This window comes from Dipteris shenzhenensis, chromosome 4 (genome assembly GCF_047967505.1).
Source record: "Dipteris shenzhenensis isolate YYH24624 ecotype China chromosome 4, Dip_SZ_1.0, whole genome shotgun sequence".
NCBI lineage: Eukaryota > Viridiplantae > Streptophyta > Polypodiopsida > Gleicheniales > Dipteridaceae > Dipteris > Dipteris shenzhenensis.
Genome location: NC_141599.1, coordinates 2551122 through 2623210, shown reverse-complemented (window position 1 = coordinate 2623210; position 72089 = coordinate 2551122). Strand labels below are relative to the sequence as shown.

The following is a 72089-nucleotide window of genomic DNA, read 5'->3' as shown; positions in this document are numbered from 1 at the left end:
ATACATTGGCAAAGGATGCTTGGGATAAACTTGCCAGTATGTACAATGTCAAGAATCACTCCAGATTGTTGCCCATGGAAACCCAAGGAGTTAAAAATGTAGGACATGTTGAGAGTTCATGCTCAACATCACGTGATCATATGTGCATAGCACTAACCTTATAGAGTGCTATAAAGGAAAGGGTTAGATCCCCTAACCCTAACCCTAAAAGGGTTTGTATATATTCTATTTTTTCAACTAATTCTAGTGTACAGTTAGTCATTTGTGGTGTGCTCTCTAGCTGTGCCCTCTCTCCTCATCTCCACTCTTCTCCTCTCCCCTCTTCATATTTTGTCATGGTATCAGAGCTCCCTTGTCTTCCGTTGAGACATTGAGATTCTTGAGAGTGTGAGAGAGATTGTGAGATTGAGAGTTCTCTTGAGTGATTGTGAGATTCTTCCGTTCACTTCCGTTGAGAGAATTTCCGTCCATTGAAAGAAGATTTCCGTCATCTCCTTTGAGAGTTATTCATTCCGTTCATTCTTGAAAAAGAGAGTTCTCTTGTCTGAGAGAGAGAAAGATACATAGAGTTTTGGCTTGAGGGTTTGTACCTTTGAGAGGTCGAAAGACCCCGCCTCCTTCTTCACAAGGCCATTGACTCCATTTCAGAGATGACTTGGCTCCTTCAGCTACAGTAGCTCCAGCCTCGATGGGATAGCCACGACTCAAAGCCTCCTACGAGCCTCCAACGAATGCCCACGACCTTTCTAGCATGCTTCGCAAGCAAGGAAGCAACTAAAGCGCACTACAACGAAAAGCTCTTGGCCATCGACAGCCAAGAGTTGCAGCCAGCTTCAACGCTTCCTCCAAACGACTGCATAACGACCAAGTGGAGCTCCTCAACTCCTCAAGGGACGAGCGCGACTAGGGGCCGAATGCCCAGATCGACGGACTGCATTCCAAGCTCCTCATCAGAAGCTCAAGAATCTCCACGGTATTCTCGCTGCCGTTTCTTGGGGTGTTCTTCTCATCGTGGAAGCTATGGCGGCTCGGTACCTTGGTCAATGCCTCTCTCGTGACAAGGGGCCGTCAACCGAGCTCTAAAAGGCTACCTTGGAGACGAGCCGTTCGACTTTGGCTCGCTCTAGTCCGTCTACAACGAACGGTCGCAGTCCAAGCTCCTTCCACGCCCGCCTTCAACAACGGCTCGCCCACACACAGCAACGCGCGCCTCCAAACGGCTGCCTCCTACTCGCCGACGACTTCCTTCCCTCAGGAATCTCCTCGAACAATTGGTCGAATCCCACGGACAGCGACGGATCTCCAAGCTTCTGCAACTAAACGGGAGAGACGACGAAGGACGAAATCCTGAGATTCCGTCGGCATCTTAAAAAGATTCCGTCGATCCTAGAAACATAACACGTGGCAACCTTATCTCCAATTGCCACGTCATCAGGCACCCGGATGTGCCACGTGTACCTGTCTTATCATCTGACACGTCATCTAATCTGCCACGTGGCAATCTTATCTGCCACGTGTCAATCCTATCTGACACGTCATCAGCCAATCCTACCTGCCACGTCAGCAGCGCCACGTAAGTAGGCCACGTCATCACCGACTGCCACGTCATCACCGACTGCCACGTCAACACCGACTGCCACGTCACCTGCCACGTCATCAGTGACACATCATCAACCACGTCACCTGCCACGTCATCAGTGACACATCATCAGCCACGTCACCTGCCACGTCATCAGTGACACGTCATCAGGCCATGTCATCTGCCATGTCAGCACTGCCACGTCATCTGCCACGTCGCCTGTGACACGTCATCAGTGCCACGTCACCCTGCTGACATCATCTGTGCCACCTCAGCAGTCCAGTCTGCACTGACCCTCTGCAGGCACAGTCCCTTGCCAGGCACACTGTGCACACACTGCATGTGCACACTCCTGCCACCTCAGCACAGAGCTTCACTGGCACACCTCTTGCTAAGCACAGTGCCACATCATCACTGCATGTGACTCACAGTGACACATCATCATTGAGCACCATTTGCACTCCTTTTGCCCCTCCACCTAGATCAAGTCATATCTCTTGATCCAGGAAGAATTTGAGGGTGCTCCAAAAAGGAAAGTCGCTCGATTTTTCGTGCTCTACGCGCTCGTTACATCACGCGCACATTTCGGCGCAAGTTACACTCACATTTGAGCCTCGCCGACAAAACCACTTCCTTCACGCACATTTGCCTCTACATCGACGCATCTGACCCAGCACTTAAAAAGAACAAAGGAAAAGGAATTATTTGCTGCTCTTTCATCGATCGACGGTTGGTTTAGATCTAGATCAGAGTAGACTAGATCGCCATAGAGGGGACGCTTTGAATTCCCCAAGTTGCCAATCTAAGCCATGCCCGAAATTCCCGACTAGTACCTACTCGGAGTCAGTCCATACGCTCACATCCGATTTCACATCATTACATTACCTGAAACCTTACGTTCATCAGTTCAGTGAGCAGACTTCAGAGTTCAGAGGCATTGTAGATTGATTCAGTGGGCAGATAGCACTTGATTTCACACACACATGCCACCATTGTAAAGCCTATTTGGCTATCTCACGGCATCGTGCACATCATTTTTCAGCCTTGTAAAGCCTCTTGGCTATTCCCGGCATCATTGCCACAAGCCTTGTAATACAGGTCAGATCTTATTTACTGCAGTTCTATCTTCACCGACGGTACAGAGATTTCACTTGGCATCTTCAGTGTATTTGCAGTTGATTCATACAGAGTTTTTTCAGGACACTCTTGAGTACATTGTTTGCACCATGTCGACTAGCAACCTCAATCTGGAGGCATCTGCTAAGTTAGACAACTCCAATTACGGTACATGGAAATACCGAATGGAGACCATTCTTGTGCTTCAGGACAAATGGGAGTATGTCGATGGATCCATACCTAGACCATTGGCCGATCCAGCCACCAGTAGCTCTACTCCATCTGATGTCACAGCACCAGCATCGGGATCTACATCTACACAAACAGTTTCCGCATCAGTAGCAGATCCTGCCATTGCCCGAGCTCAAGCAGAATGGGATAAGAAAGACAAGTATGCCTATCACCTGATCAAGCAGAATGTGCAAGATGTCATGCTAGGACAGCTCAACACAGTCAAGACATCAAAAGAAGCATGGGATATGTTCGCAGCTCTCTACGAGTCCAAGAACACATCCAGGATTCTCACCCTGAGAAACCAGATCAACCAGAGTTTCCGCAACAGCAGTGAAACCGGTCATGCTTATGTACTCCGCATCAAAGACTACAACAATCAACTTGCAGCAGCAGGAGAGACTATGAATCCCGCAGAAATGGTTCAAGTAATCCTGAATGGACTAGGAGAAGGATATGAGAATCTGGTCCAGAGTATTGCCATCCAACGGCAAATTCCAACACTTGAAGAACTTCAGTCAGTTCTACTTGGTGAAGAACTCAGGACTCAGGCCATTCAAGCACGTAAAGGTCATTCTAATGATCAGGCATTCACCGCTTCAGACAGAAGCAGAGGCAAAGGTAGAAACAGAGGTAGATCATATCAGAAAAGTGGTCATCATCATCAACAAAATCAAAGTCAGAATCAGCATCAGCAGCATCCTCAGCAACATCAAAATCAGCAAAGAGGAAATCATTCCAACCGAGGAAGATTCCAAGGACGAGGGAATGCATCCACCAATGTGTCAAACATTCAATGCAACTATTGTCACAAGTTTGGACACTATGAAAGAGATTGCCGCAAGAAGCAGTATGACCAAGGCGGTCAATCCAGCAATTATCGAGGGAATTCCCGAGGAAGAGGAAATCATCGTGGTGGACATTCTAGTCACAGTCATTTTGCAAATGAACATGGAAATATGTTTCTTGCAAGTGAGGAATTGCATCAGACTGATACAATGCACCTAGACACTGATTTCAATCCCAAAGAGGATTTCAGCTATCAAGTCGACCAAGTGGAACAGGATCCTTGGTACATCGACAGCGGTGCATCATCTCATATGACAAATCATCAGGAATGGTTCACAGAAATGAAGCCATTAGACGGTCAAAAGAATGTCATCTACACAGCAGACAATACACCGAATCCGGTTCAAGGGACAGGTGTTATCCCTATAAACAATTTCACTGGTACAAAAGGATTAGTCAAAGATGTGCTCTATGTTCCGAAGCTCAGCAAGAACCTTTTGTCAGTAGGTCAAATGACGGAACACAACTACAAAGTCATCTTCGACGGTGATGAATGCACTATCAGAGACAAATCCAAAAGAGGTCAGCTAGTAGCAAAAGGTGTCAAGGAAGGACGCTTGTACAGGATGCTAGCTACAGTACCAGATAAACATGCCATGTCAGCTCAAATGCAACAGATGCCACTATCTGCAAAATGGCACAAGAGATATGGTCATGTCAACTTCAAGTACTTGTTAGATCTAAGGAATCAAAATATGGCAATTGGGATTCCGAAGCTACAGTTTCTTGGAAAGGTTTGTGAAGCATGCTGCTTCGGCAAACAAAAGCGAACCAACTTTGTCAGAAGTACCTCTCGTGCACGAGGTATTCTTGATTTAATTCATACAGATGTATGGGGTTATGCCTAGACCCGCAGCATCAATGGTTCACTTTATTACTTGACCTTCATCGACGACTACAGCAGATAATGTTGGGTCTACTTTCTGAAAGAGAAATCTGAAGTGTTTGCCAGATTTCAAGAATTCAAAGCCATGGTAGAAAACCAAACAGGCAGAAAGATCAAGGTCATGAGATCAGACAGAGGAGGTGAATACATGTCTTCAGCCTTCATGAACTTTTGCAAAACTCACGGCATTCGAAGACAATTCACATGTGCAGATACTCCTCAGCAAAATGCAATAGCTGAAAGGAAGAATGGGACTTTAGCAGACAGTGCTAGAGCAATGCTTAGTGAAAAGCATCTTCCGAATCAGTATTGGGCAGAAGCAATAGCTACAGCTAACTACTTGCTTAATCGGCTTCCTACCGAACCGATACAAGGTATGACTCCTTATGAAGCATTCACTGGACACAAGCCACGCATTGGGCATCTCCGCATATTTGGTTGCATAGCATATGCCCACATACATGATGATCATCGCAGAAAATTGGATGCGAAGTCACGCAAATGCATCATGGTTGGCTACAGTGAAGAAAGTAAAGCATACAAATTGTATGATCCCATCAACCGCAAAGTCATTATCTCCAGAGATGTAATCTTCGATGAGGAATCAGAATGGAAAACCTCACCTACACAGGAGATAGAAGCATCGACGTCACAGTCATCTACAGAACAGGTTGATGAAGAAGAGCAAGAATTGCCAGCAACACCCCAATCAGCGTCACAGCAGCTCAGACGGTCTACTAGGGAAAGCAGACCACCAGCCAGATTGACATATGCTCAGAAAGGCAAAGCAATTCAGGTGGAAACCACCAACTATGCTCTTATGACTACCATCATGGCTACAGAAGAGCCAGTGTACTTCGAAGACGCAGTAGATAAGCCAGAATGGCAAACTGCAATGAATGAAGAAATGGATGCTTTGTATAAAAATAACACTTGGGTATTATGCGACCTTCCACCAGGAAAGAAGGCCATAGCCAACAAATGGGTATACAAAGTGAAGTACAATCCAGATGGCAGTATTCAGAGATACAAAGCCAGATTAGTTGCAAAAGGATTTGCACAACAATATGGCCAAGATTATGATGAGACTTATGCTCCAGTAGCAAAGATGGATTCCATACGGTTCTTGATATCACTAGCGATACTCAGTAAATGGAATGTGTATCAGCTCGATGTCAAGAATGCATTTCTCAATGGTTATCTAGACGAGGAAGTCTACATGCAACAACCAGCCGGTTATGTTGAACCAGGACAGGAGAACAAGGTTTGCCATCTCAAGAAAAGTCTCTATGGCTTAAAGCAAGCACCCAGAAGTTGGTACAGCAGAATTGACAAGTATTTTGCTGATCTGGGATACATGAAGTCCAATGCAGATCATACTCTCTACTACAAAGTTCAAGGGGAAGATATTACTATTGCACTTTTGTACGTAGATGATCTGATTGTGACAGGAAGCAAGGATAGCTTCATCAGAAAGCTAAAACAAGACTTATCTGCAGAGTTCGACATGAAAGATCTTGGACTTATGCACTATTGTCTTGGAATTGAGTTTTGGAGAGATTCAGATAGCACATTCATGAGTCAGCTCAAATATGTTGACAGTCTCCTGAAGAAGTTTCATATGGCAGATTGCAAGATTGCAGCCACTCCCATGGAACAGAGTTTGAAACTTACTAAAGATTCAGAAAAGCCTACAGTCAATGACAGATACTACAGGCAACTCATTGGATCTCTTATATATCTGACAATCACACGGCCAGATATTTGTTATGCAGTAAGCTCACTAGCACAGTTTATGGCAAATCCAAAACAGTCTCACTCGAATGCAGCCAAAAGAGTCTTGAGATACATCAGAGGTACAAGACAATTTGGGATAGAATACAGAGGAAGTCATCCACGGTTGCATGGATACTGTGATAGTGACTATGCTGGAGATCATGAGACCAGGAGATCGACACAGGGATATGCATTTTTCCTTGGTCAAGGTGCTATATCATGGTTGTCAAACAAACAGCCAACTGTTTCTTTGTCTTCGACTGAAGCAGAATATAGAGCACTCACTACAGGTGCATGTGAGGCTATATGGCTCAGAAGACTATTGTCAGAAACAGATTACTTTGATGAGTCAAAGCCAACAACAATATACTGTGATAATCAATCGGCTCAAGCATTGGCCAAAAATCCAGTATATCACTCCAGAACAAAGCACATTGATGTCAGAGAGCACTTCATCAGAGGAAGAGTGTTACTTGGTGACATCACACTGCAGCATTGTGATAGCAAAGAAAATGTTGCAGACATCTTTACCAAACCACTCGGTAAAGAGCTATTCGAGAAACACCGACTAGCTCTTGGTTTGATGCAAAGGAAGGACATTCCCATTAAAGGGGTGTGATGGAATGTAATGCTCAGTCCTTCTTCGATTCCCCAGAATCATCATCTTGAGGGAAGGCCTACTTCATGATGTTGATCTTGAGGGAAGGTGTTGAGAGTTCATGCTCAACATCACGTGATCATATGTGCATAGCACTAACCTTATAGAGTGCTATAAAGGAAAGGGTTAGATCCCCTAACCCTAACCCTAAAAGGGTTTGTATATATTCTATTTTTTCAACTAATTCTAGTGTACAGTTAGTCATTTGTGGTGTGCTCTCTAGCTGTGCCCTCTCTCCTCATCTCCACTCTTCTCCTCTCCCCTCTTCATATTTTGTCAGGACAATCAAACCATCCTTGAGCATATCACCAAATTCGTGATCAATTTGCAGCTATTGATGAGAGCATTGGGGATAAGAAAACGGTTCCAATCACATTGAATAGTCTTGCCCCTTGCTATCACACATTTGTTACCTTGCTCAATATTACACTGCGTGTATCTTTTGATGATGTGGTAGGGCTAAGAAGAGCAGCGAATGCGCGACTTTGTGAGGGTTAGATGCTTTTGAACAGACTTATGCTGTCCAAGACAAAGGAAAGGGGAAGAAAATGCATCATAAGACAGCCAAGGCTTCACAACAACAGCCACAAAAGGTGCATGATAAATGGCAGCCAAAAGAGAGAAATACCTAAAAGCCAGCCAAGGCTTCATCTGATACAAAATCTTTTAAAGGTAATTGTCATTATTGTGGGCTGCCTGGTCATATGTTTCCCAATGTCAGAAAAGGTATGCTGATTCACTAAAGAAACGAAAGGAAAATGGTGCCATAGCATCGAATGATGTTCAACCATCTTATGAGCGGGCACATACTGTCAAGGATGACAAGGATTATGCGTTTTTGGTTGAGGAAGAGCTGTTATGAAGGGAGGGAATGCCTCTAAGAGAAAAATAGCCACCTGAGATGCCAAAGGATGCTCATGATGCACATGCAACAAGTGGTCGATTCATGGTTGCAGATGACACACATGCAACTAGTGCTCTAGCCATGATTGATGGAGTGGAGGATGCCTAGTGGTGGAGCTACCAAACACATGACTCCCCGCAGAGCAGTAGGGACTGGTTTGAAGAATTTTCTCCATCTGTGGGCAGATTTGTGACATGCGCCAATGATACAAGGCAAGAGGTATTTGGCATTGGTGATATTTCCATGTGGTTTCCCAATGGCAAAGCACAATTCATTCGCAATGTGTGGCATGTGCTAGGACTCAACACATGCTAGTTGAGTTTTGAGGACTTGCAATGCAAGATCAAGGATCCCATCAAAGATATGGTAGTAGTTGCCACAGGTACAAACCTATAATACTTCAATCACAAAGACAGGATAAGACCTCCTCCTTGGTAGACCCTTCTTACAGTTTGATCACGGAGTTATTCCAGCCAAAGCATGTGGATCCCCATACTATGAGGCCTCGACATGATCGGGATCCAGAGCCAGCTTCACGACAGCTCACACAGAGGGTTGACGCACATATTGCACTTGGGGATATCCCCTCTCTGTTCAGAGTCGAGTCGGGGCTCGACCGACATGGGTCACTACAGCCCTTTGTTAGGCACAAAGCTATGACCAGGAAACGACACAGGACCACGCCCGCGAGCAACCGACAACACTCTATTGCCGACTTCATGCTTCCGTTGTCTCATCCACCTGGATGACTTGATGAGGAGGAGGAGGAGGAGGAGGAGGGGGAGAATGATGATGATGATGATGATGATGATACTGATGTGTCGTCGATCTCTCTGACATGACTATGTAGTACTTAGCACTAGCTTTATGCATTCTGCATTGGTGTGGATGCTCGTTTAGTAGCTCCACCCTTACAGTCTGTTTGTATCACGTTTCTCATAGTCTCATAGACCCATCGGTCTTCCGAAGACTTTAATAAACTTTCTCTCTTTCTCTCTCTCTCTCACACACACACACACACACACATTTTTTTGCAAAATCCATGTCTTTATATTACAAAGAGGTTGTCAGACACACTTTTATTTTGGTAAAAATTCTTTTGCATTATAGTACTGAGGCACTATCCCAAAAAGGGGGGGGAAAGTGCCCAAATACATCAAGAGAAGATTTCAAGATATGACAAGTATACATCATAGTCTATGTACTGAGTTTGCAGACAATCACACATACACACACACTTTTTTTTTTTTGGGTGAAAACTTTGAATGCACAAAGTAGCTATCCTGAAATTGGGAAGCTAAAAGATACATAGCTGGAAAATACATCAAGAGAAAATCTCAGTGTAGGACAAATATACATCATACTCTATATAGTGAGTTTGCAAGCAATCAAAAAGAGATTGCTGCAAAGAGCGACCAAAGAAAACAAATTTAGAAAAACTAGGGTCACCATAGACTCTATGGTTCCTATCTTTCTAGAGAGCACACACACACACAATTTTGTGTGTGGTGAAATCCATGTATGTTTATATTAGAAAGGGCAGTCTCCAAAGGAGACATGCAATTACAATATAAAAAGATTTCATTGTAAGACAAGTAAACAGAGTAATCTATCTGACGAACAGAGAGGCAATCATAAAATGATTGATTGCCTAAGCAACATCCGGAAATAGTGAAACATGGAAGAAGAAGACTCTCCAAAGACTCTATGGCTTATGTCTTTCCATAGAGTCCAGAGTTCCAATATTAGACCCATGTGAAAAATAGATCAAAGTCATGCCTCCGCGGGTGAATGCCAAAGAGCCAAAAAAACTTGCCAAAGCAAGCAGTAGGGAATCGGGCGTGGAGATGCTGTTGAAGAAAGACCAGAAAGTTGTGGCTGTAACTGCTGCCTTGTACCCTGCTTCACTAGATGAGAGTGAGTTCCTGGGTTGTTTCTTACTTTGCCAAGAAATAGAAGTGCTGCTCATAAAGAAACTATACCGAGATGTGGATCTTCTGTCATCAAAATCTCCTACCCAATCTGAATCAGTTTCCATCCCAAGAGAAGGGCTGTATATGCATTTCACCCATAACACACTGCTCACAAAATTCAGATTTCGTGCTATTGAGCTTGAGCATAGCCTGCACCATGTTGTGCTTCTACAAGTATTGCAAGTTGTGATTGTCTATGTGCCCAAACCATGCATGCCATAGAGATGTCGAATCTATAACACTAGTTGCCATAGCTTGAGCTGAAATGGGTTCAGCATCACATGTAAACACACCATCATTATTGTGCTATTCAAGCTGACGGAGGAGGACAGGCGAACAATAACAGGAGGGATGTTGAAGGAGGGGGAATAGGGACCAGAGGGGGCAAGAACCCATGTTTGGACTGTTGAAGCTGATGGAACGAGGACAGAACTGGGGGATCGAGGTGAGGAGCTGCAGGATGACAAGGATGAGGTGACAAGAGAAGCCTAAGGAGCTCAAGGTCCCATAAATAAGCTCTTTGTAATTTATGAGAAGACACCTAAATCTGTACCCAAAGACACAGATATTCATCTCACCCTCTGAAGTCTTTTCTAAATTATGTAAATTTTCTTATCACCCTCTTAGTTTTAGCAATTATCAGTGCAAAGTCAATTGATTCATGTTTTTACACATTCAAATTTAGAATATAATAATGCCAAAGTACATTTCCTTTTGAGGCATTCTATAGCTCTCTCCTAATTGCAATCACCAGAGACACCCCACCACATCATACTTAGCCAAATCACCACACTAAAACTCCATTAGTGGGAGGGTGCTCGAGTCAATAAGAGCTGCATTTCCCATACTAGGTGTTACATGTCAGGCGAGCCTAAAGGGCAATGATACCCTTTAATAATAGAATGGACTTCCGGGGAGTAGGTAACACCAATGGCATGAAATGTATCAGGTACTTTCTAGCATTGTGGATAATGAGGTTGGCATCTCATCTCAATTTATATTTATGTATGAAGTTATGGATATATGCCTATGTTTGAAATGGTTAGTTCTACTTTCATGTATCTAGTCTTATAAAATCATTTAAATTTAAATGAAATGCTCTCTAGGAATTCTGCCATTCCTAAAAGTGTGCCCCTTCTTTTGAATGACTTTTTGAAGGTCCAAGGGGCTCAAGGCAAGTCATGCATGCTTGCATCCATTAAAACCCTTCTATCTTCTTCTCTCCTCCACTTCACTCTATTGCCAGACATTGACCTTGAGGAGGCAGGTATGCTACGAGGTTCGGCTGACAGACGAGGACCGCTCACATCTTATGGGCAGGCCCTATTAGACCTCGGCAGGATGCATGATCTCATTATCTATAATGGTCTTGATAGATGGCCCGCTTCAGGTAGCTTCACTTGCTTTCCACATGGGGGTGGCTTCAGTGTTGTGGACTACATCATGGGATCCCCTGCCTTCACATCTCGCATCACTGACTTTACCGTAGCACCTCTCCCTCCAGGGGCTGATCATACATATCTTTTCTTTAGCATCTCTACCCCCCGCCACACATCACTTTCTACCCCATTGAGTTCTTACTCCACATACCATGATATACACTTTGATCGCGATTACTCACCTACTTACTCTGGCCGTCCGTATATACTTCTCGCATACATTGACTTTATACCCCTATTAGAGGATCGTGCTGTCCTAGTCACTTCACTACACGAGGCTGCTCTTCACGCCTTTCCTCACACCACCCGTTCCACCCGCCCACCACCACCTGGAACTGTACCCTGTAATAGCTGGTATGATGATGAGTGTAAGGCTTTACGTCGTGAACTCAGATTCAAAACAAAAAATAGCCTTCCGAGAAAACCAGAGACGCTATGTGAGTATCGTCGTCTGGTATGCATGAAGAAACTTGACTTCGTGCATCGGAACGAGGAGGAGCTACTGAACATTCTGTTCAGTAACAACTCTAAGGACTTCTGGCGGAGATTTCTAGAGGGACGGACCCCCTCACCACTCATTGACGCTCAGGTATGGTATGATTATGCACGCACGCTCTATGATATCCCAAATCAGCCAGCCCCTAACCTATCACATATGCCATGCTCGACATCTTGCACCCTCTTCACTAAGGGGGGGGTAAAGGATGCCGCAATGAAACTTCATAATGGCCGAGCGAAAAATCATGAGGGACTATGCATTGAGTTCATTGCATATGGGATTAACCTCCTAGCCCCGATCTTACCCAAGCTGTTTAATGAAGCTGTTTGCTTGGGGTTTCCATGCACCTGGACCATCAACACTATCTCACCCATCCACAAGGCAGGGGATCCCATGAACTCGGAGAACTACAAGACCATTATGATTGGACATGTCATGTCCAAGATTTATGCATCAGTACTTGATTCTGAGGTCAGCAGATTTGCGGAGTGTCGAGGACTCAGAGCAGTGGGACAAGCTGGTTTTAGATGGGATCATGGGACCATGGACCATATTCTTGCGCTCAAATGTATCATCGAGGAGGCGAGGGCACGGAAGCAGAGGGTTTACTGTTGCTTTGTGGATTTCCGCAAGGCATTTGACACCGTTCCGAGAGCCTGCCTCATACGTCACCTAGAGGATTTGGGTTATCACCAGGAGATCATTTGGGCTGTCATGGCACTTTATGAGCGAGTTTCAGATAGAGTCCGGATGGATAGACAAGATCATGAGCACTGTCGGGGTCAAACAAGGGTGCCTATTATCACCTACCTTGTTTGGCCTCTACATCGATGAGCTCGAGACAATGATGCAGGCACAAGGTGGGGTAGGTTGCTCTCTCGCGGGCACGGTGATCCGGATATTGCTTTACGCAGACGACGTGGCTCTCTTGTCTTCCTTAACAGAGGGGCTCCAGAGGCACCTTGATGCACTACAATCCTTTTGTGAGTCTCATGATTTGAAGGTCAACTTGGGGTAAAACCAAGGTTATGATCTTCAACACATCTCGAGTCATCATGCGCGATGAGCATTTTGCATTTGATGGGTCCCCTGTTGAGGTAGTTTCATCATACACTTATCTTGGGGTCGTCTTTTCGGACCCATCTTCACTATGAGACCCGCGATGCATACACGCCTGAGCAGAGGATATGCTTCATTGGCTACACTAGAGAGGCAGTGCTTCCGCTCTTACTTTGAAGATCCACGGACCAAAGGGTTGCTTTTTGACTCCTTGGTCTGCCCAGCAGGGATGTATGGCAGTCCATGCTGGAGGCCAGACTTGTCAGATACAGAGTGGGCCAGGGTGGAGTGGCTACAAGTTCTCATGTTATCACAGATGATCCGTGGTAAGCCATCCGTCCCTCACCAGATCATCCGGGCAGAGTTTGGATCACCCCCATTACAGCTAGATGCTGCATTTCAGGTCATTACGTATCTGTACTGAGTCAGGGAGTATGGGAATTACACATCCGGGTGTAGCAGGATAACATGGCTAGCACTGTCCTCTTCTATGGCACTTGCAGCAGGGGGAGACCAGAGGTGTTGGTATGCATGCACAGAGAGATGGTTTGCAGGACTAGGGCTCCACATGGACAGACTACCCCCTTTCCAGTACAGCATGGATGCTCCCTTCTCTCCCCTACTATCACATGAGGTCAACCAGGTTATCCGTGAGGATCTACTACAGCTACACACATTCCGAGTGATCTTCCAGTGAAGCTGGGCTTCTACAAAGATTACTTCTTACATATTACAGCGGAGAGTTTCATTGATCCACTAGGATACACACAGATTCACCTACCCCACTCGCTGAGGATCTCTCTTGGGCAATTCCGGGTCTCTTCTCATAGACTTCGTATCGAGAGCGGCAGAGCAGAGCGGTTACCCACGGAGAGGCGCATATGCACACTATGTGACATGCAAGAGGTTGAGACAGAGGAGCATTTCATATTCAGATGTCATGTTTACTATGAGATCCGAGGGTGTTTCTACTGCCTCTTCAGAGATAGTTATGGGGGTTTGGCCTGTTTCCTCTCTTACCCAGACCAGCGATGTTTGGCTGGTTTCATTCATGAGATGCTCAGACACCGCAATAGGATACTCCGAGCACGGAGACAGGAGCAGACTTCTCCCGTGATTGATACCTCTAGAGCTCTAGCACGGAGTTAATTCAGCCAGATCACATAGACCCCCACAAGGCGAGACCTTGACATGACCGTGACCCGGAGCCTGTGACCCGACAGCTCAGACAGAGGGTTGACTCACAGATCATACTTGGGGACATCCCCTCCTTGTTTAGGGTTGGAGCCCAACTGACGGGGGTCACAGTGGAACTGGTTAGACGCAGAGCTACGACCAAGAGACGTACCAGGACTGCACCCTTGGGGGGGTGACAGCGCTCTATTACTGACCTCATGCCTCCACCTCCACAGCCTCATCCATCCTGATGATATCTTGCTGCTGCTGCTGATGATGATGATGGTTATGATGTTGTCGACGATGATGCTGAGATTGATTGATATATACAGTCGAGATATGACTATGTTGTACTTAGGATGTTGTACTTAGGATTTAGTACTACCATTTTGCATTTTTTGCATTCTGCATTGGTGTGGATGCTCGTTTAGTAGCTCCACTACCACAGCTCATTGTATCAGGTTTTTCACAGTCTCATAGACCCATCGGTCTTCCAAATACTTTAATAAACTTTCTTTCTTTCTCCCATGAAAAGAGAGTGATGGGGGTCCACACTTGAGGTGGCGCTGAAGAAATAAGGTGGGGGGAAAGAGTTTTCCATGAAATGTTTGGTGGGTTGAGTGCTACACATAGAAAGATGGCTCTCTAAATAAAATAAAATCTTCATGGAATCACCATGTTCTCATCACTCTATTAAGTCCTTGTAATTTTCAATCTTGTACTTTAATGGATCTTGCTACTTCGCATAAATGCAACTTCTTCCACTTTTTCAAGAAGTGGAGCTATCTCAGAACCAGTGCCTGCTTATATGTCTTTACGACTCACTCTTAATGCTCCCATAAAGTTAATGTCATTTTTGCATTGTCAGCCTACATAAGCATGCTATGGGTCTGTGGTGGTGACATCAGCCCTTCTACCGATGATCAATCAACAAAACTCATTGAGTCACATCCCTCAGCATGCCATCAATGGACATCTCTTTATTCAAAGGTAGAATTGAACATCCTGAAACATTTGCATATTCAAAGGTAGAATTGAACATCCTGAAACATTTGCAGCATACTCTCTCATATTTGTATTTTTTCATTAGCCCTTCAATTCTGTGTTCAACTGCTCTCCTCTCTGTTTCCTCTTTGATTAATTGGACCTTTCTGATTCTTCTCTTGTTTTGCATAATAGCATCTACTACCCTGATGATGTTAGTGCAATTTGACTTGGTCAAATTTGCACTGGTTCTTATAAGTATTCACTCATATGGTGGGGGTTTTTACTCTTCCCAAGTCATATCTCCCCATTTTTGAACACTCCTTTATGAGTCTTTCTTGTTTTGTGTATATCAGCTTTTTCTGTTTAAGAGATTGCTAATGGTGTATTTTATTGTTCTTTTCTTAGAATTCCCCAAAAATACCTTTTTGCAAATGGAAAGAATGATAAGGTCCCTATAAGTGTAGAGAAGCCTCACATTTTGTGGTTCGCGGAGTTGTTACTTATCCTCTTTTATCTCCTAATTTACTAATTATGCAACCCTTTTAGCTAATAGCACAACTCAGGTGTGACTGGTGACAATGCAAATTTCACTTATGCTCACTTATGCTGTGCTCTGCAAAACATAAGTGAATTTCATGGTGAACAAACAGAACAAACATAGTTCAGTACTTTCATACAAAACAAACATAATTCATCATGGAATCTCTCTATGTAGTCGCACAGCTTGACCTCCCTATCCCATTATGAAGAAAAGAACAAGCAAATTCACGATCTTGGAAAACACATTAACATACAGCAACAATATCTGTGCTAACAAAAGGAATACCAGTGCAATACAACGTGAAAAGCTAGAAGCTTGAGAAGGAAGGAAATGAGTACAGACATGACTGATGCATAGTGAGAGGAGGAATGTGAATTATCATATGGTGCCAAGAAGTTTTTAAAGGCTATATAAGCCATCGATAAAATGGAAGTTGTTAAAAATTCTAAGAGGTACAACACCGTCACAATACACAATTTAGTAATCAGGCTGTTATTGCAATGCCAGCAAGGAGAGGCAAGAGAGAAAAGAAAGATGTTCAGCCCTAGTTTTAGGACCTTTTTTTTTCAGCCTTACAGTTCTCAAATGACAAGGATTATCAAAAATTCTGAACAGAGATTTCAATTTACCTAGTCTCAATCAAAGTTATGAGTGAAGAAATGTTCTGCAGTTTTCTATTTGCTTAACCCTAGGCATGTGAAGTTGCATCAATAGCTGCCATTTCAGCACGAATTTGATCTTCTATGGCAGATATGCGGAAGGTCTTGAGCTCGTTATATGGAGCACCTTCAGCCAAGAGGTATTGGAAAACCTCTTCACCATCTGTACCTCTTGACTTGGCAAGATAAAGTGGTGTGAGACCATATTTGTCCTCTTTGTTTATGTTTGCTCCATATTGCACCAGCAAGCCTAAATCCGTACTTAAGAAATAACATCATATTGTTTGTTCAAAGAACTAATATATGTAATCTCAGCATAAGGGAATTAAAATGGTACAAATATTTCTTCATCAAGCATAATGTCCACATACAAACATTCATCCTTTTAGAATCCAAAGTTTTTGCAGCCATATTGTTGAATAACAGACAAAAAGCGAGACTTTTTCTTAGCCCTGCTCAGTTGTGAAAGTGAATAATAAGCAGATCCAAAACATAGATGTTCATGTATTGCAGGGGCTTGTATTGACATATCTCATAGGGCACTTGTTCACACAGGTCTTTTGAGTTTTCCTCAGGAAATAAACCATTTACGGCAGAAAATTCACAGTTACAGTAGAAGGTGATAACCAGAAGCAATCCTGAAATTATAGGAATGCCATCAAAACCTTCTACATTTTACTCTTCTAAACGTATAACATCATCCCACTGAACACTAGAATTCTGTCAACTCTACACTAATGGGGAATATGCAGCTTTGGGCAGTGAATTACTCAGAAGAGATTGACAGGCAGCTGATTATGTGGAATGACAGTATACTGGATGAGCATGGTAGGCAGCTTGGTATGTCTCAATATATGCAGTGCTCCAGGTGGGAGAGAGGCCTTGCCACCTCCGTAGGTTCTTGGAAAGCTTTCAAGAGGCTTCCAGAAGTTTGCCAACAGCAAACGATTAGTCACCTCAGAGGATGTGCAGGGAGGATACTTCATATTGATGCAGCTCTTCCCCTTGACTGAGTGGATACAGATGACGGGCCTGTTGTTTGCTCCATGTGGATGGGGGATTTCTTGAGGGTAGGTATTCCTCTCCAAGTTATAGCTTTTTTGGGAGCACATGAGGATGCCTTGGTTTTTTATGTACAAGTAGGTGGCAGGCTGGTTATTTCTTCACAGGATATTCTTTTGGGCATGCCTTTTCAGCCTGTCAGGATCATAGGCTTTTTGGATCAGGGCAAGGACTCTGCATGGCATATTGATCCGATCCCTCGTCTTTCTCTTTCGGTTTCTTGGAGGTTGTGGCTCTTTGGAGGAGTCCCGATAAAGTTTGTGGCTCTTTGGAGGAGGTTGTGGCTCTTTGGAGGAGTCCCGATAAAGTTTCTTCAGTGGGACCCACGAGAGTGGGAATGGATTGTTGCAGGCAACCAAGAGAAGAGCTTTCCTTTTTTTGTTACACGGTCAGTAATGCCAGGAAGTTCCAGATCAGTTGTAGAGAATGGAGACCTTCCAGGGCCCCTCATTGGGAGAGTTATCACGTTTCCACTGATTTGCAGAGGGTCTTTTGGCGGAGGCTTTGGAGATCCCAAAGAAATAGAAAGGTCACTCTATTTTTTTGGCTTTCTATTCATGGAGGGATTGCAGAGAATAGTTGGAGGTCTAGATTTGGGGCAAATCCCACTTGTCCTAGGTGCTTGTCTACTGATGAGTCGATTCATCATTGTCTATGGGAGTGCAGACATGCGAGAGCCATTTGGATGGAAATTCCCAGGGTCCTCAGTACTTTTGCTCCTTCTCGTTTCTTCATGACGGGGGGATCAGTGGCTTGTCTCTCCCTATCAAGGCCTTAGATCTTCTATGAGTGGCAGGATGCTTCTTGGGCCATATCGATTCGATGTCACCTAGTAGAGACTTGCTCTCTTGAGGATGTGCCTATCTCCCGCTATAGACCAGTACATGCTGATGGGGATACCGCTTGGGAGATACTGGCTAGCATCATTGCTTGGCATATTTGGAGGGCTAGATGCACAGAGGCCTAGGACGGATCTCAGGTCCATCCCTCGCACACCTGCTAGTATTTGGGCTGACACCGTTCACACATTGATGGTGAGTTGGGCGAGCATGCAGGGTTCTTCCCGGGCAGCCTCAACCAGGAGGGTTATATTCCTTAGGGAATGGAGGGGTTCCCCCTTTTTCTTAGAGACTATAGTAGGGTTGAGATGGCACTTTCAACCTCAACCTTGGTTTCTTTCCAGCTCATTTTGGAGTTTTCTGTTCCCTTTTTCAGGGGGGTTTCCTCATGCACAACATGATGTATTTTCGCTTTGAGCTTGCTCATGTGGGTACTTTTCATACTTAGTAGAAGTCTTTTTCATGAAAAAAAAAAAACTCAAAAGTTCATGTGTCTCCTTCTCTAAGTAGAGGTAAAGCTCATGCCCTTACCTCATGGTCAAATCATGATTGATACACATGATGTACTGACGAAAAGGCTTGAAAGGTAAACCCTTTTCAACTCCCCCCCCCCCTCCCCCCCCCAAACGCCTTCTTAACATATTTTCCATACATCTTTTCACCACTTTATTTTGTGGATGGTAAAAAAGCAACTTCATGCCAATCTTCCTTCATTATGTTTTCAAAACATAATTTAGAAAATAAGTATCCTTATCCGAGGTAATATTCACTTGCTATCCATGAGATATCATTACTAATCTAAAGAACAAATCACTTTGAAGCATTACTTGTCTCTTTACAAGCAATAAAATATGCCATTTTGCTAAATCTATCCACAACGATAGTCATGCTATCATACACCTTGTTGGTTCTTGTCAATCCCAAGATAATGTCCATGCGAGGTCCATGCTCACACCTTCCCATGGCTTCTTTGGCAATAGTAGGGGTGATATAGTCCCGCCCTATACTTCTCCTAAAATGATGTATTTCTTTTATGATGTGTGACTCCATGTTTCTAGTTAGTCCCTAGAGTCAAGAGGGGGATGTACTGTGGAAGCCATCTATTGGCATTGATAGGGTCTAGTTATTAGGCCTGGCATATGAGTTCCAAGATGTTGGTGCATTGGTCTTCTAGACCTCTAAGTTGTTCATGCATCCATGCTGAGACGTGAGCCTCTGAGTCATGTTTGGGATGTAAAAGCCATACGAGTGCTCAATCCAACCTCTAAACCATGCTTAGACTTCAGCCTCTGAGTTGGCATGGGAGCCATATCTAGTTCAGACATTGCACAGTTTAGTAGTCCTGCCACTGTCATGTTCTGTCCTTGGTTCCATTCCAGTAGTCTCTCACCTTGCCTTCATGGAGGATGTTAGAATATGAAGCCAAGTTGAGTCGGTTTGGTGTGTTCTAGTGTGAGTTCTAGTCTAGTGTGTCCTATGGATGCCACGTGTCACATTGGGAGTTATCCCATATGCCTTAGTGTTCATATGTGTGTGTGCACTCTATATAAGAGCTGTACTTGTCTATTGTCAAATCAATCAAGTATAAAGGTACAAGCTCTTTGGTCTACATGTGAGTACTCTCCTTTTGTTCATTGCTCTAGTCATTTCATTTCCATTTCATTATGTCTCCTTTTGAGTATCACTTCCTCTCTCCCTAGCCTACCCTCTCTCTCTCCCTCTCTCCACCATGTTCCTTCAGCTAAATGTGTGAACCATCACAAGGAAATGGATAGTCTACATATTCACACTTACTATCCACGCTTGCAATAGAAAGAAAAGAGGAGCTTCAGCTCTAGCACTCTTTACAAGAGTCTCTCATGTGAGTGTTCTAGCTTCTTCACATGAGTATCTACCAAGTGGGGGCGAAGAGATGGAAATGGCTTTTCTTCCAACTGTCCCTTCGGGTTAATTCTTGACTACGTAACTTGCACCTTTTCCTAATCTCAATACATTATCTCTATTTTACAATATGGATTGCCATATATTGCAAGCATCTTATATTTAGATATTGGCCTTTAATTATCTACATTACAATGAAGCATCCATGTACTTGAAATAAGTGACACATGCTCCCATATCACCCAGGCTTCACAGCTTTTTTGTTTTGTTTTTGCAAAAAAGTACTTCTATTAAGTATGAAAGAAAAACGCAAAGCAAGCTCAATGCAGGAGTACATCATGTCAATAAATACATGAGAGAAATCAAAGCTCACTCAAAAAGAGCTAGCAAATAACCAGGGTTTCGGCTGAAAATGCCAAGTCAACCCTGAAACAAAATCAGAGATAAAAAGAGATTCCCTCCAGACTCTGAAAAAAGTGTTCCTCCTAGCAGAGGCTGCTCTCGATGCCTCTATACATCTTGGTATCCAAATATGCCAAGCTGCAATACGAGCTAGAATCTCCCATGAGGTATCTACTGAAGCATGTGTAGCTCTGAAAGGAGTAAATGCAACATGCTGTAGGGACAACTCTGAAAGGAGTAAATGCAATATCTTGTAGGGAACATAACTCTACTGAGTGTCAACAAACCGAAAAAGTCCCCTATGAATCATGTCCCTCGAAAAAGACCTGAGGCCCCATAAGAGAAATCCAATCCATTGAGCCCCAGGTCATGAAGAAGGATAAAGTATGGAAAGTATATAAGATCCTTGCAATACTCTTCCAAATCATCCTCACCTGTCTGCACCCCAAAGACAATGCTGAATTGTTTCAATTGTAGAATGGCAACGAGGACATGTAGGGTAAGCCCTGAACCTAGATCTCCACAGGTTCAACGCAATCCCTCCGTGAATAGAAAACCAAAAGAGAGAGTGATTTTTCTATTCCAAAGGGATTTCTAGAGTCTGCTCCAAAAGTTTTTTTGCACATCTGCAGAGATGTGAAAGCCGTCCCAATGAGAAGATCGAGAGGGCCTCCAACCTCTACAACTAGGCTGAAATCTCCCGGAATTTCTAACCATGTAACAAAAGAAGGGGATGTTCTTCTCTTAGTGCCCTTCATCAATCCACTCCCACTCTCCAGGCTTCCACTGCAAAGATCTGGTAGGGACACCTCCATAGAGACAAAGTCTCCATGAATCTAGAGCCAGAAGAATAGGGTCAGGATCTAGGAACCACTGTGAATCTGTACCCTACTCCATATAGCCAGCAATCCTGACCGGCTGGAAGGGAACCCCTAAAGGACATCATTAGAAGACATATGTAGCATCCCGACCATAAAAAACTAGGGCATCCTCATGTGCATCCCGCAAAGCAATAACCTGAATAGGAATACCTATTCCAGTGAAAGCACCCAACCAAGTGGAATCTGTAAGGGGCATATCATCTATATCCACCATCCACTCCACTGGAATGGCAGCATCAATCTACTGAGTCCTCCCTGCACTCCCTCTGAGATGACCAACTGAAAAAAGTCTCTAATCCTCTGGATGCTTTTTGAAATCTTTCCAAGATGCCACAGTGGATGGATTATTGATTATTGTGCATATGGATATAGCCTCTACCTCAACTCTAGGACCACCTTTTGACTATTGAACTAGTTAACTCGATCGTTGGTACTTTTGCAATCGAAATTGATGGCTTTAGTCCACAAGGAGTGGAGTTGGTGATGGCTCTTGCAAGACTCTGAAAAAACTAGGATTCACCCTCCAATTCCCTAGCAAGCTCCAACACATCTGTTTCATGTTCATACGCCTTATGTTTCTAGAAGGAAGGCATTATTTACTACCTCCCGACCTCTCCATGAGTTGGAGTGCGGTGAGTTGGAATGTGCACAGACTCCACAATTGTGCAAAATACTAGGCCCAAAAGTTGATCCTTAGGCAGGGATTGTAGCAGGCCCTAGTAGTCAAACATTGGTTGGAGCAGATGCGCATTGATGGGAGGTGCCATCACTGCATGGAGAGAGACCTTGAGACGATCCCACACTATCTTTAGAGCTGCCTCCTAGCACAGAGGTTTGGTAAGGGACCCTTCAAATAGTGGTTCAAACTCAAAGATTGGAATGGGATTTTATCTAAAGTATGGTAGCTTGGTTAACAAAGGAAGGTCACGCCTTCTCCATTGACATGGTCACCCCAGATTACACGATCTGAGGACAGAGAATCCTTTAGATCAAGGTACAAGATGTAGCTCCCCATTCTTAGCAACATCTTGTTACCACCCTAGAGGATAGTGTTTGGGAGATGGTATCCAACACACTGCTTGAAACATTTGGGTCACATGTTTCTGCTTGTGATGGGGGGGGGCACCAAGTCCCCCCCCAGTGTACCCTAGTCACCATTTAGCAAGACATCAATTGTACCTTGCATGCCATTTGGGAGCACAAGACATCAGAATCTAGAGCGACCGTCAAGAGACAGGGGTGTTTCTGCAAGGCTTGGCTTGCAAGTATTTTTTATGTATTAGATTGAGGCATTCACTAGATGTGTAGTCCCCCACCCTGGTTGCTAGTCCTTATCTCAGAGATTCCCTAGGTATTGACTTGGGTTCAACGAGTTCTCTCTTTGTTTTCCAGTGTTCAACACCTCACAGATCAAGGTACAAGATGTAGCTCCCCATTCGTAGCAACATCTTGTTACCACCCTAGAGGATAGTGTTTGGGAGACCATATCCAACACACTGCTTGAAACATTTGGGTCGCATGTTTCTGCTTGTGATGGTGGGGGGCCACCAATTCCCCCCCAGTGTACCCTAGTCACCATTTGGCAGGACATCAACTATACCTTGCATGCCATTTGGGAGCGCGGGACATCGGAATATAGAGCGACCGTCAAGAGATAGGTGTGTTTCTGCAAAGCTTGGCCTGCAGGTGTTTTTTATGTCTTAGATTGAGGCATTCACTAGATGTGTATTCCCCCACCCTAGTTGCTAGCCCCTGTCTCAGAGATTCCCTAGGTAGTGACCTGGGTTCTCGGAAGACAAGTTGGTTGACAACGAGTTCTCTCTTTGTTTTCCAGTGTTCAACACCTCATGGATTGCTAATTTGTATGGTCGGTTTTCTCAAGCATTAATAGAAAGTTGTTTCTCTGGAAGGAAAAAAACAAAGCCATCCCCCGCCTTGGATAGCTCAAGGGTTTGCTAATGCATCCTCACACCACTCAACCAATGCATTACTTGAATAGAGACTCGGGTTTTTCAAACCTCAATAGTCAAGATTAAAGGACCTTGACATAGATCCTTCTCACCCTGAAGAATCTACGACAAACTAGTTTTAAAAACTGATAGATGTGTTTTTGCCCATCCAAAACAAGATTATCGCACCATTCTAAGAGCTATTTACATAAACAAGTCTGGTGATTTGAAGATAATATTCTCCCCATAGTCTTGGATGTGTAATTCCATCTGTGTGACGCTTCAGTCCCACACTTTTCTTGGACTTCCATCCAGCATTCTAACTATATAAGCATAGTCAAATGGACTGGTTTTGAGTGTGAGTCTTTTTACCAGTTTGAAATTGATGTTGATAGAGTCAAACAATACAATGGCATTATGATTGGCCACTTATGCCTTCAGTTTTATTAATTCCATTGCGATACAGCCTCTCACAATCCTACTCATGGATTTCGAGAAGGACAGACCATAAGGTGGTTTATGCTTTTATGAAGGACACCAAAAGGATCTTGGGATTCTTATGACACTGAATCAAAGGAGCCTCAGCTTTATATGCGTGCAACTCCAGCTAGTTTTTCATTGCAAGCCACACAGGAAGGCCTTCTTGCTTCCACATTCCACTCGTCTCACGGGTGCCTGCTAGCATCATTCCTATTTCTCTTTGTCATAGAGTCTATGGACAACTTTTTGAAGTTACACCAGGCATGTCTAATCGAGAGGTGCCTCTTGATCAGGTACGGGAGGAGCTGTTGGACTGAGTTCATAGACGACTTAACTTTTTTTGTGAAGAGCCTAGAGAGAATTGACTCCTCTTGATCAGTTAGTGCTTTGCCTTTACAACCTAGGATCAATTGACATAAATCAATTATCTTTTACACAAAGATAAAGATCTCTCTCACTTGGGGTGAGACCTTGGGATTTCATTGAGTCCCCACATGAAATACTAATTATTATTAGGGGTGCCAAGTTGGGATCAACTTATACACACTAAGCAATAGGTGACCTCTCCCTTCCAAGTAAGGCCCTTGTGATTAAGCTGGTCCTACCGAACATAACTTGGTATATTGCATTGTGCTGATTGGATGCATGAAATAACTTCAATGGCTCATTTTGCAACATTCTACGTCATGCCACATGAGATACCAAGCCAATGTCTAGCAGACAACGGCCAGCATCACAGCATGGCATTTCTAAGTTGTATGATGTATGGCCTAGTCAATGTTTGGTTAGACACTATCTACACCTTGTACTCAATTTGGCAGCAAGGTAAGGAGTGCTACAAGAAAACCACAGAGCGACACAATTTGCCAAGGCTTGGTTTACAATACTTTTCTACATTTACGCAGATCAAGGAACCTATTGTGGCATAGCCCATCACACAAACTATTGATTCCTACTTTGAGGCTACCTTAGACAATGCGTTGGTATCTGCTGCAAAACAGACAGTCTCTCTTTCGCATCAGTAGCCTCACACATAGCTGATTGTGTATCACCTTTTCTCTTTTGAGGGATGGAACAAGGAGATTACGAGTCCCAAAATTTGTGCTTGTGGCACCAAAAGGGAGAGGTGGGGTGTTAGTCCAGATTTCATTTACTACCACCTTCTAGCAAAATACGTGATAAAAAATACTATATCTTTATCATTTGTGAATCTGGCTGGAACAGTGCTATCACAAGAAATGACATGTTACTAGTACCCCAAAAGGATACGGACAATTGGCAAGCTTCCTGTTCTTGCAGCCCAATGTATAGCAGTTCTGCAAAATAAAATCAATGTTAGCCTAGAAATTAAGACTTTTGTTCACATTCGGTCTGACTCTATACAAATCAAATAAATGAAAATGTTGCAACTCACAATTTAACAATAGACGTACGATACACCATAAGATTTACCTCCCGGTGTGTGAATCTGCTGTATTGATGTTTGCATTCAATCGGATGAGAGATTCGCAAATATGAAGATGGCCACAATCTGCTGCCCAAATAAGTGCTGTTCTTCCATAGCGATCCTAGAATTCAAAAACAAAGCCAAAAAAAAAATCACCCTTTCTCTAGTTTTTCCGAAAAATATAATATACTTTGTCTCAAATCAAAGGAAATAGCTTGGCAAAACAAGTGCAGATTCCTTTAACAAACCAATGTCATAAGAGTGAAGTGCTAACTTGGACAAATCAAGGAACAAACCTCTACAAAGGATCCTTCAAAAAGAAAATGGAATGAACAGGTGGCAGAAGGCCTCTTCAGGAGACCCACAATACACATGCAACTTGACTCCTAAACTATAAACAATTGGAATATATCCAATGTTCTGCTCTCTGGTGGTAAGAGAGGCTTCAAAATATGAACAAACAGGCCTCACAATCCCAATTTCTAGTTCAAGTAGCAAATAGAAAAACCTTCCATTGCCTATCAACTTAACTTTATGATGCCAAAGGCCAAAATGCTTTAGCAAATCAAACCTGATGTAAATAACAGCCTTGAGGGGAGAGGACACGTTCAGGAGGGAGTTCAAATAAGGCCTTCAACATCTCAAAGAATGGAATGATCACCTCCAAATGAAGCCGGGAATGTAAGGACCAAGCTGAAGCACCCAGGTGGGTCCAATTTACAATCTAACTGTAAAAACTAGAACCACAAGAGTGATGTTGCACACAACCTAGTGCTATTCAAAAGGGCTCACACCCAATAGAGATTTGAAGGATATCGGGCTGCACATTGAACAAAAGAACCTCCTGCAGGCGCCTTTAGAAAGAGGTGCCACAGACCTGCAAGAGGCACCGTGATAATCTTGAGGTTCCTCAAAAGACAAAGACCACCACAGTCACGAATGAGAGAAGCACAAACATAAAAATCAACCGGAAAAGATGCAAACATTTTGCTCCCATATGGGGTTTGATCTTGCAAATTGCCATTGTCCTCAAACGCTAATGTGCATGCAGAGCTCCGGCACAAGAACATCAAGATGCATCAACAAAGCTTGAGGGAACAATGACTAAGCCAACAATGCAACAGCACATGACGTCCAAGAAAGTGAGAGGAGGAGAGGAAGAGGTGTGAAGGAGTGGAAGGGGGGTGGGCATGTGGTTGGGGTTGGGGATGATAATATCAAGCAGCAGCTTGATGCTGCCACCAATGCGAATAGAAGTTAGACCAAGTATGGGGAGCACAAAGCCAAAGACAGCAGATCATCTCCGCAGTTAAATGCAACCAAAAAGTCATTTGTTTTGAAGAGACTTTAACTTTAGAAACACTTATAACTGATCCTTCAATAAAAACATAAACAACAAGCAACAGGGCAGCTACCCTAACTGCAAATGAGAACACCATTGCCTAATACCAGTGTCTGCCATTTGCTAGTACACGCCACTAAAATGCCTCATAAAACTATTGAGAAGAGGATAAATTAAGCTAAGACACATCCTCGTTTCCAAACTCAATCTCTTGTAGCAAAATGATGTTCAGGTTAACACAGTAGAAAACACAAGTGGACTTCATATTACCCCCACAGCTACACAAACCTCCTAGATTCCATAAAGGAGTGAAGAACACTTAAAATTAAACTCGCTAATTGGTGGCGGGTAGCAAGCATCCAAAGTGAAAGGGGGGAAGGGGGTGAAAGAGAAGGGTTGGAAGAAAAGGGGGAAGAAAGATAAATGTGTGTCAATGGAGAAACTATCAATGGCACTGGGTGATGGGAATCGAGGGAAGTTATATGTGAAGCAATAAAGGACAATATTGAATTGTCTTGTAGCTTTCTTCTCTTTGGATCAGACTCACTACCTATGGTAACCTGAGACCAGGTGCCCACTGCCAACTAGTGTGGTGGGCTATGTAACCAAGGGATTCCTTGACCCATGATCGATACCTGCAAGACATTCCTCACACTGCTCAAGGCAACTCAACCATGTTAAAGTCACCTTCAATAACCCATGAATCTGCAATGGGGATCCAAGAGAGCAGCTCCTTCCACATAAGAGCACAGTCCCCTCTATCCTTGGGGATGTAAAGATTGATAAAGCCAACTCTATGTCCCCCAATCATGAGGATAATCTACTGAGCTCTAGAAGGAATGATCGTCGGGTGGAATACCTTACCCAACGTGGTTGTGTTGAAACAAACCTCTCCTGTGTGGACTCCCTCCTACCAAGGGGAGGAAAATCCATAGGAGAAAGAACCCCTACACTTGCAGAGGGGGAAGCTCTGTCAATAGGGATTCCCAGAATAGCATTTCCAAAAGTGGAGGGTACAAACTCCTCCCCAATTAAATCTGCTAGTACAAAGAAGGAGTTCCTATGAATCAAGCTTGGCAGAGGAGTACAAAGAATCCCCACACTCGAAGAAGGTAAAGGAGAGGCGACGCCCTTGCCTTTGTTGATAGAAGTAGACCAAAGAGCAAAAGAGGCAAGGGGTTGCCCCAGAGAAGGGCCAAGATTCTGAATATCATTCACCACTGGTCCATAGGTGGATCTGAGGTGTCTCTGGCAGGAAGAGAGGCACTGGATGGCCCCTCCTGAACTGGACCTCTGTGTCCACGACTAAAACGAGAATATCATCCACTTGAATCTATGGAGGGTCGGGGGCATGGGATGTGTCCTCCTATAAAGAAGGTGGAGGATCAATAACCCATGTGGGGTGGAAGTTCTGGCTGGGAGAACACTTGACAAATAGTAAAAGTAACATTTCATGGAACTTCCCAGTCCAAACGCACATTCAAAAGAAAGATCTATGGAAGGCATGGCCTTGTGCCTGTATTTACATAGGTCCTATGCTCATCAAAGGCATCCCATGACAATGGTAGTGAAATGCTGGATCTGCGCCCAAGGCGCTCAAATGTAAATGCATCCGCTCCCGTGTGTAATAAGGTGGTTAGATAGGAATCCCCCTCACTATTTATTGTAAGTACCCCATTATAAGGAGCATGCGATGAGAATGTAGGGGTTCGACGTAGCATAGCGGGTGCGTGGCGACTCATTCGGGCATTCTTAAATTGAGATTAGGCTTTTGTGCAAGTGTGCGTCCATCATGTGTGGCCAATCATTCAAGTCAGCTTGTTTGGGGGATAGGCTTTTGGGATTAAGGCATGAAATTGGCAATAGTTGTCAAACCCTGTACACAACCTCAATTGATGAGGATATCAATTCTTTCAAGTAAGGGTATAGTGTCACAAACACCAAAAGTTAACTACCGTGACTGTTTAGTGGTGTTACGACCAATGGACCGATCTCCCTTTCCATGTTACAACTACTACTATGTGGAAAGATATGAGATCTCCTACCCGAGGTGACTCTAAAGAGAACTGCAAACAAAGCTCCCTTCTAGCATTCTATTTCTTCTGAAATACTCTCTTGGAATACAAATCTCTTTGCATCTCCATCTTGCAATCTTATAGCAGGAGCACCCACAAGATAGCAAACGTTTTTAAGGTCATGAGAGCATGGAATGAATGTCGGGAACAGTGACAGACCTTGATCTACGACAGTGTGCAGACTTGTGAACTGTGTCTATGTGGTGCACCGACTAGTCACACGGAAGGCTACTCAAAGGAGTCAAGAGGATGACCCAAACCTTCAAGAGCACACCGTGAACCGTGAACGTATTGGGAACGTGTGGCTGGATGGATAGCTTCATAGAGAGGGGTCAAGGAGGAGCCCCTCATGTGTAAGTAGGCTCGGGCAAAATTGCAGTTGCATAAAGTAGTCCAAAGTAGTCAAATGCTCGTATCTTTATGAACTGTGACTCCCATTGATGAGCCATGTGAACAGGCCAGTTCACAAGATCGAGTGGAGGCGAGGATGTGGGACCCCTCGTACTCGGTGCTCCTTTGGCTGCACTGCGTAGCATTTGGTGGTTTTCCAACATGGTATCAGAGCAGGTGGTTGGCCTGCGGACTGTGGCTGTGACACATGTACTGGCGCGACATTTACTGTGACTAAACTGCGACTTCAAGGCGGCTGCTGCACCTGGTTAAATGAAAGTAATTGCGTGTCACGTGGGACAGCGGGATGACCCACGCATATGTCCTGACTGCAGTTGCGACTATTCTATGCTAAGGTAACAAACAATCGTTGCTAGGAATTGAACGGAGTCTCTACACACTCGCGGGAGGTGGCAGCCTACAGGTGCTTGGCTGCAATGTGCTAGTTCAGACTTTGACGGTGGTATCTTGTGAATGATGAACTGTCTAGAAATTTGATCGGTCGATCTAGCCTTGTGTGTGTGGGTGGTCAACATTATTAGCTGACCACGACCTCTGTGTGGGTGGTCAGGTTTCTGGGCTGATCTAGCCCTTAGCAGGTCTTCAGCATTTATCGGCTAGCCAGTTCTCTCGTGGTGATAGGCCCATGGAGGTTGTTGGAAATATGGTGTAACATGCAACGGTCATCTGATCGTGTAATTCACAGCAAGACCTTCTTTAAACCTTTAGCGAGGAATGAGCGTTGTTTACCATAGAGAGAGGAAGGAGATAAGGGTAGAGAGAGAGTAGAGTCGACAACCGATTGGGTCCCTGTACCCATTGAGGGCCCCCTCCCCCAATCAGGGGAGAATTTGCTTTATACTTGGAGAACTGAGAAATACAAAGAACACTCTTCAAGAGAGCACAGAACACGCTTCGGAAGAGCTCACTGTGCACATGTATAGCAGACCCAAAGACCTGAGAGGCAAGGCCGACCAATACCGAGACCTTGATGCTTTCCACACTGACGATGTAGGACACTTCTGCAAGGCAAGGAAGAGGCTTGTGCTGTCTAGCGGAATGCAGGGTTACTGCGTGAGTGAGAGAGTGAAAAGCTAGAAGTGATAGATCCTATGAGAGAACTGAGAGATGACGGAAATATAGAGCTGAGAGTGAGCTGTGTAAACTGTAAAAGAGAGCTGAGAAAGCTGAGGAAACAGTGTCCAAACCTCGTTTGCTGGTCCAAACCTTCGACTGTTGTGCTGCGTGGTCACCTTCAGATCAGGCTGAACTGATGGCCAAGGGATTGAGGCTAGAGCAGGGACCGATCTGAGGATCTCAGGGGCTGCACAGGAGGTTGAAGTGGAGCTGTAGGAGGACTGAAGGCAGGAGCAAACTGAATGAGAAAACAGGGTAGCCAAGGGGCCCTTTTATAGCGCTGGACTGAGCCAACCCAGTCTGTAAACAGACTGACTCAGTCTGTTTTACAGACTGGCTGGCCTACAACCAGCCTATAAAAAGCCCTCCCTGGCTCATTTGCCAGGGGAGTTTTTGGGCAGCCTTTGCAGGCTACCTTCCCTGCTTACCTGTCCAGCCTTTGGGGACCCTAAAGGGACTCCTAACCTAGGCTAAGACCTAAACTATAAGAGGGAAACACTTAACCTACTATTCTCCAGTGGGTACTAGTGAACAAGAACTGACTATTGACTTGACCTAAAGCTGAGAGACTGACCTACGTAGCTTGTGCCTGACTGTCCCTGGACAAGGGCTCACAAAGGGGTAACAGCATACGACAAAATCTCCTATCTGGGAATTATAATACACTTGTCGATGTAGCTAGTGTGTCACCTTGCACCCAAGTGCAGGGGTGCATGTGACATTCCCTCCTTCTTAACTTGGCGGTAGGTTCATTGCTTCCAAGTAGTCCGCCAATATCTGGGGAAACTCTTGGAAAAAATCTTTGTCCAACCACACTGCTTCATGGGTACCTCGATCCCGGAACTTGGTGTAAAACTCCCGGATCCTGCGTCCTGACCCATGCTTGAATTTATGAAGAAGGATCTGTTCTGGCTGCAAAACTTCGGCTTCATCAAGAACTTCAGGTTGTTGCTCGTCGGAAATCTCTGAAAGAGGAGGCCCAAAATATGGCTTCAACCAAGCCACATGGAACACGTTGTGCATAGTCCAACTGTCTGGTAGGCGTAACTTCATTGAGACATCGTTGTTCTTTTGAATAATAGGGAATGGTCCGAAGCTCCTGAAGGACAGCTTAGGGCATCGCTTGCCCACCTGCTTCAATCGTTGCTTGATAATGCGTAAATACACCCATTGACCCTCTTTATACTGGACATCTCGTCTGGATTTATTAGATTGGCGTGTATACGATGCTTGAGCTTTGGCGATGCGGCTTTTCACGGACTCCGTAATCTCTGCCATGGATTCGGTGGTTTTGTTGGCTTCAAGACATGGAGACACCATCTGGGTGAGGAGTGAGGTAAATCGCCGTCCAAACGCCGCTTCATAAGGTGTGCAACCAATACTCAAAGAATAGGTATCGCTCAAAATGGCCTGCACAAGCAGAAGAAACTGCTCCCACTTTCCCTGAGCATCATGACAATATGATTTCAAAATATCAAATGCCATACCATTATACTTTTCCGTCTCGCCGTTCGATTGCGGATGGAAAGCGCTGGACATTTGCAGCTTAGTACCAAAATTATCAAACAAGGCTCGCCAAAAGTTAGATGTAAACTTAGAGTCCCTGTTGGATGTGATGGTCTTTGGCAACCCTCCAATGGGATACCAATATTTGATAAACAAATGAGCTACATCTTCAGCGCTGGCCGTTTGTTTGCAGGAAATGAGCATACACTATTTACTAAAGCGACAAACAATAGTAAGACATTGAGTATTACGCGTACCTGTGGATGCTGGAAGTGGTCCCACAAAATCCATACCTATGTCCTGGAAAGGACCATCGGGGATGGGCAATGGCATAAGTAAGCCTGTCGCTTTCTTGTGGGAAACCTTGATCTTTTGGCATATTTGACAATTCTGAACATAGCCGTATACGTCCTTCCGCATCTTTGGCCAATAGAAATAGCGCTCTAACTTCTCCAAAGTCCCGTTGATACCTCTGTGACCACCAGTAAGGGCGTCATGGGCATCATGAAGAAGCAACTGTCGTTTGTCTTTGAGTACACATAACCTTTTCTTATAGAAAAGCCAACCGTCCTCTAATGAGTAATGGCCTGGAGCAAGCGTCGTGGCTAAATGGAACTAGGTGCCAAACTCTGCTGACTCCGCGTACTGTGCCTTCATGCTATCAAGATCCTTTCCTTTGATTTCGAGCACAGTGGCTTGCTCAATGGTCTAGATGAAACCTTTCCGACTAAGAGCGTCTGCAACGAAGTTGTTTTTGCCGGGAACGTACTCGATCATTCCCCCAAATTGCTGGAATATCTGACTCCACCGCTGCTGCCGATCACTCCATTGCGTACTAGGCATTGTCTGAAGCCACTTAAGGGCTTGGTGATCTGTCTTCACCGTGAAAGTCCGTCCGTATAGGAAAGGCTTCCAATGTTTTAGTGCCTGGATGACACTGAGGAGCTCTCTATCATACACTGAATAGTTCTTTTCGGCATCGTTAAGCTTTCTACTGTAGTATGCCACAGGCCTATCTTCTTGCTGTAAAACTGCCCCTATGGCGACATTGCTAGCGTCTGTGATTACCAAAAATGGATCATCCCAAGAGGCGATCTTCATAACTGGTGCTGTCGTGGCCAACCGTTGCAAGTCGTGGAAGGCTTGCAAAGCTTTGTCAGTGACTTGAACTTTTTGTCTGCGTGTCTTTACCCCCTTGAGTAAATCTGTAAGAGGGGCTGCGTATGTTGAGAAACCCTCCATGTGCGAGCTGTATGCTTGACACAAACCCACAAAGAATCGTATCTCCTGGGCCGTCGTGGGGACAGCCCAACTTGTGATAGCTTGGATCTTCTCAGGGTCCAATCGAATCCCTTGAGCACTAATGATGTAGCCCAAATACTGAATTTCCAGCAATCCAAATTCACTTTTCTTTGCGTTGAGATATAGCTGGTTATCACGTAATAACTGTAGGGCACATCGCACATCCTTAATATGCTGCTCGGCTATCGCGAAAAAGATAAGGATATCATCGAGAAAGATGAACATGCACTTCCCAATATACTCTGCGAATACCCGGGACATCATCTTGTTGAATGTTGGAGGTGCATTCTTCAGACCAAAGGGCATGGCGACGAACTCGTAATGAGCTCACTCAGTTCGGAAAGCTGTCTTTGGGATGTCAGCTTCAAAAATCCAGACTTGATGGTAGCCACTCTTGAGGTCAATCTTTGAAAAAAATCTTGCACCATTGAGTCTTTCCAAGATGTACTCGATGCGGGGCATAGGAAACTTGTTGCTTACTGTAAGTTTGTTGAGTGCTCTGTAGTCGACACATAGTCATGCGGACTTATCCTTCTTTGCCACAAATAGAATGGGTGCAGCAAAAGGCGAAGAAGAAGATCTAATAAACCCTGCGCGTAGTAATTGAGACAATTGATGCTCTAACTCCCCCTCCATAGACTTTGAAAGTCGATAAGGGAACTTACTTGGAGGTGTCGAGTCTGGAAGTAGATCGATGCGATGGTCTTCCGGTCGGTTGGGAGGTAGCTGGGGTGGCAGATCATCCCGGAGCATGATGTCTTTGAACTCTTGGAGTAGATCCACCATTGCTTGCCCCATCGGAGGAGCGACTTGAACTGCAGTGATCTGGCACTGGACATAGACAAGTGCACACATGGCACCCTTGCGGACGGCGCGACCTGCTTGAATATGAGAGATTAATGGAATCCTTGGTATGCTTCGATCACCACGTATCACAGCGGGCTAAGGTAAACCTTCCACAATCGTGAAGGTGTCTTGCCGCCAATCAGGTGTCGGAACATGCTCACGGAACCACTGGATCCCGAGGATCATGTCGCACCCCATCAAAGGAGTTAATATAAAATCCCGCGTAAACATGGCCTTTTGAACTGAAAAAGTGAACTGGATGGCCTTGTGTGCGCAAGCCGCCGTCCACTGCAAGCTCGTGAGGCACCAAGGTGCACCCCACTGTCTGGGCAAGCTGAGGGGAGATGGCATCTTCTGAACTCCCCATATTGAACAGGACAATAAACTAATGCCCGTTAGCTGTGCCATACGCTTGAATGAGCGCCTTCTTTTAATCTGAGAAGTCGCCCTCCTTCTTACCTTGAAAGACCACCGTGGGAACGGCGTTCAAAGCAGGGAAGACGGCATTCGTAGCTGAGGATGGAGGTGGAGCTGGAAGAGCCAATACATTAGCGACGAACGAAGTAAGTGCTTTTGCATCCTTTTCGGCAAGCCACTTCGGACAATCCTTCTTGCCATGCCCAACGATGTTCTTGGTGGTATCGCTTTTGCTCGTCGGGATGTAGATAGCCTCCTGTAATACCCACTTTAGCCTTCTCATCCGGAGTCATCTTTGGCTTGGACTCCCTCTTTTGACCAGAAGCCTGGCCGTCTTTCTTTTGGAACTGGTTGTCCTTCTGATCCTTACCCGCTGTGTTGTTTGACTGCTGCGGGACTTTGGAATCTTTCTGGACCTGCTTGGGCTTTCCCCCGTTCAGCATCATCTCTTCCATGGTGCTTGATTGTGTGTCCTTTCCGGATCTCAGCACAACCATACACTCGCGGTAGTCAAGCTGGATATAGACCGAAGCTCTGATACCAATGTAACATGCAACGGTCATCTGATCGTGTAATTCACAGCAAGACCTTCTTTAAACCTTTAGCGAGGAATGAGCGTTGTTTACCATAGAGAGAGGAAGGAGATGAGGGTAGAGAGAGAGTAAAGTCGACAACCGATTGGGTCCTTGTACCCACTGAGGGCCCCCTCCCCCAATCAGGGGAGAATTCGCTTTATACTTGGAGAACTGAGAAATACAAAGAACACTCTTCAAGAGAGCACGGAACACGCTTCTGAAGAGCTCACTGTGCACATGTATAGCAGACCCAAAGACCTGAGAGGCAACGCCGACCAATACCGAGACCTTGATGCTTTCCACACTGACGATGTAGGACGCTTCTGCAAGGCAAGGAAGAGGCTTGTGCTGTCTGGCGGAATGCAGGGTTACTGCGTGAGTGAGAGAGTGAAAAGCTAGAAGTGATAGATCCTATGAGAGAACTGAGAGATGACGGAAATATAGAGCTGAGAGTGAGCTGTGTAAACTGTAAAAGAGAGCTGAGAAAGCTGAGGAAACGGTGTCCAAACCTCTCTCTGTTTGCTGGTCCAAACCTCCGACTGTTGTGCTGCGTGGTCACCTTCAGATCAGGCTGAACTGATGGCCAAGGGACTGAGGCTAGAGCAGGGCCAGATCTGAGGATCTTAGGGGCTGCACAGGAGGCTGAAGTGGAGCTGTAGGAGGACTGAAGGCAGGAGCAAACTGAATGAGAAAACAGGGCAGCCAAGGGGCCCTTTTATAGCGCTGGACTGAGCCAGCCCAGTCTGTAAACAGACTGACTCAGTCTGTTTTACAGACTGGCTGGCCTACAACCAGCCTATAAAAAGCCCTCCCTGGCTCATTTGCCAGGGGAGTTTTTGGGCAGCCTTTGCAGGCTGCCTTCCCTGCTTACCTGTCCAGCCTTTGGGGACCCTAAAGGGACTCCTAACCTAGGCTAAGACCTAAACTATAAGATGGAAACACTTAACCTACTATTCTCCAGTGGGTACTAGTGAACAAGAACTGACTATTGACTTGACCTAAGGCTGAGAGACTGACCTACGTAGCTTGTGCCTGACTGTCCCTAGACAAGGGCTCACAAAGGGGTCACAGCATACGACAAAATCTCCTATCTGGGAATTATAATACACTTGTCGATGTAGCCAGTGTGTCACCTTGCACCCAAGTGCAGGGGTGCATGTGACATATGGGCCTTGGTGTGTGGTCCTGAACCTCCTCGCGGTGGCATCTTGGTAATATGGATATATTGGAGGGGTATTGAGGTCCCTTGGTGCACAGATGACACGTGGACAGTGGGGAGAAGTCCCATATGCAATAGTGGCATTGAAGATTCCTTGGATATATATAGGGTTTGAGACCCTCCTCACTATCCTAGCCCGATCTTTTTGGCTATTGAGGAGGCTGCATGGCTATGAGGCAGGGGTGTGGAACCCTCCGTACTCGGCGCTCCTTTGGCTGCCACTTGGCACCATCTAGTGGTTTTCCAACATGCTTCCAAGCAAGGACACACTCAAGGACTAAGGAGCTATGCATGGGGAGTGAGCTTGCGTATTGGTGCCAGACCACGAGGAGCTGTCCATGGAGGGACTGGCTCAAGGGTCGGAGGAACCAAAGGATGAAAGGTAAAATACGAGTAGAGACGTGCCTTCTGTGGGGAGCTAAGCGTTAGCCTAGGAAGGGGTGTGTAGTACGAAGGAACCGAAAAGGCCATTTGGGTAAAGACTTGCCAAGAAATGAACCAAGGAGGCGCTCTAGGGAGGGACATGCCAAGAAACGAACCAAGGAGGGCCCTCCAAGGAAGGACATGCCCAGCCCGAGACTAGGGAGCTAGCCCAAGACATCAAGTGCTGAGAATGGGGAACGGGGTGTCAGCCCACACGACAATGGGGCAACAAACATGAAGCGAATGTAAAGAGCAAGCTGACGGGAAGCAAGCCCAAGAGCTAAGAAGAGACAATGTGTTTCACAGTGCAACTAAAGACAAAGGGAACCGAGTTGGGTGATGGTATCAGACTTGTGTGTCAAAACCGTGGAAGGCCATATACAATTGGGGTTGCAAACGTCCGTTGTGCCTCAGGGTCATGAAAAGTTAAGTAAAAGACCTATCATGCTACAACCATACTACATCCCCCTTTTCTTGTGTAATGCTCTCACCTTCCTAATCATCCCCTTCTCCCATTTAATCTATTGCTCATACATGCTTCATATTCAACCTTGTTGTCTCTTTCCTACTGCTTTCATAGGAAGAGCTGGGTATTCTCAGTATGCAGGGTTCCGAAGCTTTTTGTCACCTACAGATATATCGGGGTTGTCGGTTGTAGTATATGTGTAGCTTAGGACCTCGAGTCGTGTTCCGGTGAGAGACGTAGGCTTAAGTGTGGTAAGCAAACAAAGTGCATGCATGTGTAAAAGGAACATGTATCATCATGATTGAGGTAATGAAGGCTTTTGCCTTCATTGGGGGTTGCAGGATTTAGGAGGAGTTTAAGGGTTTAGAAGGAGGTTCCAAGGTTTAGAAGGAGGTTTCAGGGTTAAAAGGAGTTCCAAGGTTCAGAAGGAGGTTCCAGGGTTAGAAGGAGTTCCAAGGTTTAGAAGGAGGTTCCAAGTTTAGAGAGGTTCCAGGGTTAGAAGGAGGATCCAAGGTTCAGGATAGAGTACATGGTGGAGAACTCGTCTCCCTCGTAGATCATGGAGTTTAAGGGTTGAGGAACAAAGGGTTTAGGGGGAGCATAGGAGTGGGAGAGGAAGAAGGTGTAAGAGCATAGGGGAAAGAAGAGAGAGGAGGGAGGAAGAGGAGGAGGGAGGAGGAGAGAGGAGGAGGAGGAGAAGGGAGGAGGACAGAGGAGGAGGAGGAGAAGGAGGAGGAGGGAGGAGGAGGAGGGAGGAGGAGAGGGAGAGGATGGGTTGCAAGGTTGAAGGAGAGGGGAGGAGGAGTTGCAAGGTTAGGACATGCTTTTGGACGTGAAGTGCAAGAAAGCATGGACACTTGAGACAATTGCTTGAAATACCAAAGTAGAACTCAACACAATGCCCCAAAGAGTGTGGGCTTCATTCCATTATGGGGTATTTATACAAGTTAGAGAGCTTCTCTCTCTGCATGTAGGAATTGTAACACATTCTCTCTCTACATGTAGAACTCGCATGTAGGAGTTGTAACACATTCTCTCTCTACATGTAGAACTTGCATATAGAAGTTGTAACACATTCTCTCTCTACATGTAGAACTTGCATGTAGAAGTTGTATGTAGGAGTTGTAACACATTCTCTCTCTACATGTAGAACTTGCATGTAGAAGTTGTATGTAGGAGTTGCATGTAGAACTCGCATGTACCCGTACGTAGAACTCGCATGTACAAGTCGTATGTAGAACTTGCATGTAGAACTCGCATATACAAGTCGTATGTAGGAGTTGCATGTAGGAGTCGTATGTAGAACTTGCATGTAGAACATGCAAGTTGGATTTCTAAGAGGGATTATTTCTAGCCTTATGCAAGTATAAGCGGAGCTTTGCCGCTACTCTACACACACATTCTGTTCTACCTAAGTCCATGTTGGCACAGAGACAACAAACCTCAATGGGGGTCAAAGCGCAATGAACACCCAAAATTCTGGTGTGGCTGTTGGGATCAAATCTACACCGATTAACATGCCTCTTTTATGAAGAGTCAATATCAATTTACATCATATTGAGCTTTACCTTGTTTCCCCTTCCTCTCTATTGGAAAAATCAAGTGGAAAAATGAAAAAGTAAAAATATCCTTGTGGTTGTACTCAAGGACTAAGCTCCAAAAACATGATGAGTTTTATCTAATCTTCCTTTTCATTTCTCCCATCTCCTCCGTTTTTCTTTCATGACTGCCCATTTCCTCCCGCTTGGCTTCTTCCTATTCCCTTGTCCATACTCTAGCCTACTCCCATGTGTACTCTCTAGCCCCCTTCTACCCACCCCATGATCTCCTCTTCCTACATAGCTGACAACCTCCCTCTCTCTCACCCTCCAATCCCCCTCTTCCTTGCATTCACAGATGACAATCCTTCCTCTCTCTCGCCCTACACAGCTACCAACCCTCCTCTCTCTCGCCTTACACCCCCATCTTTCTTTGCACTCACCCTTGACTCTATGTTCCCCCTCTCTTTCCATGCCATTGGCTACTTGCCTCCACCTTTGTCTTAACTCACTGCTCTTCCCATCACATTGGCTACGTGCCTCTCCACCTCTCTCAACTCAACCTTTCTCACCACACCTGCGCTCATACCTCTCACCCCCACGCAGAAGTCTCCCCTTCACACCTATCTTTTAACACCTTCTCTTCAGCTTTCCAGCTAATGCTAACACGGCCTCACCATATTGACTCATCTCTTTCACATGTCACCCTACCAACTCCTTTCCCTCACATCAAAGTATGGCTCTGGTGTGTCTTGCCTCTGTGAAGCTACCTGAGTACTCTGGGCCTCTGCCTCTGGAGGCTCTACTGGGAGGTCGAAGACAATCTCTCCCTCAACAGTCTAGTGATGCTCTGAGGGGGCTCTAGTTGTCTTCTTTCCTTAAGCTGTGGGATCTGCTGTAAAGCCTAAGCTTGCTTGTTCACACTAGTGGGCTTGCCGTATGCGGTCCTTTGTGGCCCTCTTTCTTGGCAACTTTTGAATCACCCTAATCCCATAAAGTTCTTCCAAAAGCTACACGGAGAAAAAATACAAGTGGGGAAGTGACATGGGAAGACATGATAAAGTTTTCAAGGACCTCCATGAGAGAGAAGGGAAAGAAAAAGATGTTATTATCATAGAAAAAGATATGGAGAGAAGGACTGAAGAAATCATAGAAAAAGATATGGAGAGAAGGACTGAAGAAATTAGCAAATGGGAAGTATTCAGACTTGCAAGTTCTAATAGTAGAGTGCTCACCTCCCACAAGGTGAATCAAGTTGTTGGAGAGGATTTATTACAGCTCCACACGTACAAGAATTGGCTAGCGCCTCCTGAGCTTTTAGTAAAACTCGCCTCGACAAAGATCATTGCTTGTAGATCTCATATGCAAAGAAGATCTCAATTGGGCAGTTCCAGATATCTTCTCATAGGATATGGATTGAGACACGTGATGGGAAAAGGGAATTCCACATTAGAGATGGATCAGCCACTTTATGATATATGCAAGAGACAAAGATTGGGGAGCACTTTGCATTCAAATGCCCCATGTACTATGAAATCTATGGACAGCATCCACTGTCTATTCAGTAGTGGTTTTGGCCCAATTCAGAGAGTTCTTGGCACATCCCAATCAGCCAATTTTCCCAAAGACATAGAGATCAGTGCATGTGAGCATAGAGAAGAGCAGTCAGAGGACGATCATAGATTTTTTATTCGGTGACCCACGCCAGGGGCAGCAGGGCTATACATAGTAGAACACTAGAGTGCACAACTTTGACAAATTCGAACTCCAGTGGACACCTACATGAGGATTGTAGACATGTCTCTATTTGATGTGGGGAGATGGACCACTTGGAGTGTTGGTAGCACTTGTTAAGCGATGAGCTACCTCTTGGAGACTGCACAGAAGGAGGGAGGGACCAGGACAAATTGATCATGCTGAACATTAATAGCAATTCATCACTGATTTTCTCCCTGACGATGCCCGCTCTCACTAGATCCAGAGCTGTGATTAGGAGAGCTCCTCTCATCTATCCTGAGCCGATTGGTGGAGTTGGTCCCACAGACAACATACATAGGTCTCATCACTCAGATGGATAACCGACCGATTGGCTGATGGCCAAGGACTTCCCCTTGTTGTCCTTTACATTTAGGTTCTCTCTCTCACACATTGATAACTTTCTTCCTTTCTTCCGTTCTTTCTCTCTTTCTTTCACCTCACCCTACCGAGTCCCATCACATGCCCCCCCGCCCCCCCCCCCCCCTCCCCCCCTCTCTCTCTCTCTCTCTCTCTCTCTCTCTCTCTCCAATTAGTAGATGCTCTCTCTCCAACTACCATATGCCCAATTGATCTTCATTGCATTGTCCTACTTCCCCCCAGACACATCATCTTATGCACGTGAGGTCACTACAAAGGGACACACCCCATATGAGATGATACATGATGACATCATAGAGTTCTCCAGGCAGGAACCCTCCTTTTGGGTAACTTCAATGCATAGATAGGGGAAAAACAAGTGCGCCTACTAGACTTTGCATATGAGAGAGATCCCCGCATAGTTCCAAAACTAGATGCAAGAGAGCTCGGGATACTTAGACACTCAACAGATGCCCCACGTGTGATAGGATAGGAGCGACATCTACTTGAGTTGGGGGCTCAGTCCATGACTTGATCATCTATAATGGCCTCCAGAGATGGCCATCATCTAGGGGACTCACTTGTTTACAATATGACGAGGGGACAAGTACAGTGGACTACCTATTGGGCCCATTAGCCTTTGCCTCACGGCGGATACACGACTTCAATGTACCCCCTCCCCCACTCGGGGCTGACCACTCATACCTAGCCTTCCATATCTCTGCTACTATGCCACCCACAAGGAGAGCTCCTCCCACACATGCTCGTGTCCAGATCCACTTTGACCACGCCAATGAACCAGTATATGTGAGCCACTTAGCTAGAGAGCTTCCAACCCTACTTAGTGATGGTATGGACCTCGCCCACACCTCGGACACCCTTCTCTTAGTGGTACAAGATGCTGCCACACCAGATCTTTCCCCATGAGTCGACTTGCACGAGCCCGAGATGGGAAGATGCCTCAAACCCATGGTTTGATGACAAGTGCGGAGAGGCAAGAGCCCACCTCACATGGGAGCAAGCCTTGGGCCATTTGACATCATCTAAGGCACAACAGATCTTTTGATGATTGACACATTGTAAGAGGCAGGCCTTCCTCACACACATGATGAATGAGATTATCAAATCATTTCGAGGAGGAGATACGACCCCTGGATGGGGACTCTAATCGGAGGAAAGCCACCTATTCCCATCACAGATCCAGATCTGTGCCACACTTGTTCATGCTCTTGCTATGATGTCCCAATGTAGGCACTACTTGATATGTCCTCTATGTCCAGGCCCACTAGCTGTCATTTGTTCACTACACAGGCTGCTACACTCCGTCGACTACACAACCCGGAAAGCATAGGTTCATGAGTGCCTACGGAATGAGCACTTTGCACATGGGCAGGAGGTCCTAGCACAAATTCTAGCACAAATGTTCAACCATGATGTATTCCACGGCTTCCCACCTGCTTGGAACACTACCACTATTGTACTAATACACAAAGCAGTAGACCCCATGGATACTGGGAACTACGGCACCCTCATATTTGGTTACACATTGGCCAAGATTTATGGATCAATACTAGAGAGGGAAATCAGCAGTCATACAGAGGGTTGGGGGCAACGGGCACTAGGACAGGCACGATTCTGGAGGCAACATTCCACTCTAGGATAGGCAGAATTCAGGAGGCAACATTCCACTCTAGATCACATCTTCGCTCTGAGGGCTATCATTTAGGAGGTGAGGTCCAGACGCCAGAAAGTGTGCGCTTGCTTTGTAGAATTTCGGAAGGCCTTAGACATGGTCCCACGATCCCGCATGATCAGCAGACTACAGGAGATGCAAATTCCAGAGACTCTGATTTGGGGTGTGATGAGCCTATATGAGTCTGTTAGAGGGAGAGTTCGTGCCCCAAAAGGCTTATCAGATTGGATGAAGAGCACGATAGGGGTGAAGCAATGTTGATCTCTTTCACCACCTCTTTTTGGACTTTACATTGATGAGATCACATGCGTCATAGACCGATCCTAGGAGGTGAGGGTGGCTGACCTTATGATACAGATAGTGCTATAGGTTGATGACATAACTCTCAGTCCCACATGAGATAGTACAGGCAGAGTTTGCCACGACACCTCTCTAGGTTGATGCCATCTTTCAAACAGTGACATTCATCCATAGAGTTTGGGCCTTACCTCATTGGAGACTACCGAAGCTGTCATCTAGATGGCTAGTAGAGAGTAGGGTAGACACATGGTATGGACGTATATCCACACGGCTTGCCAGGCACGGTATTCAGATGGACAGGCTTCCCTCCTTTCATTACAACATGGACGAGCTACCTGAGTCGATCCCACGAGATGAGATCAACCGTATCACCTCCAGCTCCATACATCTCAGACTTTGGGAGGTGATCAGGGTGTTCGGTCCAGTTTTATCATGACCACTTCCTAAGAGTATCGAAGGAGGGATTCATCATCAGAACCCTATACCTTGAGGACAGAGGAGTCTCACGTGCACTGAGGATCGCGACAGATGCAGGTCTCGTCCAATCAGCGGAGGATTGAGGCATGGAGAGCTACATGTATACCCAGAGAGCAACGGCGGATATGCATGCTATGCATGCTAGGGGTGGTTGAGACAGAGGAGCATTTTCTCTGTGCCTGCCCAACCTACTATGAGATCTGGGGACGATACCATTGTCTCTACCAGGAAGGGAGCGGCTTCGGTCCACTCTACAATTGATCCACTTCCATGACCAGGTCTGCATTGGACTCTATCTGATTGAGATGCGCCAACACAGGGAGATACTATTGCGATGGATTAGAGAGCAGCAGGAGGCCATAAGATCCAAAGACAGACCTAGCACAGCGACGAGTCACAGACGTCTATGCATTTGAGTCAGCTCCAAGAGATAGCGGAGTGGAGGAGCTAGCTGATATGAGGACAGTCTAGATCAGCAGAGAGAGAGGGACGCAGAGACCACACACGACACGGAGAGTGACTAGAGCACACACTATTGAGGTCCGGCCTATCTCATCTTTCCTCAGAAGAGACCGCTAGAGATGAGGAGTCACTCTGGACATAGCTCAACAGGTTCAGACGAGGAGACCACATCCCTCGCCACAGCCTGAGACAGCTCAACAAACGCAGATCCGATATATCCCACAGCTCACCGGAGAGCCACCACGGTGCCGGCGGGCTTCGGCTTTTGAGTCTTAGCTCCCAGTTTGCTTCAGTTTTTATTTTATTTTGCTTGAGCTCTTTAGCTTAGCATAGCTTAGCTTAGTATTCAGCAAGGGCCCTAGTGCACCCCTTTCTTTAGCCCATTGAGGAATGTATGAGTTTTATTCTTGGTGTACTTTGTCCCATAGGCCCGTGACCCCTCCTAAGGACGTTAAAATATCTCTCTCGGCCCGTGACGCCTCCTGTCTCTCTCTCTCTCTCTCTCTCTCTCTCTCTCTCTCTCTCTCTCTCTCTCCCTTCCCCATGTGTGTACCCATCTAGTTCGGTTGGCGGTAGATGGTCAGACAAGGAGGTAGCTGGTGACACATTTGCAGTTAGGGTACGGGCATCTTGGTGAGCTATGGCGGGTGACGATGTAGTTTAGAGATGGGGTGGCAATAGACCTAGAACAATGTGGGGTATGCGAACAAAATGGATGATATGGCTGTCATTGCCCTATTGTGCATGACCACAGTGTGACACATGGCAGAGTTGGGTGTACCATGTGGTAGCCTACACGCTCTATTTTATTTTGTTGAAAATTAAAGAATTTTTGTTTGAAGATATTGCTCCATATACTCACGATCCTTTATGTGCCAAGGCCATCCTTGAAGCCAATAAGGCAAAAGACAATTTGACTTATATACGAGTTATGCCCGTTTTTTGAGCCAAATGTTCAAATGGGTATATCGTTTTGTGCACGAAATATTTTAAGGTTATCCAAAAATGAAAGTTGGTTAGCTTTTCATGATCTCCAAGCCCAATGAAGCGAAACTATGGAATGAGAGATTCTTGACGGATCTTGATATTGGCTATTGAATGGAGCGTCTGCGAGAAGAAAGGCATGCATCCTCTCCCATTAACTACTATTGTATCATTTCCATCCACATGTGATGAATGTGCCACTTCTAGTCCACTTTCTCTTTGCTAGAGGCTCTTTTACTTTCCTTCATACTTGCTCCCTCTCCCCTTCCCCATACCACCATGCTTTATCCCCCTTTTCTTATTCAATATTCTCACCTTCCCCATCATCCCATTCTGCAATTTGGTCTCTCTCTAGTCGTAGATGCTTCAGATATTTAACTCAAGTGGATCAAGTTGCAATGGAGACCCACAAGCCACAAAAAGTTTACCAACATGATTGTGCACAATCATGTGCTCCAATTTGCTGGACCAAAAAGACTTGAGAAATGGCCAAACATGAACTAACAAATAGCAAAAGGTGGTATACACCAGATGTTGGTAGTGTCCTTTTTTTCAATTGCATCACCTCTCTTTGTAGATTGGGCTCCCAAGGACGAGACATGATAAATAGAGAAGAGTCCAGTAAAGCTATCTCTACCTAGCCTCAATGTTGCCTTCAACCAAATGCATACTCTTCTAAGGCCCATGACAACCTCTCATATGTGGGATATCTTCTATGCCACATGGCACCACTCAACAATTTTGCAAGAAGCCTTGTAACCCTACACTCTTATACTCTCCTACTTGGACCTTAGTGTAGTCAGTTTTGATGGTCCTCAGCTAGGGAGGGGAATTCTCCCTTCCCTCTACCTAATCCTAGTACCAATCAAATGTCATGAAACAAATTCGCTTTTCTTGTGAGAAAGTCATTCTCTATAAACCTGAATACGGATGCTTAAAAACCATATATACAACTCACTTTAACTTATAATCTACAGCCAAAACTCATGTCCCTTGCCAAAAAACTATTTACCTTTATATTTTCAAAGTTCCTCATAGGTCAAGAAAAGTTGTTCAATTATAAGGATGGATCAGTAAAGGTCTCGCTATCCTCCAAAACTTCATAACTTACCCTTCATATTTATGTTTTGATGTCAATCAAACTATTCGTAAGGGATTCTAGGTAAATTCAACAAATGAGTATGCATGGCATCATATACAATGGTAACTAGAAGAGCAGCCACACACACACCCCTACAAATAGGAAGGATGAAATACCTTAGCATCAATGTCAAAATCCTTATCTTTCGCAAAACCCATTATGGACCTATGGTCGCCTCGCTCACATGCATCAAATACATTTCTGATTTGTGGTTTTGCGCCTTTCACATCATATATTGCAAAATGTCGATTGGACGACGATGCTGCAAGTCCAGAATTCTTGTGTTCTTCATTATCGTGCTTTTCCATCGACTTTTTAGGGATTCAGGGATTTTTGTGCCTACTAAATGGGGACCTGCAGAATATACTTCCTCTTAAAAGGAAATTGCATTTGCTTAACATGAAGGAGAAAATTAACTATTGTTTCTCCTCACTGCAAACATAACAAGAACCAGGTTTTCTGGAAATAAAAAACACTGTGGAGAATGCACAATAAATCTGTAATACAAATCAAAGAAAAGAAAAGCGTCAACCTGTCTGCCATGTTTCTACAAAGAATGAAATTCATGAGGCTATTTTCACAAATGGGTCAAACTTTTGTAGCTTTTCATAATTTCTTAGTGAAAACCTCTGATATCTAAGACTCTTTAAAGCACATGGTTACCTCAATTCATAATGATTGCAACATCTGCTCTATGTATGAAATTATCATCTGATTCTAAAAATATTACACATACAATTTTGAAAAAAACAGTAAGGGGTGGTCCATTATTTGTGTACATCCTTTTATCCCTGAGTAGAACTCTACTTCCAGAAAGAAAAAGGAATATGGAAGAGATTTAGTAAATAGACAAAAAGGAATATGGAAGAGATTCAGGAGTTGAATTCCTAGAGGTAAGCTAGAAATGGCTCAAATTCTCGTAGAAATGCCAAAATTGATCACAAGAGCTGAAGATGACCTTGGGCTGCATGCAAATGCTAAAAATGTAAAAAGTGCAAGTGAAACAGAAACAATTTGATGCTCCCCCCCCCCCCCCAAAAAAAAAAAAAAACTTCTATGAAAAAACCAAATAAAATCAAACTCTTGTATTAAGAGGCTGCTCATGAAGGTCCGTCCCTGCATAGTCCCCCAAATGGCTATCAAAGTGTGTACCATGGCTGTCCACGTACTAGCCAATGTGTGAGCTGGGTGGACCTGCTGGGAACTATCCAAAGCCTCGGTATATCTGGATCTCCAAATATGCCACACTATCATGCTCACCAAAATCTCCCACAAAGTAGCCACAGATGCATGCGCAGGTCTTACAAAGAGCCAAGAACATAGTCCAGAGAACATGACTAAAGCACATGTCATCGAATCGAAACAGCCCAAAAAGAGTCATGCCTCTCATAAAATACCTAAGGCCCTGAAAGAAAGAGCCATGAAGAAAGGAGATCGCATAAAGGTGCTCAAAAGTCTAGCGATCCCGTTCCAAATGATCCTTCGTCCGTCTCCAACCCCGTAGGCAATGCTGAATAGACTCATCAACAGAAAGGTAACGAGGACAAGTCGAATCTGGCCCAAACCTTGGGTCACTGCAATCCCTCCATGAATAGAGAGCCAAAGAAAACAGTGATTTTTCTATTCCTGAGGGATATCCAGAGCTTCTTCCAAAAGGGCATCTGTAGATCAGCAAAAATCTGAAAACTTCCTTAATGAGAAGCTTTGGTGGGCTTCTAGCCACCACTAGAACCTCTTGGCATTACTAACTGTATATCTAAAGAACGGGAGGCTCTTCTCTTGGTGCCCTGCATCAATCCATTCCCACTCCTCGGAGTCCCACTGCAAATACTTTATGGGCACACCTTCCTAAAGACAAAGTCTCCATGATCCCAAGGGAATGTGAACTGGGTTAGGGTCTAAGTACCATCCTGACTCCAAAAAACAATGTTCCACATGACCTACAACCCTAACACGCTGAAATGCAATATGCATAAGAATGTCATCCGTAGATCTAGAAACCCTGGCCCCAGAGTGAACATCAAAGACCAAGGCATCCCCGTTTGATCTCGTAGTCCCACAACCTGAAGAGAGACCCCTCATCTCAAAAAGACTCCTAGCCATATGTCATAGAGTGAAATCTGTCACCCGAGAGAACCCAATCCAAGGGAATGGCTGGATCAATTTGTTAGATTCTCCTTGCACTCCTTTAAAGTGACTTACTAATTGGAATCTGTGATCATCCGGAAGGCATCTGAAGATCCTCCAAGAACCTACAAGGCAAGCAGGACCTCTCTCCCATGAGGACCACTACATATAGTGAGAGGTACCTAGTGGTTTGCTAGGCTCATCAACAGTTATTTGATCATGTCAAAGAGCTTACGAGGCAGTGAGGAACCAGCATTTGAAAGACGAAATGCAGGAGGAAACATATCGCTGAAAAAAAGAAGAAGATGTATCACACTAAAATGAAGCCCCACTATGTAAGCTGCACTACATAGACTGCAAGGCATAACGAAAAGACCAGTCATCAGACTCCACACTAGCAAAGAAGGGGGTCAAAATAGAAAGGGGGATCTGTCAAGGCACCAAGGGATGTGAGAGAGCAACTACAGCCTGGCAGGTTGCAAACGAGAATAAGAATACAGAAGAGGGAGACCTTACATTAAAGAGATACCAAGGCAAATTAGGGTTAAATGTTTAAGGGGTAGGGTCAAATGTTTAATCCCAAAGAACTTCCTGTAGCTACAGCTTCATTTGACCCTCAAGCCCTTGGTGCCATTTTTCTTGAGGAATCATTGGCAATGTTTAGTGAAGTTTGTAACTCACAACGCCTCTTCAATATTCATTTTATTCATATCCATATTTTTATAGAGCAGAAATGGCCTGTTCCCTCTCAGATTCTGTAAGACTCATGGTCTCTTAAGAGCAGCATTATCATATAGTGACAGTCAGGCCCTTGATATTCATCCCCAGGTCATGAAAAACATAATTAATGATCATGTTTGTGAGACACCCATAGAGCATCCTGGGATCTAAAGAGCCATTATCTCTTAAAATGTCACCCCCTTGTTCTATAAGGGCCTTTGTTATGGGAAGGCAGCTGCTTGGTCGCCCAGATCTTTCTTTTGTAGAAAATCGGCCTCCTCTTGGATTCAGAAGTAATCATCATCTTATTTAAAGTACTCCCAACCATTCTCTTGCTTCCATGAAAACCACTGCTCGAATTAGTCATGGGTGTGTTTCACATTCACAAGACTAACTGAAATTTGAAGGTAAAGCATCATGATCTAGCATACCCAGGATGTTCCTTAGAAAGATGCTAGCTTGTAACACACTATGTCCCTGGGAGATGCTATCTTGAAAACCATGATACCCCTACCCACATCATGGGCACACAAATGCATATGCACATCGCAATGAATTGCATAAAAATACTGTCCAGCTTTGCATATTTTGATTCATCTACTTGTCAGATTTCTCTACAAGGGCTTATATACAAGGTACATGATAAATGTCTTATCACTCACTTGAAGGCAAAGCATAGACTTGGCAGCACTGAAGGCTAGCACTTAACAGAAAGGCTAATTATCATTGCAGAAAGAGACTGTTTCATCACATCAGCAAGCTCAGTTGCAAAACCTCCAAGATATGTAAAAGTCTAGTACAAGCCACAAAAATGGCACTTGTCCTCGTTAAAAGAGTTCTGTGGTTTTGTGAAGGTTTTGGATGGAGTGCTTATATTTCTTCTTTCCAGGAGGATGTAATGCATAGGGTTTCACATCACCTGGTGTGGAATAAAATAGTTTATGGAAATTTTCGAAAACTACAATTGTTTGCCCCTAGTGGCATGGCATTAGGATCTATCACATTTCCACCTCCAAAGATTTAATGCTGCAAAACACACCAGGGTGTCGTTACAGGTAGCCCATGCTATGTAAGGCAAAGTATTTCGTCCAGGGCTTTGGCAGTGAGCTCTCTTGACTTAAAGGCTACATGATTTAAAGGTATTTCAAAAATGTGTCTTTTTTCCATACGGTGGATGCACAAGTCTCTCAGTAAATTCAGGGAGCTTCCATCCAACAGAATAATGTAATTCAGTGAATTGCATAGCTGTACCTAAAAAATTTGAAATTAGATACATGACAAAGCTAAGGAAATATATTGAATTTACTCAAATTTACTCCCATATAAGGCTTAGGCTATGTACAAGTAGACTAAGGCCAACCTGCATTCCACTTGAGCAGGCCCTATGCCAACTGAAGTATGAACCGGTCCAGGATGTCTACAGGCAGGAATGAGATCGAAAAATTATTGACTCCATACACATATGCAATGTTATATTAAGTGTATAAGTACCACGCCAATCGTTCATCAAGTTGAAGTTCGACTGCAATGCCTAGCAGGTGGTTAAAAGAAGGCTGCCATGTTTAATCCATATGCACAAGTTACTAACTCTTTGGCTTTAACCTAAATGTGGCTACAAAACAAACCAATCAACTTTTCTCCAATTATTTGCATATAGCATGCTAAACATTGCAGCAAAAGCTACAATCTAGTTTTAGCGTCAAAGGTTTCTATTGATCTGCCGCAAGCAGAAGAAGAAACCCAAAAGGCTTAGAAGTTAAAGATAAGTAACAAATAATCATATCTTCACCTTCCTCACATCCTATCCTTTGATTCCAACAGTGGGTACTTTGGTTGAGGGGCTTGGAGGGACAACATTGGCGAAACTACCAATGCAGGATGTCTCGCCACATCGCGCCATAGCCTCGCACCCTAGTCGCCACCCACTTGCCCTTCAAGTTGGGGCGGTACTGAGATTCCTGCCCCTCCCCCCACCCACTCCCGCCCCCCCACTCCCCCCCCGCTCGGCCCTGCTTTCAGCTGTTTTTAAAGCTGCTTCTCTCTTCTTCTTGCCAATCAGTCCCCTAGGTGCTGACAACAGAGGGCCTCCCACTCCCGTTCATGCATTGGTTCAAGGTTTTTTGGGGAGTGCTTCAATTGGAGCTGGTTTGCCTGCAGTGCTTGGTGCATGTCAAGGATTAGTTTTCAGCTTCCCTTTTCTCCATCCAAGCGGTTCGAGGTTTCTCTTCATAGTTTTCTCCGTTGAGATTCCATCTTTCATCTCACATGTGGCTCCCTCAATGGTTCGAGCTTTCACTAGTTTGTCCCCTCACAGTTTGGTGGGTGTTCTTCATGCTGGAGGAAAGGGGGGCAGGGGCGGGGGGGGGGGATCTTGGCTCCTTAGGTGCATCTCGCTGGAGGGGAAATCAGGTTCGCTCTATGCAGGTCTGATCAGGGCTTTTCTTGGGTTTTTTGTTGAACTGTAGCGAGGGTTTGGGATTGACTTCGTCTCCCACCTCATGTGCAGGTTTTTCTATGGAGGCTTGGGATGGAGAGCACTTTCCCACCTCTGCTGTACTGTTTGTATTTCGGTACTGCATCGTTTTGAATGGAATACATTACTCTTTCGTGAAAAAAAAACACAGGGAAGGGAAACAGCACCTTGAAAGTACTTTTTAAGACATTGTCATGATAAAAATTCCGAGTATCAGATTGTGCAAATGAAAATATAGAAGGCTCGCTATACTTGCAAAGCTTGCATAGTCTAACTTGCAAAGCCCCATTCCCTATACAAAATAGCAGGCTCGCTTGATGCTCAGAGTACTGGAGCTACCCTGAATTGCTGAGGGACAATGAAGAACATGTGACTATCGATATGCCTATGCTCTAAATTAAACCAATCAGAATGTACTATGTAACCTTATACAAATGCAGATGTTGTCCATACTAACTATATCGAGTAGGTTTCTCAATAACTGATGCATCAATACATCTGCGAGTGAGAAAGAACACCAGAGAGCCTGGTATTATCCTGTGACTGTCCTTTGGCAAAGAATCTCACGAGTGGCCTGAGATACCACCACCATAGCTTTTTAGCAGTCTTAGCCATAAAAAGAACAGGAACAGACATCTACATTTCAATAGCTCATCTTTCCTCCAAAATGCAATGGTCCTCGGGTTGCTAAGTAGGAGCGCAACTTGATATTTAGGACCCATCCCTCAGAGAAACGTGCAATGGATCACCCATTGAGAGAGCTTAACAAAATGTAAAATTATCCTGTTCCTTCTTTAAAATAGAACTTTACCCTGGATTACCAAAACAGATTTGTGAACAGGCAAGATCTTCGCCGTACAAAGAACAGGAAAAAAGATAATGTAATTGCCTATAATTTAAACAGTCCAGACTCCATACTCGTGGGTTCACGCCTTGGGGCGTACTTATCTCGTTAACATTAACCTCTATAGTTATTTAAAAAAGAGGATCGACCAAGAGATGCGTCCTTTATACCGGGTGTCAAGTAAGAGGCGGCAAGCAGTGCACAAATAAGTTTATTGCAGGAACGTCGAAACTTCTACGGCAAGGTAAGCGGCTATAACCGTATACAAGAAAGAGGATTGGTAAAAAGTTGAACAAGAATGGCGGTATCGTTTTAATTTATATGTCGCCGCCCACCAGAGTACAGAAACTTTGTACCGTCAATAAGATTTATCGGCATGGACGGGATAAATCGATCAAGGGCAACGCTCCCAAGGCAAGGCTAGCGATCGGAACGTGCCACTGGAGCACGCAGCCTTGGCAGTTAAACTACCAGAGGTTCAAACTCACGTGAAAATGAAGTGCACAAGGTGCTAGTCAAACACGTGTGTAATATTTTCCCACCATGGGTCTCTTTGAGCCAACAACTTGACTACGAATGATCCACAAAAAGAGTACTCCATGAAAGCAGTGATCGTCCTCTTTGATCATCCAGGGATTTTTCTGAGAGCTTTGGCATTGTTCGTGATGAAAAGTAAACCCGCTTTGGTCTTCAAGTTTAGTACCTTGGACAGATTGCTATGGTTACTATGTGTAGGAAGCATAATACCACTACTACAAAACATCGTCAATTTTGATGCTTCTTACTTATAAAATACAAAATGTTAAAGTATTTTTTGAAATTGATGTGGCAAAATAACCGTCAATATTCATGCCAACATAAATGTCAATATAAATGTTGAAACAAACATCAAAAATAGGTTGGAGCAAGACTATGCCACAATATTGGGTTTAAAATACCTTATATACCTCTGTTCTCTAATGGATCTTCTCAGTTCGCTCTCCCTATTCTCCCTCACCATACATGCTTTTGAACTCCAATCAATCGGACATCAATCCTAATATTGTGAGCAAAATTCTTGTGCCCTCCACTGTGCGCCTTTCTCACTCTGTCCCTCTCCATCGCTCACCCTCTCTTCGTTAATTATTTGCATTGTTTTGATATTTCATTAACCTATGGATGTGGGCAATTAATTAGCTTAGCAGGTTGAGAGAAAGAGGAGGTTGGTGAGGAGGAGGTGGGCGAGAGAAGCATCCGGCTAAGACAGGAGGGCTGGGAGCTGTCGTAGAGTCGAAGTTGAGAGAGAGAGAGAGAGAGAGAGAGAGAAAGAGAGAGAGAGAGAGAGAGAGAGAGGGAGGGAGAGAGAAGGGGGGGGGGACGGGCAACAAGGAGAGGAGATGAGAGAGAAGGCAGCAAGCTGAGAAGGCCCTTGCGGAGAAGGATATATAGATGCAGAAAGGGGGTTCGAGAAAGAGCTCAATACCTTAGTTTTATTCATCTCGTGAACCCCCAACTTCAATTAATTATTGAATAAAACTCATTTGGGGGGCCTATTGATAAAACTATCGATAAATGTTGGAAAACTTGGATGAACAACCATGTATCACCACCACGGGGTGCACTGGGTGCAGGGGTTCCAATCCCCGATTCATATTCATGCATGCCTCCAAAGCCACCAAAAAGTCCCAAGAGGGTATTGTTGTGAGGGTCTCATCAATTCTCTACATCCAATGTATTTTTCTTCACATATTTGTATATGGGATCCAGTCCCCAGCACACATACCAAGGGGCCTTTCTGCCCATCCATTTCTTCTAAATTACCATTCTTTGTGAGGACTTCCATTGTGTGAGAGAGAGAGATTGTCCATCCATTGTGCTTGTGAGAAATAATCTCTAGATATAGGGGGAGTATGAGACTCCTTTGAGAGCATTCGAATAACCTCCTTTGAAAGTAGCACTCTGCTCCTAACTGAAGCCAACAACTAGTAGGAAGTAGTCTCGCAGCGCCTTCAACAAGTGGCCTCAAGGCAATACTACAAGATGTCCAAGCAACAATAGTAGGCCTCTTCAACGAGCTTTTCTGCCTCCAAACTCCACGGCCATCAACAAGATCCAATGAGCTCTCTGCTAGCCCGCTTCACAAAGTGGCTCCCCATAGTGCCAAGCCGCCTCCATCGCTATGCCTTCAAGCTCCCTGCACGACAATCTAGTCGCTCAGCCAACGAGCTGAAGCACCAATAGCAACCTATGACGTTACATGCCAAGCTCCCTTGACTACTAGCAGCAGCTCCGGGCATAGCAAGCAGGTTCAACGAATAGCTCCAAGCCTCCTACGAGCCTCCAACGAATGCCCGCAGTCGACTCCAAAAACAACAAGGTTAGGCACCTTCCTTAAGCGCAACAAATGCTCACGGCCTGACGCTCAACCATCTTTGTGCCAATGAGCTGCCAACAAGCCCGCTGTATATCTACAGTCCATCAATAGTTCTCAACAGAGCTCTAGCCGGTGGAGCTCTAGCTCACGCCACACGTGACTCCAGCCAATCAACTCTTGCTCCATCAACGAGCTCATCAATGAGCTGATCAATGAGCACCATCAACACCTCGTTGCAGACGAGCTCCAACAAAGAAGGAGATAGAATCTTCTTAGATTCCATTGGAATCTACAAGATTCCAGCTGCCCATGAGCGACACGTGGTAGCTTCCTCATCCTCACCACAACCTCACCTCAAAAGGGTTGGATAAGGTTGGTCAAGCCAACTGAGGTAAGGTTTAACCACACCATAGGGCTTTAGCCACGTGGCACCCTTATCTCCAAGTGCCACGTGTCATCTTATCTGCCACATCACCCTTGCCAGCTCAGTTGGCCACATCATCAGCCACATCACCCCTGTTAGCTCACCAGGCCATGTCATCATCCATGTCACCTGTGCCACAACAGCATAGACACGTCATCCTATCACGTCAGCATTGCCACATCATCTATTGACATCATTAGCAGTGCCACCTCAGCACTGACCTCTACAGGCACTCACAGTGCTCCATAGTCACTTCATGTGACCACTTCTGCCACCTCAGCACAGGCTTCATTGGCGCACCTCTTGCTAGGCATAGTGCCACATCATCACTGCATGTGACTCACAGTGACACATCATCATTGAGCACATTTGCACTCCTTTTGTCCCTCCACTTAGATCAAGTCGTATCTCTTGATCCAAGAAGAATTTGAGGGTGCTCCAAAAAGGAAAGTCGCTCGTTTTTTTGTGTCTATGCGCTCGTCACATCACGGGCACATTTCAGTGCAAGTTACACTCACATTTGAGCCTCGCCGACAAAACCACTTCCTTCCTAGATGTGCACACTTTCTAAGCAAAAACCTACGAGCAAAAAAGTCCGAGCGATAATTTTTGACACCAACCATGCTTGTATATTTCTCAAAGGAATATACAATTCTTTCTTAATTTCTCATTTATGGAAGCATATACTTACTTATTTTTCATTATAACCCTCCTTTTAGAGAACATCATCTATATATGAATAGATAGTGAACACTTTAGAAACTCCTATAAACCTCCCTACCATACTCTCTTTTGAGGATTATGGTAATTAAATCAATTTAAAAGAGTTTCCCTAATCTTTAGCAATCCCATATTTGAAGCTCTCATATAACAATGTATACCATATTCCTTGGATGAGTAGGAAAAAGATATTGGAAACCTCATACTTGAGGCCATTATAATCGATCATAAATTAATCTCTAGTACATTATCAAATATGGGAAGGCAAGGAATGGATTTTCAAAATATTCCCAATTCTCCAAACCTAAGTACTTTTAAGGAAATGTGGTCTCTACTGAACTCCTTCCTACCATAATATGAATTAGGGAGAAGTTGTAACTCTCATATACATCTTGAAATTTTCACTTTTTCTCTTTTATAACTATTTAAAAAAATAATTTTAAGCCTACTTTTGCATGAATCATGAAATTTTGAACATTTTTCCTTTTTATAGCTCCTCAATCTGAGATAAGGAGCAAAAGTTATGACCCCTTCTGCATAGGCTCTCCAAGGGTATTCCGCCGGGGGAATAGGGTTGGGGCAAGCTCTTCAAACCATATTCCTCTAGAAAAATACACTTAGAGGGTCTATTCAAAAAGTATTATATTATTTTCTTAGGTCGTCCTGAGGAACTGTAAAGAGGATATTTGCTCAAAATTTCATGATCCAACCAATGGTGAAAGGAAAAGAAAGGATTTTTGAAAGTGATAAAATAAGTCACCACTTATTATATATGTATATTATATAAAGGTATATTTATATATATATCTATTTATTAGTATTTCATATTTACTTACATATTCCTTGAAATAATTTGGATTTTTTTGCTCCCCAAAACTAACTTGAGCCTATATATTTTGACCCCTCCTACCTTTTGTTCGCTCGTCGCTCGGGGGTTTTTGCTCGGAAAATGGAACCCCCCCTTCCTTCATGCACATTTGCCTCTACATCGATGCATCTGACCCAGCAATTAAAAAGAACAAAAGGAAAGGAATTATTTGCTGTTCTTTCATCGATTGACGGTTGGTATAGTTCTAGATCAGAGTAGACTAGATCACCATAGAGGGGACACTTTGAATTTCCCCAAGTTGCCAATCGAAGCCATGCCCGAAATTCCCGACTAGTACCTACTCGGAGTCAGCCCATATGCTCACATATGGTTTCACATCATTACATTACCTAAAACCTTATGTTCATCAATTCAGTGAGTAGACTTCAGAGAGTATAGAGGCATTGCAGATTGTTTCAATGGGCAGATAGCACTTGATTTCACACACATGCCACCATTGTAAAGCCTATTCGGCTATCTCACGGCATCGTTCACATCATTTCAGCCTTGTAAAGCCTCTTGGCTATTCCTGGCATCATTGCCACAAGCCTTGTAATACAGATCAGATTTTATATATTGCAGTTCTATCTTCACTGATGGTACAGAGATTTCACTTGGCATAGTCAGTGTATTTGTAGTTGATTCATACAGAGATCTTCACGACACTTTTGAGTACATTTCTTGCACCATGTCGACTAGCAACCTCAATCTGGAGGCATCTGCTAAGTTAGACAACTCCAATTATGGTACATGGAAACACCAAATGGAGACCATTTTTGTACTTCAAGACAAATGGGAGTATGTCAATGGGTCTACACCTAGACCATTGGACAATCCAGCCACCAGTAGCTCTACTCCATCTATTGTCACAGCACCAGCAATGGGATCTACAATGGCATCTACAGCTACACAAACAATTTTCGCACCAGTAGCAGATCCTGCCATTGCCTGAGCTCAAGTAGAGTGGGATAAGAAAGACAAGTATGCATATCACCTGATCAAGCAGAATGTGCAAGATGTCATGCTAGGACAGCTCAATGCAGTCAAGACATTAAAAGAAGCATGGGATATGTTCGCAGCTCTCTACGAGTCCAAGAACACATCCAGGATTCTCACCCTGAGAAACCAGATCAACTAGAGTTTTTGCAATAGCAGTGAAACCGGTCATGCTTATGTACTCTGCATAAAAGACTACAACAATCAACTTGCAGCAGCAGGAGAGACTATGAACCTCGCAAAAATGGTTCAAGTAATCCTAAATGGATTAGGACAGGGATACGAGAATCTAGTCCAAAGTATTGCCATCCAACGGCAAATTTTGACATTGGAAGAACTTTAGTTAGTTCTACTTGGTGAAGAACTCAGGACTCAGGCAATTCAAGCATGTAAAGGTCATTCTAATGATCAGGCATTCACAGCTTCAAACAAAAGCAGAGGCAAAGGCAAAGGTAGATCATATAAGAAAAGTGGTCATCATGAGCAACAAAATCAAAGTCAGCATCAACATCAGCATCAGCATCATCCTCAGCAACATCAGAATTAGCAAAGAGGAAATCATTCCAATCGAGGAAGATTCCAAGGATCAGAAAATGCATCCACTAATGTGTCAAACATTCAGCGCAACTACTGTCACAATTTTGGACACTATGAAAGAGATGTTGAGATATCGAGCTCCACTCGTGATATGCCAGGGTGACCGTTGTGCATTTATGTCACCGACTTGTTAGCTGTAGATGTGGTTGGTACACCGCCCATGAATAATAGCTGGATGATAGCTATCCTTATGTACTCTAGTTTGTGGCTCAGTTAGTATGCCACCTTAGTTAGCTGAGTTTGGTTTGAGACCCACATATAGGGTTCTTCTATTTCTTTGTACTAGAGTTCTTTTGGCTGTCACAACTAAGAAGAGGAAAACTATTTTCAGCCTTCACCTTTGTGTGTATTCCCCCATTGTGTATGTGAGAAAGCCGCAAGTGAGACTCCTTCCCTCTCTCCCACTATCTTCACATGGTATTAGAGCCTAGTTCATGGTAAGGAGCTCAAGAAAGCAAACCAAGTTCGCGGTGTCTTGGTAAGAGGACCAGTGTTGCTTTCCTTTTTCGAGTTTGGGAGCAAATCTCTGCAGGTAGCACAGCCAGAAGTGCAAGAGTGCACTGTCTCAGATTGAGACACCCTTCACGGTGTGGCAAGAGGGCAGTATATGCTATGGGAAAAGTGACTTTATTTTTCTGATTCGAGGCCATTTTGGGGCCCGTTTTGAAGGTGGAAGTTCTTCGCAGGCACTCAGAAAAAGGCCCTATTTTTGCTGTGCGACCACTGCTCTGCAGGTTGGTGAAAAGTTGCCGTAGAAATTGCATCGTATGCCTGTGTGCAAAATATTGGGAGTTACATAATCATCCTTGTTGCCTGTTGATGCAAAATCATCGCTAGGAAGTGACAGTGTGGTCAAATACCACTTTCGTCAGTTTTGCAGATTTGCCCGTGTGAGGCAGAAGCTGTGTTTTTTGTAGTGATAGAATATTTTGCAGTGTTCTGTAATGGCGTTTGATTCTCTTTCATAGATTGTCACTGAAAAGATTGACAAGAACAACTTCTAAGCATGGAAGTTTAGAATGACGAATTTCCTTATGGGAAAAGGCTATTGGGAGTTCATTACAGGAAATGAAGAAGAACCAGTTCTTCCTAATGTTCCCAATCAATAGGAAATGCAGGCATTTAAAGGATGGCATGAGAGAGCTAGAAAAGTTATGTATTGGCTGTCTATCAATATTTCGGATTCTATGATTGTGCATATTCAGGATGCAAGTATGCCAAAGGAGGCATGGGATACTTTGGCAAAAATGTACAGCACAAATATGCAAGCCAGGAAAATGCAGCTCAAGCAGGAGTTGCACAATGTGCAAAGAGAAAATATGAGCATCAATGACTACCACATGAAGGTGAAGAAAATTGCAGATGCACTTGCATCCATTGGGTCGCCAGTGGAAGATGATGATTTAGTTTCTGTGACCTTGAATGGTCTAGGAAAGGATTATGCACAGTTCCGGACATCCATTGCCGTCCGCAAAAAATTTCCTGATTTTGAGGAGTTGTTTGCTCTTCTAATTTCTGAAGAGCAGAGAAATGGTGGTGCATCTTCTTCAGGAGGAACTTCAAAAGAAACTGTCTTCTACTCAAATGCTAGAAGAGGTAGAGGCAGAGGTAGAGGAGGCCGATTTGGAGGTCATGGTAGAAATCAGAATATGCAGCAAACTCAAGAAAACCAGTCCTATGGAGGAGGACGTGGTAACTCTAGAGGCAGGGGGAGCCAAAGAGGCCGTGGTGCATGGCAAAGAGGTCAAAATGCAAACAACAATGTTGAATGCTACTATTGTGGTAAAATGGGTCATATGGCTAAAGACTGCTACAAAAAGTAGAATGACATCATGAATGGAAAATTGCAGCAAGGGAATTATGCATCTTCTAGTAGACAAGGTGATGACAGAAATGAGCATCTATTTATGGTGCAACACATGATCAATTCTGTGACAAGTGTAGAAGAAAGCAATGATGTGTGGTATGTTGACTCAGGTGCGTCAAACCACATGACAGGTCATGCAAAATGGATGCAGGATGCAAGAAAAATGGAAAGACCGCGATTTGTGGAGACTGGTGATGATACTGCACATCCTATTGTGCAGATTGGTAAAATTCCTTTGTCTATGCAGGATGGGAAAAAGAAATACCTGTCTGATGTATTTCATGTCACGAACATCACCAAGAACCTAGTTTCTATTGGTCAAATGGTTGAGCAGGGCTTGCAGGTCAGATTTAATCCTCATGGATGCTTTGTTGAGGATATGAAAAATAACGGTTGCTTGATAGCAAAAGGAAAGAAGAAGGGCAGGATGTTTACGTTGGATGTGGACATGCCTGAATTGAGTGCAACAATGTTTGCACATGGGACCACTGTAGTTGCAGATATTGATATCTGGCATAAACGCATTGGTCATGTTAATGTACAGTGACTTAAATCAATGCAGGCCCAAAATATTGTTGCAGGATTGCCTAAATTCAAGGTTGCAGAAATGCATAAGGTATGTGAAGCCTGTCAATTTGGAAAACAGGCAAGGAAACCATTTCCTAGACATGTTCAAGAGAGTAAGAAGCCATTGGAATTAATCCACTCTGATGTGTGGACTACTAAAGCTGCATCTATTGGAGGCTATCATTATTTTGTCACTTTTATTGATGACTACAGCGGAAAAGTTTGGGTGCATTTTATGAAAAAGAAAAGTGAAGTGTTTGGGCATTTCAAAGCTTTTAAAGCTATGGCTGAAAAAGAAACAGGCCTACAAATAAAATGCCTAAGATCAGATGGAGGGGGAGAGTACCTCTCAAATGAGTTTGCAAGGTTTCTACAGGAGCATGGCATAAAGCAGCAATATTCATGCAGTCATACCCCACAGCAAAATGGACTTGCAGAAAGGAAAAACAGGCATATTGGAGAGGTATCTCGGGCCATGCTTAATGAAAAAGACCTTCCAGATTATTATTGGGCTAAAGTAGTTGCTACAATAGTTTACATAATGAACAGGATTCCCACTATAACAATACATGGCATGACTCCAGAGGAGATGTATACTGGTAGGAAACCAGATATTTCTCATTTGAAAATTTTTGGTTGCATTGCCTATGCTCATGTGCCAGATGAGTTGACGTCCAAGTTGGATCCAAAAGCTGAGAAGTGCATCTTTATTGGTTATTCTCTGCAGGAGAAAGTTTATAGATGCTATAACCCTTCTACTCGTAAGTTTACAGTGAGCAGAGATGTTTTTTATGAGATGAGCAACTGGTATAAACTAGTAAATGTGTTTGATGATGTAGATGCACAAAATGGTAATGCTGCATAGAATTCACAGCAACAATCACAAAATATTAGTGGACCTGCAGTGTCCTTTAGCAGTGGTTCACATACTTTGCCATGGACAGGCAGATTGAGATCAGGAGAATCTCCTCAAAGCAATGCAGATAGTGGTATGCAAGTATCACAAAAAGGAAAAGAGAAGGTAGATCAGCCCATGTTTGATGTGAATGCAGGTCACTCTTATGTGGATGGTGAATCCAATGGCTTAGAACAGAGCATTGATGATGAGTTGGGTATTCCTTCTGTTGTTACACTTGGAGTAAGGAAGACCAGGGATGTTTTGAGAGCACCTGGTAGTGAGCCTATTTTGTGTAGATCTACCAGAGTCAAGTATCCTATGGATAGGCTGAAATATGATGGATTTACAGCCATTCACTATGCCTATATGGTCAAAGTGATATAGGAACCAGAACCCACTTCTTTTGAGCAAGCCATGGGAAAAGAAAAATGGGAGAAAGCCATGGATGAAGAAATGGATGCCTTGGAAGCAAATGCTACATGGGAATTGGTGCCTTTGCCTAAAGACAAGAATGCAATTGGCTGTAAGTGGGTTTATAAGGTGAAGCACAATGTAGATGGTTCTGTGAACAGATACAAGGCAAGATTAGTTGTCAAGGGGTATGCACAGACATATGGCATTGATTATGAAGAAACATTCAGTACGGTTGCAAGGATGGCAACCGTAAGAGCAGTCATTGCTATGGCTACATCAAAGGGATGGTCTTTACATCAGATGGATGTAAAGAATGCCTTCTTGCATGGTGATTTTCAAGAAGAGGTCTTTATGGAGCAACCACCAGGTTATGTTCATGTTGTTCATCCTGAGTTTGTTTGCAGGTTGAACAAAGCCTTGTATGGCTTGAAGCAAGCACCTAGAGCATGGTCTGACAAGATAGGACAATATCTTGTCACTATTGGCTTTCAGATTTCCAAGGCTGATTTCTCACTTTATGTGAGAAAAACAGAGAAAGGTATTATGCTGCTTGTCATTTATGTTGATGATTTGATCATCACAGGTGATAGTGATGAAGATATCCTTCATGTGAAAATGCTATTGAAGCAGAAGTTTGAGATGAAGGATTTGGGAGAGTTGCGTTATTTCTTGGGCATTGAGGTGATTAGATCACCAAGTGGGATACGGCTCTTGTAGAAGCAGTATGGATTGGACATGCTGTTCAAATATGGGATGACAGGCTGTAAGCCTATTTCAGTTCCTTTGGAGTAGAATGTGAAGCTGAGCGCAGATGCAGGTGAGCTTCTGGAAGACCCTATTATGTACAGACGCATAGTAGGAAGTTTGATTTATATGACTATTACCAGGCCAGATTTGAGCTATGTTGTTGGATTGGTAAGTCAGTTTATGCAGGCTCCAAGGAAACCGCATTTGGATGTGGCTAGACGCATAATCAGGTATGTGAAGTCCACATCGTAGTATGGACTATTTTATGAGGCTGGGGTTCAAATACAGTTGCATGGATACACTGATGCTGATTGGGCTACTATTATTTCTGATAGACAATATACCGGTGGATATGTGTTCTCTTTTGGGAGTGCTGCAGTCACTTGGAGTAGCAAGAAACAGCCTACAGTTGCCTTGTCGAGCACAGAGGCTGAGTACAAGGGTGTAGCGATGGTTGCATGTGAGGTAGCTTGGTTGCATAAGCTACTTTATGATATGCATCAGTGTACAGATGGGCCAGTTGTCATTTATTGTGACAACATGAGCAGTATACACTTGGCAAATAACCCAGTCTATCATGCTAGAACAAAGCACATTGAGGTGCAGGTAGCTGACATATTCATGAAGGCATTGGGCACAGAGAAGCTACTCAAGCTCAAAGACGTGCTTGGTGTGCAAGAATTGGGATTGAGCTCGAGGGGGGGGTGGTAGCAAGCTAAGGGTGTCCACTTCGGGACCACTTTCGGGTGAGTGTGACACCCGCTTGAGTGAAAATACAAAGGTTTTACTTCGGTCTGCAATACCTCAATCGAGGTATTATCTCCAATGAAAATCACACACGAGGACAACTGAGCCAAGTCGATACCTCGATCGAGGTGCTAGTCTTTTTTCACCGAACTGAGCCTATACCTCGATCGAGGTCTGTTGGCATGCCACCTATACTTGCCACCTATACCTCGTTCGAGGTATCGTGGCAATCCAGCTATACCTCGATCGAGGTATTGTGGCATGTCTAGCTATACCTCGATCGAGGTATGTGCCATCCGACAGGGCAGTTGACATACCTCGATCGAGGTATGCTGGACCGATGACTTGGCCGCATGTCGAATACGTCAATCGAGACATGTGGCATCCGACTACTACTGACATACCTTGATCGAGGTATCGTGGTAGGTCAATACCTCGATCGAGGTACATGTACCGATGTGTATGGGCATGTCAAAATACCTTGATTGAGGTATCGTGGCATGTCTATACCTCGATCGAGGTATGATGGAGTGATGTGTATGTTGCATGTGAAATACCTCGATCAAGGTAGGGAAACCCTAAATTTTCTTATAAAAGGAGAGTGACCCCCCTCATTCTTCATACCTTGATCGAGCTCCTCCTCATCAACTGATTTCGAATTTGTGGGAGGTCGATGGAATTGCAGCAGCGACGGAGAGTGACCGACGGACGACGACGGAGATGGACGGAGCGGGAGAGTCCAGGTAAGGTTTTTTTTATGTAGCATTTTTTTTTGCTAAAATTTATTTAATGCATTTCATATGGTGATTTCATGCCAGGTGACGAGGCACGAGCAGAGGAGGCATGCCGTATTGAGCGAGAGGTAGAGCTGCAGACATCATTGCAGCAATGGGTGGAGCAGCAGCTTCGGCAAAGCCGAGACCAGCAGAGTCTTCATATGTAGAGACGATTACTCGCACTGGATTTGAGGCACGAGTATTCACAGATGCACGACTATGGGAACTGAGACGTGCATACATAGAGGAGGCAAGGGAGGCAGAGATGGCAGCGGTGGCTCGTGCAGCATGCCCTCCTCTTCATCAGTACTGGCCCATCTCATGCAGGAGATGAGGTTGGCCCATCTGATCCGGCTTTGTCTGAGGGCACACAACGAACGGTTGGGTAGCAGGTCGTACAGGAGCCACGTCAGAGGATGACTAGAGGATCATATGTGGAGTTATCAGATTCTGATTCAGGATGATTGTTTAGGCTTCACACATTTCTTGTTTAGGGATGCACTTCTGCACGATGATGATGATGATGTACACATTCATTTTGGTACTTTCATGATATTGTTCTTACTTTTATGATGTATGAGCATTTTCATACTTTCATGATGTTCTTCACACTTTGTTTATCTCAATTTATAGTTTGTTCAAATCTAACATAAACATTTAAAATTAGGAGTATGATTTTGAATTTCGAATATCTCAATTCACACATCTAATACATAAGGTATTTAAAAAAGAATGCCATGTGAAGTAATTGTAAACATTAAGCATTGAAAAAGTGTTCAAGTATAAGGTCTCTCTCTCTCTCTCTCTCTCTCTCTCTCTCTCTCTCTCTTTCTCGTGCTATGAACTTTATCATTTTGAATATCATATTAAATTTCGTATATGTCAATGCTTGCAATTATTACACTAAACCTAAGAGCCGTGCGAAGTTTCATCCCCATGTGCATATTCAAAATTAAGAGTATGATTTTGAATTTTAGATATCTCAATTCACACATCTAATACATAAGGTATTTTAAAAATAATGCCGTGTGTCGTAATTGTAAACATTAAGCATTGAAAAGGTGCTTGCAAAAATGTATTCATTATACCTTCCACGTGGCGCATACCAAATTAGTTGGAGACCAAATCTTGCGTGGATGTACGTCTAGGGTAGCCTAAGAGCCGTGTGAAGTTTCATCCCCAACAGGGTTTAGAATTTAGGGTTTAGGGTTTAGAGTTTAGGGTTTAGTCGTGCTAGTAGGGATTGTAAAAATGTACACATTATACCTTCTACGTGGCGCAAACCAAATCAGTTGGAGACCAAATCTTGTGTGGATGTACGTCTAGGTAGTCTAAGAGCTGTGTGAAGTTTCATCCCCAACAGGGTTTAGGTTTTAGGGTTTAGGGTTTAGTCATGCTAGTAGGGATTGTAAAAATGTATGCATTATACCTTCCACGTGGCGCATACCAAATCAGTTAGATACCAAATCTTGCGTGGATGTACGTCTAGGGTAGCCTAAGAGCTGTGTGAAGTTTCATCCCCAACAGGGTTTAGGATTTAGTATTTAGGGTTTAGGGTTTAGGGTTTAGTCGTGCTAGTAGGGATTGTAAAAATGTATGCATTATACCTTCTACATGGTGCAAACCAAATCAGTTGTAGACCAAATCTTGCATGGATGTACGTCTAGGGTAGCCTAAGAGCCATGTGAAGTTTCATCCCCAACAGGGTTTAGGGTTTAGTCGTGCTAGTAGGGATTGTAAAAATGTACGCATTATACCTTCCATGTGGCGCAAACCAAATCAGTTGGACACCAAATCTTGCGTGGATGTATGTCTAGAGTAGCCTAAGAGTCGTGTGAAGTTTCATCCCCAATACGGTTTAGGGTTTAGGGTTTAGTCGTGCTAGTAGGGATTGTAAAAATGTATGCATTATACCTTCTACGTGGCGCAAACCAAATGAGTTGGAGACCAAATCTTGTGTGGATGTACGTCTAGGGTAGCCTAAGAGCCGTGTGAAGTTTCATCCCCAACAAGGTTTAGGGTTTAGTCGTGCTAGTAGGGATTGTAAAAATGTACGCATTATACCTTCCACCTGGCGCATAACAAATCAGTTGGACACCAAATCTTGCGTGGATGTATGTCTAGGGGTAGCCTAAGAGCCGTGTGAAGTTTCATCCCCAACAGCATTTAGGGTTTAGGGTTTAGTCGTGCTAGTAGGGATTGTAAAAATGTACGCATTATACCTTCCACGTGGCACATACCAAATCAGTTGGACACCAAATCTTGCATGGATGTACATCTAGGGAGCCTAAGAGTCGTGTGAAGTTTCATCCCCAATAGGGTTTAGGGTTTAGTTGTGCTAGTAGGGATTGTAAAAATGTACGCATTATACCTTCCACATGGCACATACCAAATCAGTTGGACACCAAATCTTGCATGGATGTACATCTAGGGTAGTCTAAGAGCTGTGTGAAGTTTCATCTGCAATAGATAAGTCCACGTGCATATTTCATTAGTACGTGCGCCATTTTTTATACGTAGTCGTGCTAGTAGGGATTGTAAAAATGTAAACATTATACCTTCCACGTGGCGCATACCAAATCAGTTGGACACCAAATCTTGCATGGATGTACGTGTACGATAGCCCAAGAGCCGTGCAAAGTTTAATCTCCAACAGATAAGTCCACATCCATATTTCGTTAGTATGTGCGCCATTTTTTATACGTAGTCATGCTAGTAGGGATTGTAAAAATGTATGCATTATACCTTCCACGTGGCGCATACCAAATCAGTTCGAGACCAAATCTTGCATGGATGTATGTCTAGGGTGGCCTAAGAGTCGTGCGAAGTTTCATCCCCAATAGATAAGTCCACACGCGTATTTTGTTAGTATGTGCGCCATAGCTTTGTCGCAATCGTGCTAGTAGGGATTGTAAAAATGTACGCATTGTACCTTCCACATGGCGCATACCAAATCATTTGGAGAAAAAATCTTGCATGGATGTACATCTAGGGTAGTCTAAGAGCTGTGTGAAGTTTCATCCCCAACAGAGAAGTCCACGTGTGTATTTCATTAGTATGTGCGCCATTTTTCATACGTAGTCATGCTAGTAGGGATTGTAAAAATGTACGCATTATACCTTCCACGTGGTGCATACCAAATAAGTTGGACACCAAATCTTGCATGGATGTACATCTACAGTAGCCTAAGAGCCGTGCAAAGTTTAATCTCCAACAGATAAGTCCACATGCATATTTCGTTAGTACGTATGCCATTTTTCATACGTACACGTGCTAGTAGGGATTGTAAAAATGTACTCATTATACCTTCCACGTGGTGCATACCAAATCAGTTCGAGACCAAATCTTGCGTGGATGTATGTCTAGGTGGCCTAAGAGTTGTGCGAAGTTTCATCCCCAACAGATAAGTCCACACATGTATTTCATTAGTACGTGCGCCATAGCTTTGCCGTAGTCGTGCTAGTAGGGATTGTAAAAATGTATGCATTGTACCTTCCACGTGGCGCATATCAAATCAATTCGAGATTAAATCTTGCGTGGATGTATGTCTAGGGTGGCCTAAGAGTCGTGCGAAGTTTCATTTCCAACAGATAAGTCCACACACGTATTTTGTTAGTACGTGCGCCATAGCTTTGCCGCAGTCGTGCTAGTAGGGATTGTAAAAATGTATGCATTATACCTTCCACGTGGTGCATACCAAATCAGTTGGAGACCAAATCTTGCGTGGATGTCTATCTAGGGTGACCTAAGAGTCGTGTAAAGTTTCATCCCCAACAGAATTGTCGACATGCATATTTCGTTAGTACATGCACCATTTTTCATATGTAGTCATGCTAGTAGGGACCAACAGATAAGTCCACATGCGTATTTCGTTAGTACATGCACGAATTTTCTTAGTCACGTTTTTAAAATGTCCTAAAGCATAAAACAAATTACAACATTACTACTAATGAACAATTTTTTGTTTTACAAACACAACAAATCCCATTGAGAAGACATCGGACATCATGTATAAAATAGAATCTAATACAATGATGTGTATGAACGTGTATACAACCATCAGAGTGAAATACAAAATATGAGTCCATGAAAATTACAATGGTACGGTCACACAATGAGCCTATACATATCAAATACAAAAATGTGTAATCAACTAGTGATACCCAATAAAAATCAATCTGATCAACTGATGATCCCAAAAAATATGATATGTAATGTGCTACTCCTCAGGATCAGCTCTCATGCCAATAGTTGCAAGTATGCTCTCGTGATCCGCCACTGCAAGGTGCCATCATGGAGTGGATGTCGCCTTGCGAGTGCGAACACGACTCAAAGTAATCTTGATCCCAACAACAAGATGAGAATACATGTATGCCTCCTGATGCGCCATGTACTCCTGGAACTCAATATAGCGACCACGCCTCTGTATCTGCTGAAAATAGTGGCCACCTATGATCATGCTATGAGCATTGAAGTGCATCCCATGCCCATCCACTGTATCCTCATTCAGCACACTCTTCAGCATAGAGCATCGCAACAAGTAATAATCCACACCCTCCTCATTGCCCTCCGAAGCAATAACCGCAAAGATATCACCAATACGCAAAATATCTGTAAGCTGGTCATAATCTCTAGAGGAACTGAATCCCGCATCTTAATCATCATGTACCTCCTCCCAAGGCTGGAAGGGAGAAAGCACTCGCCGTACCCATGGATCGGCCCATGGTATCATGGAGCACCCTCCCCAATCATCATCAATGCATGCAGAGCAAAAACATGCAAACCGTCGAGAAAAGATCGCGGGGTGAGACTCACCTACGCTCCTGATGGAATGGAAATCAAGAGTGCCAGACACAGAACGACAATCAAAAGGCCTAGACCGATCAAGACTCCCAATGTCCATGCACCAAAAATACCGGCTCACCACCCTATCATCATGCGATTGAAACGAGGAGATAGCACTAGTGGATATGCTGGCTGCACCACTGCACCACATCATGTGCATCCTTGAAGCGATCGGCACTGTGACGCAACTGGTATTATTGACACAAAGCATGCTTCACGCAAGCACCTGCACCATCGTGCTCTCCCTTACCGTGCCCTGTCTCGAAGTAGCTCCATGTGATTGGAATGCTTGTCTCACGGTGCCATCTGCAGAACCAATAAAACTGTCTAGTGGATTTGAACTGACCACCACAGCCGTCTGACCAGATCCAGCACCGCTGCCATGTGACACCATGATCCCTCAAGAAACTATTATGCAAAGTGAAGCAATGCTGCACAAAATGGGCATCATGCGATCGATCATCACTAATGTAGAAGTGATACTCTCACACAATAACGCGTGAGTCCGTGGTGCTATCAATGCCATCCACATGAGCCTGTGCATGACGATAGCTAATGTGCACAAATATAGCAACTTGTAATATGGCATTGAAAAAAAATATGACTATTGAAATAATTCAATATAATGAGGCGGGGAAAAAATCAATACTCAATCACACGTCACCTGTTTAGAGAAATAATACTCTGATTGGATCTCATGCTGTGGTGCAAAGGTGTAATTCTCTGCAAAGTCCACCACTGAGACAACCACCCCTGTAGGAAATGTCCTCAAACATGCACAAAACTGACGATCCTCCCATTTTGTAGTGTGTGAGTGGCGTATGTAGCGGTACAACTTCCCTTAAAAATTGTTAATGAATACAACACGTGGTGTCTCCTTCCCCACAAGCTACAACCTCCTCGACTGTGCACCACCATCTAATGTCAAGGTACCGTACTCATACTACTGCCAACAAACCATCTGCACATCACAAGTATCTAGTGCAACTTGTGGCACTCTAGCAAAGTCACCACACAAAGTACACCTGCCTTGCACACAATCAAGGGAGTGGAATAAAGCATCACCATCTCGTGTACACAATATGGAATGAATGAAGTCGCAAGGGCTAGTAGGAACCACTCCCCTATGACCATCAAGGGAACGAAATACGTCATACATCAATCCAAAATCCACATGGTAGCAACAACAGCATGTCACGCTCCTGAGAGCATCGCACAAACCATGGCTTGCATCGCTCAAATGACCTCTGCCCAATCCTGAACTCTGGGTGTGCCTCTACAAACTGAGTGTGCAACTCAGTCTGGGTACACTTCAAAAAACATGCACCATGCTCAATGTACACACCGCGTGACACCCTCTTCCGCAATGCCTTCTTGAACACCGGGGATGCTCTGCAATGCTCCTCCCAAAACTATTGTATGAAGGACTAGTGGAATCATCCAACAATCGATCGCTGCAAGGTGCACGACCACTTGAAGCCCAAAGAGCATCAGTCTCACTATCCTCTAGACTCTACATCCTAATCATGCCTACTCGCAATGTGCGCGGTGCAATCTGAAGAAGACACGCACATGGCCTATCATATGAGGTCTACTAATGGCAGCCACAATAGCACGAGGTGCTGCCAAGGCATCACTGGAGTTCCTATGCTTAATAGAAGCATAGGAACATCGAACATTGCTAAGGACCTCGCTAGATACAACCCTATCTCTACGTGCACCAAGACCAGCAAGCCTCCTACACTCTACCAAGTCAGGGTGATCAATCAGGGACGTGAGAAGAGAAGACTGTGAAGCTAGTGTGAGGTCACAAAAAAAAGACTGCACAATCTTGCTAGTACGACGACGGATAGTGGACTTCGGCAAGTCACATCGTGAAGCAACACTGTTGCTGCAAGGTGGGGCAAGGGGATCAATGGGAGATGGTAGGGTGGATGGGGGAAGGGAGGCACCAAGGGGAACGGGGGGAGGGGGAGGGGGGAGGGTGGAGGGGGAAGAGGTAGAGGTGGAGGCCAAAATGTAGGTGGCTAGGGGAAGGGCGGAGGCTAGAGGTAGGTGAGTGGATGAGGATGGGGGGACAATGGAGGTGGGGGTGGGGGTGGGGGTGGAGGTGGAGGTGGAGGTGGGATGTAGAGGTAGAGGTGGAGGTGGATCGGTGGTGGCAGCGCGAGATCTAGCTCTAGAGGCTCTCTTGCGCTCACGAGCCTTCTGCTTGCACTCCTCGTCAATGAGATTTGGGGGGGGGTTCCTACATCTTTCACGTCTACTAGCTCTACGGCTTTGAGAACCCATTCTCGATGAAAGTAGGATGGAAGGTGTGACAAAGTGATGAGGAGGCAAGAATGGCTAAGAATGGGTGAAATGAACCAAAACGTGGTGTCTTATAGAGAGCCTTAACTCATCCACTAGATTGCTCTTCATTATTATTGGTGGAGAAGGTGCTAAGCTTGAAACTAATTGGCTGGAATCCAACATTAATTTTGAATATTTGCATCGTTTGATTTTATCCCAATTTTGTACCTTCAAATACCTCGATTGAGGTATGCTATGCCCAGGTCATATACCTCGATCGAGGTATTCAATGCCTCACGTAGGTATAAACCTCGATCGAGGTACCCCTCGATCATAGCACATACCCCTCGGTCATATACCTCGATCGAGGTATTCTATGCCTCACGCAGGTCATATACCTCGATCGAGGTATTCTATGCCTCACGTAGGTATAAACCTCGATTGAGGTACCCCTCGGTCATAGCACATACCCCTCAGTCATATACCTTGAATTCTATGCCTCACACAGGTCATATACCTCGATCGAGGTATTCTATGCCTCGCACATCATGTTGTGTATACATGTGGCTGATGTGGCACCATGCATGGTCATGATGTGGCAATATAGTCTCTTCCATGACATGGAAAGGTGATGTGGCATGATGAGTTGGCATTCATGAGGTGGTAGATTGACATGGCAAATTGAGGTGGAGGGATTGGTGATGTGGCAAGGTTGACGAGGTATGCCAAGGTGGCAAGGTGTGATGACATGGCTCATGATGTGGAATGATGAGGTGGCACATGTGGCAACACGTGTGGCAATGTAAGGTGACATGGCAAGGAGTGATGTCACATCTCCTTGATGACATGGCACCATGTGGTCTAACAACGTGGCATGGTTGCAAGGCAAAAATAGATGACTCAGCCTTCCGCATGGGCATCATGCACACTCCAAAGGCTTGCCACTAGGGTCGGTGATGCTCCTAGCCTACCTCACCAAGCCTAATACCAAGCCTACCTTGTCTTGGTATTAGGCTTGGGTGGACCTTTTTCCCCCACAAAAGGGAGATTTCACTCTTGGAGGCCATATCGTATGTTTCCCTTACTCAAATTTAACCAAAATTTTTTCCTCTTATTCATCATGCAGAGGACTA

At 44.4% G+C, this 72089-nt stretch overlaps 1 protein-coding gene across 3 annotated transcripts; it reads right to left on the bottom strand.

The window, feature by feature from the left end:
• Positions 1 to 16198: 16198 nt before the first annotated feature.
• LOC147902323 (uncharacterized) lies at positions 16199 to 52366 on the bottom strand. 3 transcript variants are annotated; one of them, XM_087373531.1, is made up of 5 exons: positions 52202 to 52366; positions 45798 to 46035; positions 25279 to 25394; positions 25096 to 25142; positions 16199 to 16582 (listed from the first exon to the last, which is right to left on the bottom strand). In XM_087373531.1, the coding sequence occupies exons 2-5, from the start codon at positions 45987 to 45989 to the stop codon at positions 16362 to 16364; spliced, it is 576 nt and encodes a 191-aa protein (XP_087229657.1). In that variant the 5' UTR covers positions 45990 to 46035; positions 52202 to 52366; the 3' UTR covers positions 16199 to 16361. The 3 variants fall into 3 exon arrangements, with proteins under 3 accessions (XP_087229657.1, XP_087229658.1, XP_087229659.1); XM_087373532.1 differs by lacking the exon at positions 52202 to 52366 and adding an exon at positions 51965 to 52120; XM_087373533.1 differs by lacking the exon at positions 52202 to 52366 and adding an exon at positions 52016 to 52120.
• Between the last annotated feature and the right edge of the window lie 19723 nt (positions 52367 to 72089).

Coding starts and splice junctions, on each gene's coding strand:
- LOC147902323 (XM_087373531.1), bottom strand. CDS start 45,989: ATGGAAAAGCACGATAATGAAGAACACAAGAATTCTGGACTTGCAGCA. Junction 25,143..25,278: donor GCAGATTCACACACCGGGAG/GTAAATCTTATG, acceptor TTTATTTTGCAG/AACTGCTATACATTGGGCTG. Junction 16,583..25,095: donor AGGAAGCTTGCCAATTGTCC/GTATCCTTTTGG, acceptor GTACGGATTTAG/GCTTGCTGGTGCAATATGGA.